The sequence below is a fragment of the Vicia villosa genome, unplaced genomic scaffold (genome assembly GCF_029867415.1).
Source record: "Vicia villosa cultivar HV-30 ecotype Madison, WI unplaced genomic scaffold, Vvil1.0 ctg.001291F_1_1, whole genome shotgun sequence".
NCBI lineage: Eukaryota > Viridiplantae > Streptophyta > Magnoliopsida > Fabales > Fabaceae > Vicia > Vicia villosa.
Window position 1 is genome coordinate 199,739 of NW_026705563.1, and position 71,148 is coordinate 270,886.

Here is a 71,148-nt window from a genome sequence, read left to right on the forward strand (position 1 = left end):
TTGACTAATGAACTAAGGGACATTTCGGAGATGCGTCTTCAAATCAACTTTTCGTGCATACGAAGGTATATTTCCGAATCAATTTTTTATATAGAATAAGAGTTTCTCACCATTTTTACTTAAATTGTGTGTGAAAATATGCGTTTGGAGATGCATTTCTCGATATTAGAGACATTTTAATCTCTTCACGGTGGTGTGAGAGAACCACTAAGTGTGGAAAGAGCAATTCTCAATTTTTTTTATTTAGGTACTTATATAACGACTATTAACCTATCACCCTCTCAATTAATTCTGACACCCCACATATTTTCATAATTTTCGAACTGCCTATGAACAAATTTGAGTAACCGAACAAAATTTTCGACAGTTCATTCAAAAAATTTGGCAATAGACCGAAATTCTGGTAAATCATTTTAAAATTGTCGATATTGAATTTTATTTGAAATTTTCAAAATTTCGGTAAAAACTCATACATTTTGAAATTTTGATAAAAAAATATAACAGTTTTTATGAAAAATTTATAAATTTCTAGTAAAAATTCATACATTTCAAAATTTCTAATAAAAAATATAAGAGTTTTTATTAGAAATTTTCGGTAAAAACTCATGAAAATTATAATTTTTTATTAAAAATAATATAATTTAAAAATTTTCAATATTTACTCGTACTTTTTTTTTTCTAAAATTTTTGGTTATAAATTCGATAACTTTAGATAAAAACACGCAATATGTGGAGAATTTATCTTGCCACCCCCATTTTATACATGCTACCTTTCAAGTGGCTGTTTTTACCAAATTATCTCTGTAAAATACCGGAATTTTTGAAAATTTTAGTACGGTACCGGAAATTTTGTTGGATTTACCAATTTACCGTGTCTGATGCTACATACCAGAAATTTAAAATTTCGGATAACGGATATTTCAAATTTTCAGTATGTAGCAATAATTAAAATTAATACCAGAAATTTGAAATATTCGGTATATGAAAATTTCAAGTTTTAAAGAAATTTCCGATACACACCGGAAATTTGGAATTTTCGGCATTGGTTTTTCTACGGAAATTCGTGAAATTACCGGGACGGGGTAATGAATTTTATAAAATTACTGGAATTTTTAAAATCTTCGTAAATCACACCGAAATTTTTGAAATTTCCGATAAATGAATACCGGAATTTTGTAAAAACCAAAGAATTTCCGGTATCGGCCAAAAAGAAGTACCAGAAATTTGCTCTGCGGTACCAAAAATTTGTTTTTTTTATGATTTTGGCAACAATAATTTTTTTCTTCATAAATGGTAAATAGTGTTAGAGACATTTTGAAAATAATGTAAAATGAGGGGTTGACAGTATAACTTGGAGGTGGTAAGATAAATTCTCTAATATGTGGAGTGCTAAGATAATAACCGAGGTGGTAGGTTAACTTCTTTAATATAACACTATTAAAACGAGAAATCTACATGTCACCCCCCTCATATTATACATGCCACCATCCCCCATATTTTTTATTCCAATTTTACCCCTGATGAATAGAAAGAATTTTCGGTATACCTTGCCAAATTTTTGATACGACATACCGGAATTTTTAGTTAATGATATTTCCAATACGACATACCGGAATTTTCGGTCATAATGAAATTTCTGGTATACTGTAAATTTTTTAAAAAATTGGACAGTACCGGAAATTTTAGTATAACTGAAATTTCCGATATGTTTCAATATTTGGTTTTTTCAACGTTTGAGATTTTGCCGACACTTTTGGAGGATCTTGGTTGCGCCAACACATATGTGTGGTATAGAATGCACCACCATTTGTATAAATAGGGGTCTTAGGGTTATTGGATAACATATCTCAACAAAATGCCTCTTCCTCAGTATATGATAAAAGTATCTGTGTATTTCAATGGCTGCAATCCTGATGTTCAAACAAAGATTCCAGATGACACTGAATCCTTTGCCACCTTGAAAGAAACGTTGAATAATTTGCTGCCTGATTGTGATAACAGAATAGTGACAAAGATGAAGTTTCGGGAGGACTGAATTGATACAAATGGAAGAGTGAAATACAACTTAATCGAGTTGAAGAATGATGAAGATGTGAAAGCCATGTAGAAATCATTTCTCCGTAAAATAACTAAAGACTCGATCGAGTTGGACGCGCATATCCAAAGATCCGTGGATGACATAATGAAGTGTCTGAAACGTCCAGAGACATCCGTTAGTGCCTAGGTTTTCATGTTTCAGAGTACTGTTTATGTTTGTTGTTTGTCGTACGATGTTTGTTAACTATGTTTATTTGTTATTGATGTTATTTTCTTTATCTACTCAAAACTAGGGATGGCAAATGGGCATGCCCGCCCCGTTTAGGCCCGCCCCGCAAAAGCCCGTGAAAACACGGGGCAGGCATATTTAAGAGCGTGGGTCTAAAACCTTGCCCTGCCCTGCAAAAAAGTAAGGGCGGAGCAGGAAAAGCCCGCGGGCATTGAACTTTTAGGCCTTAAAATAGTAAAATCGTATGAAAAAGCTCATGCCCACAAAAGCCCGAAAAAACGGGGCGGGGCGGGCACATTAAAGAGAGCAAGCCTAAAACTTTGTCCCGCCCCGCAAAAAAATGCGGGTAAAACGGGCTTTCCCTGCGGGGCGAGCCCGTTTTGCCACCCTTACTCAAAACACATACTAGTAAAAAAGATGTTTGTACAAAATATACATATAACACAATCATAAAAAAAATAAATCTACATAGGCCCTCCACGGGTTACATCGCCCAACCTAGATAAAATACTATGAACCTCACCATCAGGGTTCACCAAACCCATGAGGATATCTAAGTGAACGACGATGAATTGTAGGCGGCTGTCCTGCTCACCTACGGGAGGTGGAGGTGATGGTGGTGGTGGATCGAAAGAATCCCTGATACGCGAAGGCCCTGGAACATTAGATGTTGCGGCATTTGGTATGACCCTAGAGTGTGACACACTATGGAACCACTCCAAGTATCAATCCTCGCACTGCCCAGTTTGCTGAACCTCAACAGTTGTATCAGTGATCTCACGGGGGGAGCTGATGATGTGACTCTAAAACCATCGATCAATGCCACCAGCTCGAGCCTCTGGGATCAGACGTGGGATCCCCTATATATAAGCATACTAGCATATATACCTCTCAAGCAAGTGTCTATCCACATGGCTCTCTCATCTGACATACCCTGAATATAAGGAAGATAAATCAAAAGGATGATGTGGGCGGTGACTTGTATACGGTGTCCAGATGATATCATCCAACATTAGAGCATCCAGCCTCTGCCTGTACTCAATCAACCCTCCTAGAATGGCCTGTTTGGCCTTCCACCTCTTTGCACATGGGTCAGCAAACGCAACACGCTGGATCTCCCGCTCACAGATGTGAGGGAAGTGCTCGTTTCAGCACTGCATAAATAAAAATAATCAAGCTCAGATAAATTATAATAAAACATAAAAAACCATGTAAAAAATTATAATATACTTGTAACAAGCTCAGGTAACCAGCAAACTGTCTGGTGTCAAGACGAGATGCAACATCAAGCGTCGTGTACAAAATCGTCCATGCCGCCACTCCCTAAGCCCAACATGGGGTGTTAAAGGCACCGAATAGAGAAATATAACGTACATCTATATAAAATCCGGACTTATCCGCAAAGAGAGTACATGTCACTAGATGTAGCATGTACGCCCTAGCGGCAGTCTGGTACTTCCCTGCATCCACAAGCTCCTAATAAGTTCTCCTCAACGAAGACATCCTAAGGTGAAAGCCCCGGGTCTCACCAAACTCAAGTAGGAATTCCACCTCATCAATCTCCAAAGCATCCATCACTATGCACACCGCCGTCTCCTAGTCCTTATGAACTGGTGTGAAAAACGTACCAACAATCGGAAGGTGAAATAGGACATCCATATCATCCAAAGTCACCATCATCTCCCCAAATAGAAGATGGAAGGATGATATCTCCGGGACCCGAACCGCAGCCATCGGCTCCCTAACCCCAGCCACCGGCTCCCGAACCGCAGCCATCGGCTCCCTAACCCCAGCCACCGGCTCCCGAACCGCAGCCATTGGCTCCCTAACCCCAGCCACCGGCTCCGAACAACATTCACCTGCTCCCCAACCTCAGGCACCGGTTCCTCAACCTCTATCACCTCAACCTAAACCACCTGCTCCTCCACGGCAGTGGATACTCTACCGGTCTGGCGATGAGGTGCGCGGAACCCCTCACCGCTGCTGCTCCGTCATCCGTTTTCGGTTAGAACCGGTCCGAGGAAGACATCCAACATGTAACTCTGAGGCCTGTGCCTCATCAACAGCTTGAGAAAGAGCACCTGCTCTATCCGTGGCTCGTCCCGCAACTGAATCGTCCTTGTCTCTGGTTCTCAATGCAAAATTAAAAAAATGTAAGAAAAATAGCATTTTTTTTAAAAATAGAAATGGCAAAAATTTTGAAATTTCCGGTATGATAATTAGTAAATTAAAATATTGGAAATTTCAAAATTTCTAGTAGCAAATACCGTAAATTTTGAAATTTCCGGTAGCATATACTGTAAATTTTAAAAATTTTGGTAGAAAATACTCGAAATTTCACAAAAAATACCGGAAACTTATTTATTTTCGTCAAATTTCTGATATGCACTCAAAATTTCCGATATCGTCCAAAAAATTGAAATGTCCAATTTCTCACATAAATTTGATAAAATATGGTATTGAAAATGGTTACTTTGATCTTTTCATAAGTTTGGAGGGTGCCATGTTTAATTTGGTGTTGCAATATTAATTTCTCTATTAAAACAAGGTAAATATCAAGCCCAATAAATAACAGATCAACCAAAAAAATAAAATAAAGTAACCTAATAAAAAAAATTCACATATCCTTCCTCTCACGTTTTCAGCTTTCAGCGTATCTTCCTCTAGCCTCTTGAATGTGCTTTTGACGTCAACAAGGTGTGTATTTTTACTTTTACTTATTTTTTTAATTTCAAATTTTCCATTCTCGTTTCAATTTTTCGTTAAAGTTGATTTGAGAATGGCACTTTTGGTGTTTGTTTATTTGATTTGGAAAAAGTATGGTTTTTAGAATCACAGTTTTAGCATGCAAGATATTAATCGTTTTAATATTTTGTTTAAGCCTTTTTTCTTGTTTTTGATGAAGTTTGGGTTCTCAATGTTGTGGAATCTAAAATATTTACTACTTTTATATGTTGCGTAAATATTAATTTTATTTACTAATTATTTGTTAATTTTTTTATTTATCCGTACTTCAAGGCCGGATTTTTATTATTTGTCTTGAGTCTCTAAAAAGTCACTACCGGCTCTGACTGTAGCGAGCCGATTAGCTCAAAAGGCGGGATCGGCTCTGATTCTAGCGAGCCGAATAGCTCAAAAGTCAGGACCGACTCTGACTGTAGCGAGCCGATTAGCTATTATGCATTGTAATGATCAGTTAGGCAAGATCAACTTAATATTTGTGCATTCTATGCAGAATTATGGCAGAAAATTCAGGATGTCATGGCCGAGGTAGGCCCAAGAGAAATGCTGAAGCACCTATGGAATTTAATGAAGACTGGTGGAAGCAGATGATGCCAGTAATGCAAGAACAAACAACTGTTATTGCTAATTTGATTAATTTGGTTCAATCTCGTCCTCCTCCTCCACCTCCGCCTGAAAACCCGAATCAGTTCTTCTTTGACATTTTCCAACTCAACCCTCCGTCTTTCGCTGGAGGGGACCATCCGTTGGAGGCCCAATCTTGGATAAGAGAACTGAATAAGATTTTCAAAATCGTGCAGTGCACGGACGAACAAAAGGTAAAATTTGCGGCGTTTATGCTTAAGGGAGCAGCGGATTATTGGTGGGAATGGGAAGAAGCCAGCATGATAGCCAAGGGAAAGGCGATAGACTGGGAATGTTTTCAAGACGTGTTCCTTGATTGGTATTTTCCAAAGTTTCTAAGGGCGCGGAAGGAACAAGAATTTATTGAAATTCAGCAAGGTGATATGTCTGTGGCGGAGTATGTGGCTGAATTCGAAGAGTTGGCTAGGTTTGCATCCCGTTCTTTTTACGCCTCGAATGAGGAGTGGAAGATTAAGATTTTTGAAAAAGGATTAAGGTCTGATATCAGAATCAGTGTAGCCCCACATAAGTTCACAAACTATACCTCATTAGTGCATGAGAGTTTCATCGCGTAAGAGTGTTTGAAGAAGATTGAAGAAGAATGCCAACAGGAATGGGAGCAGTCCGAGAGTCAGAGTCCGAGTCCGAGTAAGTATTCTCAACATCTGAAGGTCAGAGTTTCTCAGAACAAAGGCAAACAAGTCCGAAACTCGAATTCGCCTCGGGCGAATAAGTGTTATGAATATGGGAAGAATCATGTTGGAGAATGTCTGGCTGGAAAGAATGTGTGTTTTTGGTGCAAGCAGCCTGGACATGTGATTCAGAACTGCCTTGTGCTACAAGCAAAAGGAAGTAGCTAAAGGAGGAAATGTCTCCAATCAAGGTTCAGCTGCTGCTTCTGAAATGAAGATAGAGAAACTAAAATGTGATTGCCAAAAGTAAATGGAATCAATGGAAGAAAATGAATGAAAACTTGCATTACTCACTTGTGAAATTTTCTTTTTAACCCAATGTTGAATGCTTGATGATCTTGAGTAATATATAGCCTATATCCTTTTTTCTTCTTTTGGACAAGTTTAAAAATGTTTCCTAGATAAAGAGCAACAAAATAGAAACGTCAAAAAAATAATTAGAATGTTATTGTTAATTGATAAATATTAATATTATTAGATCGAAACATTATTGTTGAATCTGAAATTCAATTCAATTTTGTGTGTGAATTAATAGTGCATAAAAGCTTATTTTTCTTATAAACAAAAATTATATATAAATAATTCCTATTTCATAAAACTCCAAAAATATGCTATAAAAAATCGAAGTTATCAAAATAATTTATAAAACAAATTCCTTTACTGAATCAAAAATGTATCTCAGAAGGAATTTTACGGTATGTTCGCAGATACATCTCCGTATTATTATTATTTTTTAGGCAAAATATCTATTTTGGTCCTTTAACGGTACCCTTGGGTTCATATTGGTCCTATAACTTTTTTTGTATCACATTGGTCTCTTAACTTTCAAAACGTCTCTTTTTAGTCTTTTTGTGAGACAAATTTCAAAGTCTAGTCCTTTTTGTCTTGACATCTAATTTTAAAGTGCCAGAATTTAAATCCCCATCTTCAATTTCGGACCCGCGAGGAAATATTTCTTGTCGATCTAAAAATCAAATTGAATACTCTCTTGCAATATCTAAAAAATCAGAGAGTTTTTAAGTTTGAGTACCATTCACCCTCGATAGACAACAAAGAGAAGATACATCTCACAATTCTTGAACTGAAGACAAATGATGATTTGAAGGTGACGTGGAATACCTTTTACCGTTACTCAACAAAAGATCCGATTGAAGTGGGCGCGACTATTCAAAAATCAGCCGACGATATTATAAGAATGTTGCAACGTCCCAAACCACCTATTTTTAATAGCATGTAATGTTAAATTTATGTAACGTTTATCTATGTTTCATTATGTCATTGTTGTTTCTGTCTGTTTCTGCTTTGATCTAACAGAGCATACTCCAGAGTTGCATCTTCAGAAAGCTCACTGACTAATGAATTAAGGAACATTTTAGAGATGCATCTCCGGATCAGCATTTCGTACATACGAATATGCATTTTAGAATCAATTTTTTTACAAAATAAAGGTTTCTCACCATTTTTACTTCAGTTGTGCATGGAAAAGAAATGCTCGGAGATGCATCTCCAGACGCTGGGAACATTTTAGTCTTTTACAGTGGTGTGAGAGAACTTCTAAAGGTGGAAAGAGAAATTCTTAATTTTTTTTATTTAGGTACTTATATAACGACTATTTAACCTACCAACCCCTCAATTAAACCTGACACCCCCACATATTTTTATAATTTCCAAACTGCTCATGTACAAATTTGAGTTAAAAAATGCGAACGAAATTTTTGGCAGTTTGTTCAAAATTTTCGATAACAGACAAAATTCCGGTAGTTCATTTTTAAATTGTTCGTATTGAATTTTATCGGAAATTTTGAAATTTTAGGGAAAAAGTTCATACATTTCGAAATTTTTGGTAAAAAATACAATAGTTTTTACCCGAAATTTCTAAATTTCCGATAAAAACTCATGAAAGTTATGAATTTTCACTGGAAAATTCTAGTAAAAACTCATGAAAGTTATGACTTTTTACTGGAAATTTTTGGTGTAATTTTAAAATTTCCAATATTTACTCATATTTTATAAAACTGATAACTTTAGTTAATAGTATAACAGTAAAAACACGTAATATGTGAGATGCTATGTATAATAAGTGGGGTGGTAGGTTAAATTTTCTTATATAACTCAGTTGAAACAATGTAAATATCAAGCCCAATAAATAATATATCCAAAAAATGCGAATTTTACTTGTCACCCCCAAATTATACCTCGTACCCTCACATTTCAGTATTCCAAAAATGCCCTTGTGAAAATTCTCCAATTTTTTCGAATGAAATTTCCGTTAGTTGAAATTTTTGATAGTTTATTTGAAGTTTCCCAGTGAATATCAGAAATTTCTAGTATACTAAAATTTTCGGTAGTTTACTCATTTGGAACTTTTCAACGATCATGATTTTGTTGACATATTTGGAGGGTTCTGATTGCACAAACAAATTTGTGTGGTCTAGAATGAATCTTAATTTGTATAAATAGGGGCATACATTATAGAGAAAGACATCTAAAAAACTGTCTCTTCCTAAATTTCTAATTAAGGCGGAAGCGTGTTTCAACGGAAACAACCCTCCTGTTAAATTCAAGCTTCCAAATGGTGTCACATCCCTTGTCAACTTGACAGACAAGTTGAATGACTTAGTGTCTGATACCGATAATAGAACGATGAGAAAGATTGAGTTTCGCGAAGATTTGATTAATAATAATGAAAAGGTGAAATACAACCTGATTATGTTGAAGACCGTCGAAGATGTCAAGGCCAAGTGAAAATCATTTCGCCGTAGGATAACTTAAGGTCCGATTGAGTTGGATGCACAAATAAAAAGATCTTTCAACGACATAATAAAGATGTTGAAACATTTAAAATCGTCTGGTAGTACATAGGTTTTCATGTTTAGTGTTTTTTAATTTGTGTTTGTTATACTGTTTTATGCTGTGTTCATCTTTGAATCATGTAATCCCCAAAATATTATGCAATAAATAAGTACGGTGATAACAAGTCTATGTCACAAAATATACATATAATACCAACAAAATATAATATGTTTACGTAGGCCCCGCACGAGCTATGTGTGGTATCCTAGATAATCCGGTAAAAACCTCACCATTCGGGTTTAACAAACTCGTGAGGTTATCTGCAAGAACAACAATCAACTGGAGGCGGCTATCCTGGTCCCTTACGGGAGGTGGAGGTGATGGCGGCGACACGTCGTCAACTCGTACCCCAACATCATAAACCCTAGAACATCAAAAGACCCTGCAGTCGATGGTAAGAGGTGCAGGTGTGATATACTGTGATACCACTTCAAGTAACCATCCTCGCATTGTGAAGGATGTTGTACCAAAATTACGCTAACTCTAATCTCACGCGCAAAGATGATGATGTGGCTCTGAAACCATTTGTCAGTTCCACCAGCTGTAGCCTCAGGTACTGGATGAGGGATGTCCTAAACAAAATTAAACGGTCGCAGATACCTTTCAGGCAGGTGTCTAGCCACGTGGTTCTCCCACCTTATATGCCCTGAATACAATTATGCATCATCAAATGGGCTATGGGGACGGTGCATCGTGTATAGTGTCTAGACGACATCATATACTATCAACGCATCAAGCCTTCTCATATACTCTGTAACACCCGCACAAACCGCCTGCCTTCCCTTCCATTTCCTCGCCAATGGAGCACTCGCTGGGACATTCTGCAGTCTTCTATCACATATGTGGGGAAATGCTTGTATATCCAACACTGAACAAACAAAAAAAGATTAATATGACATCCAACAAACAAACTCAAGTAATAACGTGAAAATCAAAAAAAAGAAATGTTAGTATACTTGTAATATGCTCAAGTAATCAACTAGCTGTCTAGTATCAGGATAAGAAGCAACTCCAAGTGTGGTGTATAACACAGTCAATGCCGCTACTCCCCAAGCCCAATTTGCAGTGTCTAAGCTACTGAACAACCAAAGGTAGCGAACATCTATATAAACATCATACTTGTCCACAAAGAGAGTACATGCCATTAGATGTAACATGCATGTCCTAACGGAAGCCTCAAACCTCTCTGTCGCCACAAGCTTATCGTACTTGTCCCTCAGCCAATACATCCTAGGGTGTAAGCCTCTGTTAGTGGCAAACTCCTTAAGACCACACCCTCACCTATCTCTAAATCCTCTACAACCTCTGCCAGCGTTGTCCCCGGGTTAATTTGGGAAGCAGTGAAGAATGTACCAACGATGAGAATATGAAATAACAATGAGACATCATCTAATGTGATAGTCATCTCCCCAAATAGAAGATGAAATGATGATGTCTCAAGGTGCCACCACTTAACAAAAGCAACAGAAGGGAGGCGGCGAAATCCAACAAGCTGAAGTCGGTAACAATACGCCTGACCTACTCAGACATCTCCTGTCTGGAAAGTTCTTCAACTTCGAACCATGGGATGCGACCTTCAGTGTCGGACGTTTTCGGTGAGAACTGGTCGAAAGATGTCTTCCAGACCGTATTGATTTAAAAATTTCAATATTTACCTATAAATTTTGTGAAAATTGTTTGAGTATTTTAATCTTTTCTTATACTTTTTGGGTACCAAATAAAACTCTGGGCGAGAGGTAAATTTCTCCTAATAAATAAGAGGTCAAACAAAACCAAAAATAACCCAATAAAAAAAATTCACACATCCTTTCTCTCACGGTTTCAGCTTTCACTGTATCTCCCTCTAACCTCTTGAACTTGCTTTGACGTTACTAAGGTGTGTATTTTTATTTTTACTTTATTTTTTTAATTTCAATTTTTCATTTCACGTTTCAATTTTTGGTTAAAGTTAATATAAGAATGGTAGTTTTGTTGATTGTTTATTTGATTTGGAAAAAAGTACGGATTTGAGAATCACAGTTTTAGCATGCAAGATTTTGTTGTTGTTGTGGATGAAGGTTGGATTCTCAAATCATGCGTTATCATCATATGACATATATCTATAACTCAATTGATGCTTCAATGTTGTGGAATTTAAAATATTTACTAATTTTATTTCTTGTGTAAATGTTCTGGACTGGGCCAAGGTTAGGCCCACTACGATTTTTGGCCCAGTAAACCTCAGAGGCCCACGTTCCTCTACGGCCCTCCTATGCTGATGAGATGTCCGAGCATATGACACCGACATGCTCGGCACTGACGACCCCGCGAACACCTTCGTTACCGAGGACCTTGCTCCGCGCGGGGCTCCTTCATATTCAACCCTCCGAGCAACACATATTCCACGTGGCTCCTAAAAGACCGCGTCTCCCTTGAACTTCGGAGCGGTTAACCAGGACAGAGGGCATGCACGCACCTCCGATATTTCCGCTCAGGAAACCTGGCAGTCTCCTAGTTGGGCTTGGGAATCCAACCCAATAGCGAGATCATGGCCCAGCGCTGGGGGCTATAAATACCCTCTTTAACTAGAGGGTCAGGTATTCAATTCTTACTCACTCTTAGCTAGTACTTGCGCTCCTTTGCTCGTCATCTTACTTTGGCATTGGAGTACCTTGCAGGTACACCCCCCTCCTCCTCCTTCCTAGAAGATCCAGTCCGAGCAGCCTACGACGATCCTTCTGATCAGGTACGATCAGTGGCGCCGTCTGTGGGAAACTTGCTTCCCCATCTTTAAAGAACAAAGATCAAAGCTAACCATCACCAATCGTCATGGCTGACAACAACAACATCCCAAGCGCTGACCCTTTCCTCCTTCAAGAGCTGATCGAGGAATCCTCCCGCGAGCTAGCTAATCATCGTCGGGGGAGTCGTCGGCGACAAAGGTCCGGGCATGAAACCCAGGACACCCAGCTGCTGCAGGTCCTACAACAGGTCCAGAATGTTGACCATGTTCCTCCAGAAGGGCACGCTCAGAACGGCGAACCGATCCGAACGACCAACGTGCCGGAACATGCCCAGAATGTGAATGAAACCGACCCTCGCGACGGGCAACATGCTTCCTCATTCACCCACACCTCCGAGAGGCAAAGAGCCCGTCATGGAGAAGAAGAGGAGCCGCTCAACATTCCCGAAGGCGCTGACCCCATTACCGTCCGCTTGCTCAAGGAAATACAACTGACCAACAGCCTCCTCAGAATTCAGGATGACCGAATTCACGAGCTGGAAAGACAGCGGCGACGTCGCCCTTCCCCACGGAGGCGCTACAGGTCACGCTCCTATTCCTCCTCGCGCTCACCGCCGAGAAGATACCGTCGGCGTTCCCCGTCCTCTTCAAGGTCTCCCCCGAGAAGACATCGCCGCCGGAGGACTCGTTCCCGTTCTCCACACAGAAAGAACAGGAAGAACCAGAAACCTGAAACCGCTGAACAAAGAAGCCCCTCCCCCGAACAGGGCCGTCGGGGTCCCTCCAAAGCAACGACAGGTAACAACCAAGAAGATCCCCGACCAAACAGGCACTACGATTCACCAGGGCCGAGCGACGAGGAGGACTTCCGCAGCCCCTTGTCCGCTAGTATACGGAGAGCCCGCCTCCCTCGGGGGATGGAAAAACCGCCAGCATTGGACCAATACGACGGAACCACTGACCCCGACGACCATATCCGGAGTATCGAAGCGGTCATGGACTATCACGTCGTCAGAGGCTCGATCAAGTGCCGCATTTTCCCGACCACCCTCAGGAAGGGAGCGATGAATTGGTACAGGAACCTCCCTTCGAACTCCATCCATTCTTGGACCGAGCTCAAAGAACTCTTCTTGAGCCACTTCACGGCCTCCCGACGGCAACCGAAATCGGAAGCCAATCTCGAGGCCGTAGTCCAAGGACCCAACGAGCCTCTCCGAGATTACCTTGAAAGATTCAACAAGGAGGCCGTCCAAGTGCAGACAAAAGACTACATGAAGAGGTACATCTTGGAACGAGGACTTCTCCCCGGCAGTGACTTCAAGAAAGCTATTAAGATCGAGAAGGTAAACTCGATGAATGACCTCCTCAGCAAAGCAAAGGTATTCATCGATTTTGAGGAAGGCGAGGCAGCCGCAATCAGAGCCCCGAGGGGCAGTGGCGCCGCTCGCAGCTCAAACCTCGAAGACTCGGGGTCGCGCCGAGGACAAGACAAAAGAAGGGACGACCGGGCCCGAGATGTCAAAGAACGGCGAGGACCAGCAGGGCGTTTCAACGACTACACTCCTTTGAACACCTCCCGGGAGAAAATCATGTCCGACTGCCAGAACGCCGAGTTCAAGAAATCCAACATCAGGCCCCCGAAGTCAAATCCTACAAGACCGGGGACGGACAAGTCCAAATACTGCAAGTACCACAAGAGTCACGGGCATATGACCGACGAATGCGTACATCTCAAAGATGCCATAGAGACCCTGATCAAAGAGGGCCACCTGGCAAAATACACCAAGAAGGGAGAACCCTCCAGAAGAGACATCCCTCGAAACTCTGACGAGGGGAACTCACCAGACAGCAGACCGCTCCAAGTCGCGCTGTCCGTAACCCGACCGGAAGACTTCATCCCTTCAGTCGGCGTGACGACCGCCCTCAGCACCTGGGAACATTTCCCCACCGCAATGGTCATCTCCAACGGCGGCGACCCCGGCTCTCTCACCGTCAGTTCGGTCAAGAGAAAGTTCGACGAGCTACTCAGCGCCAATGCAGATCTCGGCCCTACTCTTCGGAAATTCCGAGGAAAGTCAGAGCCAATCACTTTCTATCTCGAAGAACTGCCCGGCGGAGCTCCAAATGCCACCATTCCCCTTCTCGTCCGAGCCAGAATGGCAAACTTCGATGTGCGACGGGTCCTGGTAGATGAAGGCAGTTCAGTCGACATTATGTACTCCCACCTCTTCCAAACACTTCAGCTGGACGACTCGCACCTCACTCCCTATGTGGGTTCCGACCTCCAAGGTTTTAACGGAGCCACCACCAAACCATGGGGCTACGTCGAGCTGATTGTCACCTTCGGAGAAGGGGAAGCGTCCAGACAAGTCAAAACCAGGTTTCTGGTAATCGACTGCAAAACATTGTACAACTGCATCATCGGACGCCCGACACTGGCCGAGCTAACTGCCGTGCCCTCCACAGTCCATCTGAAGATGAAGTTCTACACGAGGACAGGGAAAGTGGCCACCATCAACGCCGACATTGAAGCTGCGAGAAGGATCTTCGATGCGTCCGTCAAAGGACTAGAGCTGATCGCTCCTCCGACCAGCTCCAACAAGAAACCAAGAGCCGAAGATAAGCGTCCTCGAGAAGATCAGGTTCCAACGGCCAACGTCAGCTCAGTCGACCTCGATGCAAGGTTCACACAAGAAGAACTGAAGACCGGGGAGGAAACACAATCGAATCCCGTCCGACCTGTTCCCGACGGAGACTTCGAGCTGATCCCCCTGGGAGACAACCCCAACAGGGCGGTGAAGATCGGCAAGGGTATCCCTGACCTGCCGAGGAAGCAACTCATAACCTGCCTTCGAGCCAATGCCGACCTGTTCGCCTGGAGCGCCGCAGAGATGCCTGGACTCGACCCTGAGGTCGCCTGTCACCACCTCTCCATCAATCCAACCGCCAAGGCCGTAGTACAACGTAGGCGTCGGCAGTCTCCCGAGAAAGCGGAGGCTGCCGAGAAAGCTGTAAAAGACCTCCTAGAGGCAAATTTTATTTCCGAGGCCAAGTACTCAACTTGGCTCTCAAATGTTGTACTTGTTAAAAAATCTAATGGAAAATGGAGAATGTGTGTTGATTATACTGATGTTAACCGGGCATGTCCAAAAGACGCCTACCCTTTACCTAATATTGATAGACTGGTCGACAACTCGGCCGGCTATAAACTGTTGTCCTTCATGGACGCTTATTCTGGTTACAACCAGATTCCCATGGCGAAATGCGACAAGCAATGCACGGCTTTCATGACCGAATCGGGCAATTATTACTACAACGTAATGCCCTTCGGACTCAAAAACGCCGGGGCAACCTACCAGCGGATGATGAACAAGGTCTTCCGAGGGGAAATCGGCGACACACTCGAGGTGTATATGGACGACATGATCGTCAAATCTCGAGAAGACTCCGACCACACACTACATCTCGAGCGGGTCTTCAAGCAGGCCAGGTCCTGCAGGATGCGCTTCAATCCGGAGAAGTGTACCTTCGGAGTACGGGCAGGCAAATTCCTCGGCTTCTACTTAACAGAACGAGGAATAGAAGCCAACCCTGATAAGTGCCGAGCATTCTCAGACCTCCCTACCCCCACCAATAAAAAATCCATCCAAGTACTAAACGGAATGCTCACGGCATTGTCCCGCTTCGTCGCGAAATCCGCCCAGCATGCACTTCCATTCTTTAAGCTTCTTCGGAAAGAAGCAGCTTTCGAGTGGTCCGAGGAATGCGAACAAGCATTATCCCACCTCAAACAAGTGCTCTCCAAACCCCCGGTGCTATCCCGACCAGACAGCAACGAGGTTCTCTATCTCTACTTGGCCGTCTCTGGCGAGGCAGCCAGCGCGGCCCTGATCCGAGAAACGGAAGACGGGCAGAAGCCAGTGTACTTCACTAGCAAAGCCTTACAAGGACCCGAGGTCCGCTATCAACAGATAGAAAAAATCGCGCTGGCCCTAATAACGGCCGCCAGAAGACTGAGGTACTACTTCCTTGCCCACACTATCGTCGTCCGGACAGACCAACCGATCAAACAGCTTCTCAGCCGACCAGACATGGCCGGAAGGATGCTGAAATGGTCCCTCGAACTGTCCGAGTTCGACATACAATACGAGGGCAGGAAAGCGCTAAAAGCCCAAGCACTCGCCGATTTCGTGGCCGAGATGACGGCGATCTCCAACTCCCTAACACCCACCGTGAATAAGTGGACCATCTACGTAGACGGTGCCTCAAGCCACGCGGGCAGCGGAGCTGGGATCATCTTGGAGAACGACGAGGGACTCGTCATCGAAGTATCCTTAGTCCTCTCCTTCGCCACATCGAACAACCAAGCCGAGTACGAAGCCCTCCTAGCGGGCCTACGCCTTGCAGAGGACGTAGGCGCTCGGGAAGTCATGATTTATACCGATTCACAACTGGTCGCGTCGCAAGTTAGCGGCGATTACCAGGCCAAAAACGACACACTAGCCGAGTATCTGTCGCTCGTCAAAGAAAAGATGAAAGGGTTCGCGAAGGCAGACGTCGCACACATCCCTCGGGAACACAACTCGAGGGCCGACCTCTTATCCAAGCTCGCAAGCACGAGAAAGAAGGGAGGGAACAAGTCGGTGATACAGGAAGTCCTGTCCGATCCAAGCGTAGCCAAAAACGCGCCGGCCATACAAGTGTTTGCCATCGGAGACGACCATTGCTGGATGACTCCGGTATACAAATACCTCATGAACGACGAACTCCCCGATGATCCGAAGGAAGCTTCAGCTATTAAAAGGAGAGCCTGCTCGTACACAGTCATCGAAAATAAACTCTATCGGCGCGGCTTCTCCATTCCCCTTCTCAAATGCATCGACGACTCGCAGGCAATGGAAGTACTGCAGGAGATCCACGAAGGGATTAACGGCCAGCATCTCGGCGGCCGGTCGCTAGCAAGGAAAGCCCTCAGAGCCGGCTACTATTGGCCGACCATGCAGCAGGACGCCAAAGAGCATGTTCAAAAATGCGACAAATGTCAGCGGCATGCCGACATGCACCTAGCTCCCCCCACCGAGCTCAAATCCCTCTCCTCTCCTTGGCCTTTTTCCACCTGGGGAATGGACCTCCTCGGCCCTTTCCCGGTCGGCTCGTACCAGAATAAATATCTCGTGGTCGCCGTCGATTACTTCACGAAATGGATAGAAGCCGAGGCGCTTGCCAAGATCACATCTCAAAACGTGCTCCGTTTCTACAAACGAAACATACTTGCCCGGTTCGGGGTCCCTCAGGCCATAATCACCGACAATGGCACCCAGTTCACTGACAAAAAATTCCAAGAGTTTGTGGCCAAGCTTGGCACGAAGCAACACTTCACCTCAGTCGAGCACCCTCAGACGAACGGGCAGGCCGAGGCGGCCAACCGAGTCATCCTCCGAGGATTAAAGAGAAGACTCGGCGAAGCCAAAAAAGCCTGGGTCGAGGAACTACATAGTGTACTCTGGGCATACAGGACGACGCCTCATTCGAGCACAGGCGAAACTCCTTTCCGACTAACTTACGGCACCGAAGCCGTAATTCCCGTAGAAATCCGAGAGCCTTCTCGGCGCACCGAATTTCCCCTCGAGGAAGAACTTAACGACGAGGCCATGAGGGAAGAACTCGATATGGTAGAAGAGATTCGAGCAGGGTCAGCCCTCCGAGAAGCTAAACTAAAACAGCAAATAGCTCTTCGCCATAACGCCAAAGTTATAAAACGCGAATTTGAAATCGGCGCCCTAGTACTTCGCAGAAACATGAAAGACTCGCGCGAAGGCAAGCTAGCCCCAAACTGGGAAGGCCCGTACCGAGTTTATGACAAAACCGAGAACGGAGCCTACTACCTCGAGAATCTTCTCGGTGAAAAACTTGCTCGACCCTGGAATGCTGAAAAACTCAGACGTTATTACAGTTAAACATAAGCTAAAACGCCCGGCCCCCAACCAAACTCAGGTAACGGACGGGCATGGAGCCACGTCGTCGGTACGGACGTGAGTGTTCCACGACAGCAACGATCGGTTCCTCTCGTCGGATAGACGGACCGACCCCTCGGCGGATTCTACACCTAGACCCCCCGTGGAAGTACCTGCATGGCAGAACCCCAGCTCGCGATGGGATCGTTCACGCCGCGAACGCTTGGCCGCAACCGCGGTCTCGCGCTCGCTAAAAGCGCATACCTGCTCTGCGCACCCGGCCCGTACTCAACACGCCCGGGCAATCAATCTAGGTCGAGCATAGCCCACAAAACCAATAATATCACAAGTATACTGGTGACGCTCCGGCATGTCCGAGCATAAGTCATCGGTCACCTAGAACAACCGCAAAATACTCTAAGTTCAGAGGAAATACCTCGTCATACAAGCACGGCAGGAATGTTATCGAAAAGAACAAACATACAGTGATAACGCCGAAAGTAAAAATAAACAGATATAAGCAAGAAGAATTGTAAGACATTAAAATTGCCGACCAACTTGGCCGGCGATGTCAAAGGTTACAATCATTACCGGGCACGCAGGCCCCAAAAATTATCCGGGCATAGCCCAACAAAAAGAATGGCACGCAGGCCGAGAAAAACGGACACGCAGGCCCGGAACTACACTTTCTACTCTTCACTCCCCGGGGACTCAGGCACCAACACGCCATCTACGATCCTCGAAGAGAGCCCGACATTATCCTCCTTCAAACCAGGGTTCAGAAGCCTCAGCTGGTTAAGAGCACGCTCGAAACCGACGTCGGCCATGTCGGCCAGGCTTATCTTCAGGCTTTCTATCTTCTCCGCAAACTCAGCCCTGGATTTCAGAACGGCCACATCTGACGACTCGTCGGCCGAGGGAGCCCATTCAAGCTGAAGGTCGGCAAGCTTTTTCTTCTCGGCCGCAATCTCCACGTCCTTCTGCTTCAAAGCCGCGTCAATCTTCTTCTTCAACTCCTTACGATCGGCCTCCATGTTCTTCACCTTATCCTCGGCCGTCTTCTTAGCAGCCTCCGCCTTCCTCAAAGCCTCGGCCGAACCCGAGCCACCATTCGCTAACATTTGGGCCATCCCCAAGACCCTCATCACGGCGGCGCTATCACACGCCAGCTGTTTCTGAAGGGACGGGGGGTCCATCTCACCGATCCGACGAGCTTCATCCGGAGCGGTGACCAGCGGAAACTTCTCAAAATAACCCCCATCCTTGTAACATGGAGGCAACACGAAGGCACGCTCGGAACCCAAGTGCGACGGCTCATGGCGAACCCCCTCGGAAGGGCGAGGCCTCTTAGGAGACCTATCGTCTAAGGTCACTCGAGGAGAGCCTGCCGAGGCCGAATTTTCCGCGGCACCAGTTCCCCGATTCTTCTTCTTCTGATTCCTCCTCGCATCCAGGGCCATCTTCAGGACTGGGTCCTCCTTCTCCGGCATGGCATCTGCAAAGAAAAAATAAAAGGAGTTAGCGAAAACGCAGGACAGAAAACGGAAAGCAGGAGAATAGGCACGACCTAACAACGCCCGAATCTCCTCGGGAGTCCGACAAGATAGCAAAGCCTTAGTATTAATAGGCCGCTGCTCCACGACCGGCACACCATTCTCGTCCAATACGGGACTCCCATTCCTCGTCACCCACCGGGACATGGTAAAGCTGTCCACATATTTGCATAGGACCGAATAGGACTCTGCGTCTTGCTCATCCAGGTCCCCATCCTCCCAAACATAATGTTTAGGGGGAGACGAGAAGTGACCTTTCCACCAGAAAAACGGGAACCTCGTACAGAATTCCCTTGCTACCTGCCCGTCCTCACCCCTCACTAACTCCCCGTCGGCGTCACGAAGGACTACGGAATCCGACACGTCGTAGTAAGCCGCCGGGCTGAGCGGACGAACGACGAAGTATCGATCCTTGAAGCCTTTCACAGAGTCAGTGTACATCCCGAAGAGCTTCCGCTCGGCGTTCTTGAACGAGACCCAACCATATCGCCCGTCTGCCGCCTGTCTTTGAACACGAAAGCACCGGCCGAACAATGCGGTCGTGGCACCAATACCCAAATAATCACAGACAATCTCGAATGCTCGCATAAAAGCAAAAGCATTGGGATGCAATTGGGACGGCGCCAGGTTTAGAAACGCCATCATCGATTTCTGAAAGTCGGAGAAAGGCAGTCGGAAGCCGAGCTCCTTAAACACGTACTCATACATCGCAAAGCCATCCCCGTCGAACCGAGAGCATATGCGCTCATCCTGAGACGGGCACGTCACTTGGTAATTCGGCGCGTCGCCCTCTCTCAAAACCTCGATTTCTGTAAAGACCCCATCTAGAGACTCAGTGTATCGAGAAATGACCGTTAAGGCTTCCTCGGCTATCCAGTCGGCCGCAACCGTGCATTCGTAACTAAACAAGGGCATTGGGGAGACCCCTCCCTCGGCGTCCGGGACGGGAGAATCAACATGGTCGTCGTCCGTCAGGGAGGGCGCATTTTGATCCTCGATGATCTCGACGTCTGAACTTGTGGCCGTTGAGGCATCCGACTCGCTGCTCCACGACGAATCAGATCCCGAGCCGGACTCCGAGCTAGCGCTCGAATCAGATTCACCTGCACGCAGAAGGGAGAAAGTGAATTCGACAGTTCATCAAATCCACCCTTCCACCGCAATGCAAGCGAAAGGGTAGAGCAGGAGCGGCGGAGCCCCCGGCTAAACCCCCATGGAGGGAAGACGCCCGTCAGCCGAGGACTCGCGAAATGTCGCGACATGACAACGAAAAATCATCCGAACAAGCACGATGGCCCAACGCCACATCATCTGGTCCACCGACCCATACTAACCCTCGGGCATCGCCAGGATAACCCGAGGAGGAGACAACGATCGCTCGTTGATTCCAACCTACGTCTACGACGACGGCCGCGAAAATAAAGCACACAAACCCTACGGTAAAGAATAAAGCAACGAAGAAGGTAGCGAACTTACGTGAAGACATGATGACGATGACCGAATGTGCTTCCCGCTACGGTGAACAATCTGGGAGAGTATTTCCCGAAGAACGCCTGTCTGATGCCGAGCAGGTAAACAGAGAGAGTGAAACTTCCAAATGAGAGGATTCGCCCCTTTTTATAGCGAAAGGGCTCGGAAGGCGAAGCGTCGCTTCTCCTGACAAGCGCCGCCTCCTAGACCCTAGGCCATCATTGCCTATGCCACGTCAGCGCGTGTCTCCCACGCGCGACGTTTCGTCCCTCCACGGGCTGTTCCTCCGAGCACATCTGGTTGACGAGGAGCCATCTCATCGAGCACCTCCCCGGCCCGAGCGTCAGGTAAAGTCACAGCTTCTTGACCAGAAAACTTCGACTTGGGGGGCTCCTGTTCTGGACTGGGCCAAGGTTAGGCCCACTACGATTTTTGGCCCAGTAAACCTCAGAGGCCCACGTTCCTCTACGGCCCTCCTATGCTGATGAGATGTCCGAGCATATGACACCGACATGCTCGGCACTGACGACCCCGCGAACACCTTCGTTACCGAGGACCTTGCTCCGCGCGGGGCTCCTTCATATTCAACCCTCCGAGCAACACATATTCCACGTGGCTCCTAAAAGACCGCGTCTCCCTTGAACTTCGGAGCGGTTAACCAGGACAGAGGGCATGCACGCACCTCCGATATTTCCGCTCAGGAAACCTGGCAGTCTCCTAGTTGGGCTTGGGAATCCAACCCAATAGCGAGATCATGGCCCAGCGCTGGGGGCTATAAATACCCTCTTTAACTAGAGGGTCAGGTATTCAATTCTTACTCACTCTTAGCTAGTACTTGCGCTCCTTTGCTCGTCATCTTACTTTGGCATTGGAGTACCTTGCAGGTACACCCCCCTCCTCCTCCTTCCTAGAAGATCCAGTCCGAGCAGCCTACGACGATCCTTCTGATCAGGTACGATCAGTTTTAGCATGCAAGATTTTGTTGTTGTTGTGGATGAAGGTTGGATTCTCAAATCATGCGTTATCATCATATGACATATATCTATAACTCAATTGATGCTTCAATGTTGTGGAATTTAAAATATTTACTAATTTTATTTCTTGTGTAAATGTTCAATTTATTTATTAATTATCTCCTAATTTTTTTATTTATCCGTTCAACTTTACCGATATGGGATCCATTTTTATTATTTGTGTTGTTTCTCTAAAAAGTCAGAACCGGCCCTGACTTTAACGATGTTGTGTCCATTTTTATTATTTGTCCAAAGCCTCTAAAAAGGAAGGACCGGCCTTACATCTGACTTAGGACCTGGTTGAAGCGACAATACTTGTACTGCGTGTTTACTGATTAGTTAGTGTAGATTGTAGTGAGCGGTTTCGTTATTGTGCATTGTAATGATTAGTTTGGCAAAAGTTAAGTCTGATCAACTTAATATCTGTGCATTCTATGCAGAATTATGGCAGAAAATTCGGGATGTCGTGGCCGAGGTAGGCCTAAGAGAAATACGGAAGCACCTTTGGAATTTAATGAAGACTGGTGGAAGCAGATGATGCGAGTAATGCAAGAGCAAACAGATGTTCTTGCTAATTTGGTTAATTGCTCGGTTCAACCTCCTCCTCCACCTCCGCCTGAAAACCCGAATCAGTTCTTCTTTGACATTTTCCAACTCAACCCTCCGTCTTTCGTTGGAGGGGACCACCCGTTGGAGGCCCAATCTTGGATAAGAGAACTGAATAAGATTTTTAAAATTGTCCAGTGCACGGACGAACAAAAAGTAAAATTTGCCGCGTTTATGCTTAAGGGAGCAGCGGATTATTGGTGGGAGGGGGAAGAAGCCAGAATGATAGCTAAGGGAAACAAGATAGACTGGGAAAGTTTTCAAGAAGTGTTCCTTGATAGGTATTTCCCGAAGTTTCTACAGAGACGGAAGGAACAAGAATTTATTCATATTCAGCAAGGTGATGATATGTCTGTGGCGGAGTATGTGGCTGAATTCGAAGAGTTGGCTAGGTTCGCAGCCCATTCTGTTTTCGTCTCGAATGAAGAGTTGAAAATTGAGATTTTTGAAAGGGGATTAAGGTCTGATATCAGAATCAGCTTAGTCCCACATGAGTTCACAAACTATACCTCATTAGTGCATAAGAGTTTCATCGCGGAAGACGGTTTGAAGAAGATTGAGGAAGAATGCCAACAGGAATGGGAGCAGTCGGAGAGTCAGAGTCCGAGCCCGACTAAGTATTCTCAACATCTGAAGGTCAGAGTTTCTCAGAACAAAGGCAAACAAGTCCGAGGCTCGAATTCGCCTCGGGCGAGTAAGTGTTACGAATGTGGGAAGAATCATGTTGGAGAATGTCTGGCTGGAAAGAATGTGTGTTTTTGGTGCAAGCAGCCTGGACATGTGATTCAGAACTGCCTTGTGCTACAAGCAAAAGGAAGCAGCTAAAGGATAGTCATTATCTTATCTTTGATTTTGAGTTGAGTTAGGCTTAATGCAATCAATGGAAGAAAATGTATGAAAACTTGCATTACTCACTTGTGAAGTTTTCTCTGTAATCCCAATGTTGAATGCTTGATGGTGCTCAGTAATATATAAACTAGTTTTTTTTTGTACAAGTTTATAAATGTTTCCTGGATAAAGATCAACAAAATAGAAAACCAACAAGAGGAAATATAATATAAGAATGTTGCAACGTCCTGAACCACATGTTTGTAAAGTCATGTAATGTTAAATTTATGTAATATTTATTTTGATGTTAATTTTTTTTTTTCATTCTGCCATTGTTTTCGCCTGTTTCTGACTGATTTGAATTAACAGAGCATAGTCTAAAAATGCATCTCCTGGAAACTCACATAATAATAAACTAAGAAGTTTCGGAAATGAATCTTCAAAATAACCTTTTATACATACGCATATGCATCTCCATACTAAACTTAAAATACAATAAAAATTTCTAAACAATTTCAGATGAGGTGGTGAAAGGTGTGTAGAGACTCAACTCCAAATCCTTGAGACATTTAAGACTTTTCAAAGTGCTGAGTGAGAACACATATAGTTGGAATAAGGTTGGAAAAAGCAACCCCTATATCACAAGGGTGTGAGTGTGAGTTCAACTCTTGTTTTCAGGTATGCATCTTGGTGAGTGAATAGTTGAATAATGAACAACAATTTCTTATCGGATAGAGACTTTAGGCTAGATGATTCAATGTCTCCCTATTTTTATGATAAGTATATCAATTTAAGGCGTTGAAACTCATGCATGAGTGATTAATCACATATCAATTAAAAATAGGTTAAGTAAATGATTCATAAAAAAAGTGACTCATATTCAAGGCAATGTGGTTTACACTTTACACCAGAAAATTCCCAAAACTCTCCCAACAAAAGGGACAAAGATTCTCAAACCAAAAAACAATAAGCCGAATAAGAAACCAAAATTGCTTATAATAATAGGAGCAACAAAAACAAACCGAAAACATGACTGACTAGAATAACTCGACTTAATTCTTATTTTCATCTACCAGCTCTTTTACGCAAAATTGATGCAAGTTTTCATACATTTTCTTCCATTGATTAACCATCTGCGCAGACTTTTGGCATTCGTGTTTAAGTTTCTCTATCTCCATTTCAGAAGCGGCAGCTGAACCTTGATTCTGAGACATAGATTAAAAGAGGTTAGCTCACAATTAGGATTCGATAATGACTAATTAAAAATAGAATTAAAGAAACAGAATCGACATTAGATACAAACCTGAAGTTCTTTACTGTAATTAGAAATCACATGAGAACTAAGGTATGAAACATCCATGCATCTATCGCTATCACCAAGACTGACGATAGTCTTCGTAACTGAATGTCCGCCGTCTATTGAATTTGCATATTTTTCCAAAGGAGGAAATTGAGCTCCCTTCTTTTTAGAGGCTGCTTGTAAATTAGATGACATATGATTGCTTGAATCATTTTCGGGTCTAACGACAATAATGTTAGTTATTGGTCCTGCAACAACAAAAAATTGGGCACTAAATATAACAATATTGGGTATTGACAAAGTAAAAGTTGAATAAAAAGGTTTAGGATCGTCTTTGAGGGCGTGTAAAGCAAGCTACCACACAGGGTCCAAAACTTGACACGGTTAAACCGTGGCTTAATATGGTCTCATAAAATATTTGTCGTGGTTAAACCATGGCAAAATAGGGCCCTATTCATTTTGTCACATATGGTTAATCTATACGGAGCCTCTGAAAACTTCAGGCGGCCCTAAAAAGGTTTGTAATAAATTGCACATTAACGAGCTTTATTAAACAAGATGTACAATCAGAAAGCATGTTCTGCAAAAGCAATCTCAAACTACAAGCAGGTCATATTTCATTAAGAGTTTGCAATACCTTTAGCATGTTTAAAGACACGGATAATGTTATGAGTACTTGCATTCCAAACTCGAACTATTCCATCCTCAGATCCCGATATTAAACAGTTATCGCCTGCGCTATATGCCAAGCAAGTAACTGCCTTGCTGTTAGATTGAGAAAGATAATTAGTTAAATTACACTACATAGCTTCAATAAGGTATTCACAAAGACAGAAGCAAAAAGGTACACGAGATTTTACAAGCAAAATTAAAAGGGGGGGGGGGGGGGGGGGATAGTTGGAGCTTAATGACTTAGAATCAGCTCAGGATAAAAACAAACTAATGATTTCTGACATAAACTATCATAGATATATCATCACAAAGACTAAGGGGTCTGTTTTGATTGTTTATTTGAGTTTATCTATTAACATAAACACTTGTGAGGCTACTTGAGAGAACTTATGGAAACAGCTTGTGACATGTTTATAACCTATTTTCAATTTAATTTAATAACCTCTTCAGGATAGCTTAAGAAAATAACTTTTAGTCTATATAGGAAATAACATATTTTGGGAAACAATCTATAGCTTATAGTCATGGTGAGTAAACAACATTACAACTATAGTCACGGTGAAGCAAAAGATGAAAACAAAGCAATCCCAACTATAAGTTGTTTCCTTGAGCTACATTGCCATGTCTTGGGAAATAACATGCAAATCTAGGAAAAATGAAAAAATCACGAAAGACTGGATGTCGACAGGTCAATAAGTTCAATATCTGAAAAATAATAGGAGAAAAGATAACCTGTGGTTAGAAAATGAATCAATGATATACGAAACTTGATTATTGGTAGCAATTTTTGTGGTGTTAAGTGCAACGATAAATATTCTTCCATCTTCACTGCCAGCATAAAAGACATGTTCAGCAGGATCCAATGCAATAGCTTTAATCTTTGAAGGGAATACTATATTTCTCTGTAGCATTCCATTAGATAAGCTCCATACCTTTAAACAAGAAAACACGTTAGTATTCAGAAACAAGATCCGTGAACTGGAAAACAACAACCTAGACTTAACTTGGCACATGAAAATACTCTCTCTAGATATCAACGATGTAACTTGGCATGTGTAAATATGATGCAATAAACATACTTCATTGATTATCTAATTTTTTACAAATACTTCCACGTGAAAACAGTAAAACAGACCTTGCAGGTCCGATCATCTGATGCTGAAACTATAATTGCATTGCACCCTCCAGAACCAATCACAACATCGTTTACACATAAGGTGTGATCTGAAAAACTATACTCGTAAATCTGGCTTGCTTCCCGTCTTCTCACGTCATCAAATATCCTGTGAACCATGACAAGCAGAATAGTGTTTTACACAATGGTTAGCACTGTAAGTGCCCAAGTAGACTGTTATTCGAAAAGGGGGAAAATGGAGAGACAAGATGAGTATTAAGTACATTAAGAGAGACCAAACTCGTACGCTTCCGTTTTTAAAACCAGATATTAGAAGTGAGTCGTCTTCAGAAAATACCAGGCAAGTAACAGCTGTATTATGACCATGCCACTTCCTAAGCAATTTGCCGGTTTCAACCTAACAAGTAATGGAGGCAACTCAGTAAAGTAAAAAGAGAAACAGAAAAAAAAAGTTCACTCTTTCAATTTATAATTCCAACACCTAATGCCACAAAAATTCAGCATAGGGGTGACAAACGGGCATGCCCACCCCATTTAAGTCCCCCCATAAAAGCCCGTAAAAACGGGGCAGGCATTGTTGAGGGCACGGACCAAAAACTTTGACCCGCCCTGCAAAAAATGAGGGCGGGACGGGCCCGCGGACACTTCACCTTTAAAGCTTAAAATTTGCAAAATTATGTTAATACCAACATCCACAAAAAAACGGGACGGGGCGGAAATATTAGAGGATGTGGGCCTAAAACCTTAGTCTGCCCTGCAGTGCGGGCAAAACAGACATGCCCCCCAGTTCAACATACTGCCCACAATCTGTCAATCTAGGTTTCAATTTTCATAATATATTTCCATAAAAAATCAACCATCAATCTGAAACAAACCCTTGATGCATAATAAGAGACAAAAGAAGAAAACTCACCTCCCACAAGTATATTTCACCTGACAAACCTCCACCAACAAGATAGGTGCCGCTGTGATTAGCCGCAAGAGGTGTAATAGGTTCAGAGGGAAAGCTTTTTACTTCGACTTGAGGCTGCACACCGATTACACAAGAAACAATGTCCTCGTCATTCATCATGCAAGAAAATTGCAAGATAAAAAATACTAACTAATCAGTAAATAAACGCAGTATAAATTAACAAAAAGACCACCTTGGACCAGGACCAGAAGAAAACAGAACCAGAGGAAGTTGATGCGTCTCGGAGCTGAGATGATGCAAGAAAACGATCACCAACAGAGACCAGTCCATGGCCAGGGGAAGATAATGATTTATAGCGGATCTGCTCAGTACCTGTGTTAAGGTCCCAGCATCCAATCCCACCATTAGCATCAGAGGATGAAGCTAAAACAACCACCATCCTTCACTACATGCATTCCAAATAACTATATCATTTAATTATTACAAACAATGTTTCAATACTCGTACACAAAGTTTTCACTGCATATTAATTTTAACAAGTAAAACAAAATTCAATTTTTTGAACTCTAGGGTCTGTTATGGAGGGGAGAGGATGGCTTATTTTCATTTTCTACCTAACGATTCTAAAAATGAATGACATGCGATTGTATTGTTATCAGAGTAGTCATTCCTGAATAGCGACGTGAAGCGGTCAACCCCAAAAATGGAATAGCAAAATGACCGCTTTATTTGATAATTTTTTGAACAAATTACATATAATAATTATAAACATATATTTAAAGTAAAATTAAAGAAATAACTCAACTCATAAAATATTCATAAATCAAAGCACACATGATTCTAGAAGTGCATAAAAGACTATGAAGAAAGGTTAAGATTGAGTCACAACTCAAATTTGATTGAAAAATTCAAAACTACCCTTAAAACATTGTAAATTTAGGGGGTAATTTCAATTTTAGGGGGAAATGGATAGTGGGCTAGAAACCGCTATCCCGCTATTTAACTTATACTACAGCGGCTGCCACAGTGTTCTGCACCGCTAAGGCTCTTCCCATAGCGGTCGGCCTCTGCTTACTACAGCGGAATAGCGCCATTATTGACCTATTGACTACTTTGATTGTTATATGATCATCTATCATGGTAACTTTTCAATTCATAAAAAAACTTAAATTTATATTAAAATGACTTAATATAATCACTTAACCTATACCTAGCCAGCTAATATAGTTAATAACGGCCAACTGCTTATTGTACGTGGCCGTCCAGAGGGGAATGGCCGGTGGCGCAAAAAACTGTTGCGGCGGCGGCCTAAGATGTATTTCACGAGAACAACACGGCGCGTGTGGCTGCCGTCGCGGAGTTACGCACCTGCCATAGTGAAGATTTTTTTGAAAATATAACAAGAATATTTACAGAGAAGCACGAAAAATCAGAGTAGAAGGAAAAGGAATGGTGAAGAAGGAATAAAAAGTGATAATACGAACCAGTGGCGTGCTTGAAATACAATGGCGCTGCTAGGTTAGACGGAAAAGGAGTAGCTCAAACTCTGCAAACTTTTTGTTTTATTTCTTGTATAGTAGGAAAGATCGGTTTTAGGGTTTAGAAAGTTTTGAGATTCAAAAATATTTTTTCTTTTTAATATTTTTTAAAAATATATTAACAGGTTTCCGGAAAAACATTTACCCTGTCAATATATCAAAATCAATCAAACATTTTTAAACTAATCAACAGTTAAGATTAAGTTAAGATTAATTGATACTGTAAAATTTATTTATAATAGGTATATTTCACTTAAATTCTAAATTAAATTAGTTATTCTCTATCTAATTTATAAAAATATATTTACGTTTTATATCAATTAAAGTTGGTTAGAGAGTTTTGTTGTCTATTGTAATTTTTTCCATCTCTGCAATTGTACGCCGAAAATACTTTATTTTTATGAAAAAAAATTAATTTCATTGGCTTTTTCTTAAACTCTCATCCACTGGATCCAGGCATTGATTATCTCAATCACTACATCTATCATTCTCATCTAATTACTCGATACATAAGTTATTGATGTTTACATGTGGATTAATCGCTCTAGGCATTGTACACCTTAAAATTATGTTGTGTACGATGTTGTCTTACAATTGAGGATCTATGCAAACTTGAGAGAACACCATTGCGTTTCTTGCTCGCCAAATACCATATATTGTTTCTGGTATATTAATATTCAAAATTTGTCTTCTCCAACCTTTGCTTTTGGTTTCATGAATTAGTCATATCTTCTCTTGACTTCACACTGTACTATATCTGTTATACCCTATCCATGCTAGAATCTTCTTCCAAATGTTGTGGGTAATCCTGCATTCAAAGAATAAATATATTACGGTCTTAAGTTTTTAACAGAAGTTACATACCCTATCATTCATTATACCAAAATGTTGTAACCTGTCTTATATGGTAAGTCGTCCTATAATTGCAGTAATCCATGGTTACTTGATTTATGAATGCGAGATAATCTAATACAAAGATGCAGTCTCGATTTCAAACAAATTGAAGAAACCTACTTAAAATGCTACCTATTATTTCACTTATATAATTATATTGGTTTTCTCATCATGTATAGATAAATCTGAGCCCATTATACATAAGAATGTATAATGACGGTCCTATTACTTCACTTATATAATTATATTGGTTTCCTCATCATATATAGATAAACCTGAGCCCATTATGCATAAGAATGTATAATGACGGTCCTTACACAGTTCATCGTAATGAAGGTCCTTGCAGGCATATATTGACGGTAGATGTTAAGTGTACATATGGGATAACAGTTGCATAAAAGAAGGTCAAACCAGGAATGTTTGATGTTTCCCCAAATTGTGTGCATTTTCTAACTGTTTCCTTCAACCTATGATTTATCTTGTAGATTTCGACCGAGTTTGGTTGACAAATTATTGTGAAGGCAAAGCCTGAAGTTGATCTAACAACGATAAATTGGATATTGGAATTATGTTATATGTAACATCTTGATTTTTCTATTTTATTTATTTATTTAAATAATTATTTTATTAGTATTTATTTATTTAACTATTCCTTAGTCTGATAATTATTTGATTGTGTATTAATGGGTTAATTGTACTATTTAGAATTATTGGTAGAATGATGATAATATAGCTATTGAGCCTAATTAGTAATAGTAATAAGGGGGTGTAAGAGATGCTAAGCCCATTTGATTAAAGAAAGATAGTAAGAAGAAACTAGGTTTAGCCTCATCACTTTCATATGGAAAAAGAGAAGAGAGAACTCAAGAGAAAAGAAAGAGGAAGAAAATGGAGAATAGAGAAGGAGAAGGGAAACCTATAAGAAGTGGAATCTTCAAAAGGTAAGAGGGATAATCTTCATTATTATGGGTATTGTATGGTATGCAACGGGTAGTTTGTATGTTTAGGGTTCTTCATCTCTCTATTTCATAACTTTCAATGTTAGGGTTTGTGTAGAATCCATGAATTTGTGTAATTAATCATGTTCTTTGTTGTTATGTTGATAACCCATGGTAGAACTATGATTAGAAACCCTTAAATACATGATTGTTGGTGGTTTGGTTGAGTTTATTTGGTTTAAAATGGATTTTGGAAGTGCTGTCAAATAAGGGTTTTTTTTTTAAATATCGCAGAGGGCATGTCGCGCCGACAGAGCGCGCGTAGCGTGTGAACTTCTGACTTGACACGCGTAGCGCGGCCTATTCCAAAATTTTACGAATTTTGATTCTTTGCTTTGGGATCCTATATGCTTATATTTTAGTAGGGATTTCCGATGCTGTCTTCTCTGATGGGTCTGCGTCTTGTGGAGGGTATCATTAGGGTGGCAAAGGAGGCATTTTTGTACCTATATGCTTATATTTTATGAACTCAATATGTTCTTCCTCGGTGTCGTAAGATAACTGACATGGCGCAGGCAGACATTGCTGATGCTCTCTTCTCTGAGAGGTCTGCGTCTTGTGGAGTGTATCATCAGGGTGGCAAAGGAGGCATTTTTGTACCTTAGAACCGTTCCAAGACAGGTGGGACACTCGACGGTAGAGGCAGAGTAACCAGTAGACGGTGCGGTGGGCGCAGAGGCGGAGGCGGGGCCAGAGGTAGGGGAGAGGCGCAGGATGATGTACAACACACACAGTAGTGATGTCGACAAATTTATTTCATATATGTATTTTGATTTCATTTTTGTATGAGAATTTGATATATGTATTCAACATTACTATTCGACGATTTATACGATGTGTTTTTTTGGTGTCCTATTTACTATTGCATTTAAATTGCATTACTTTAATTGACTGTAATTGGGTTTTTCATTGTTGTTATAAAACTCGAGTTTAGGAGTGAAATGTATGTGATTTTAAAAAATAGCACATTGTTCCGTAGGTGCATCTACAAAACACTCTGTTTTAACACTTTCCGTATATGGGCTGAACTTTTAATGTGTTGAACTTACAAACCAAAAAGAGGTTATGTTCAGGATAACTATCAAACAACCTGAGATTTTATATCATGCTGATCTCGAACCTAAGAAAGCTTTTGATTGGCTGAACTTTTGAATTTAAACGGAGACTTGATCACAAAATCCTCAAACCAACGCTTTTAACGCGTTTAGCTTCGAATTCAAATAAAAATCCTTAAATGAAAAAATTATTCAACCTAGATAAAAACAAATGTTCTTCGGTGAATTTACATTTTTACTCTTTCAAAATTACACAATTACCGCGGTGAATTTACATTTTTACTCTTTCAAAATTACACAATTACCTCACTTACAATTTCAGAACTCAGCTACGTCTGTTTTTTAAGTGAGAGAAATGGTGAAAATATTTTAGAAAGGATGAGGTGTGAGAAATGAGAGCCTGTGTTTTCTAGACTTAGTTAACGTTTTATTATGTTTAATATTATTAACTTATTATTTAAATATTTATTTTATATTTAATGAATTATTTATTATATATTTTTAATTTCATGTGTTTAAATAATATATTCTTCTATAAATATTAAAATATATAGTAATAATGAAAGTGTAATTCAAAAATAAATATTTTCATCAAATAAATATTATATTTATTATATTTAAAAATACTATTACATAGTTATTGTGAAAAATATTTATTATATGTTAGTTAACATTTTAATTTAAAATAAATATTGAAATATATAACTAAAATAAAAGTGCAATTGAAAAATATTTTATATAATATAATATAATTGAAAAGATATTTATAAATATTATGAATTAGATATCCTGTGACTTAATTCAAACCAAAGGCTCTTATCATCTCATCCTTATTTAAATTAGAAAAGACTCTTATCATCTAATCTAATGCTCTTGAATAACCAAAGGCAAATTTGATAATGAATAAATATAAAACAGGTATAAAAAGACACACATAGTGTAATCCAAGACCAAGCACAATATATGTAATTGAACATTCATTAATTGTTTTCAAAAAATAAGTATGCCAATACCATGTTTCACTAAATACATGTATGCCAATCAATTTTAATATGCAAATTGAAAATAAAATATTTTTTTTACGCATTAAAAATAAAAAGTTAGCATACAAATATACAACAAACTAACATAACTTTGATGTATTGTTTGTAATAAAAAGAGACAAAATTTACAGAACAACTCAACTTGGGCTTTCTGTGTTTGGAACCATGGCATCATTCAATTTCTGTCACTATATTAGAATTACTCTCATAAAGGTTTTAACTACATAGTATTCTTCTTCTTCTGCCAATAACTACCAATAATCACCACAGGAACAAACTCCATCTCTAAAACAGTGGAACCTATTCACATCTCTAAGAAGAATCTCTCGGTTAACAAACTTCGAAACAAACTTCATAAAACCATGACAGTCTTCACACAATCTCAAGTTGTTTGTAATCCTAATGGTTTCGCCTTTTGAAGTATTAATGAGTCCAAATGCAACCGCAAGCTTTCCGCTATGTCCCAATAAAATTACTTCTTTCTCTTCTTCGTCAAGATCGTAAATAACAACGTTTGTCTGTGGGACGTAACCCTGATTCTTGATCTCGGTTAACAGTGTAATTAGGAAGGCACGAAGCTCTTCTATTTGCGGGTTGTACTCTTCGACGGAGACAAGTGAATATATCTTCCTTTTGATTTCAATCCAGCTGTAACTCGGAATCTTTTGCAGGCCGCGAGATTCCAATTGTTTCCTTACACGCCTAACGTCATTCCACATCTTAGATTTCGCGTAAATATCGGATAAAAGCACGTAATTGCCGGCATTATTAGGCTCCAACTCAAAAAGCATAGAGCTCGCTCTCTCGGCGAGCTCGACGTTACAGTGAATCCTACAAGATCCAAGTAGGGAACCCCAAACCGTACGCCCTGGTTTGAAATCCATATTTTCGATTACTTTGATTGCTTCGTCTAACCTATTAGCTCGGCCAAGTAGATCAACTATACAAGCATAATGTTCCATACTTGGACGGATTCTGTACTTATTAAGCATGGAATCAAACAAAATTTTCCCCTCTTCGACAAGGCCTGCGTGGCTGCAAGCACACAAAACAGTAATAAACGATATGTAGCTCGGCGAAACTCCTTGGTGGATCATATTTTCAAAAATCTGGATGGCTTTCTTTCCAAAACCATGCATACCATAAATGGAAATCAAAGAATTCCACGAAACAACATCACGTTTCTTCATATAATCAAATACTCGTTGTCCCGTCGAAATTTCACCACATCTTCCATACATTGTTATAAGTGTGTTAAGAACCGGAAGTATAGAATCAAGACCCCTCCGTAGAACATAACCATGAACCAACTTCCCATGTTCTAATGCAGCAAGACTTGCACAAGCTTGAAGCACACTCACCATTGTAACAGGATTCGGAACTGAATCACATGCCTCAAGCATCATTAGCTGAAACAGTTCCAACGCTTTCACAGGCATTTCATTCTTGGCATAACACGCAATCATCGCACTCCACGAAACAATATTCTTAATGGGCATAGCACCAAACACGGAACTCGCATACGATATACAACCAAACTTAGCATACACATCCAACAAAGTCGTCATAACATGAACACACCCTTCATACCCATGTCGCAGAATATGCGCATGAATCTCCTTCCCCTTCTTAAGAGGACAAATCGACAACTCCGAAACAACACAACCTTTAAGAACATAAGTATACGTAAACCTATTCGACTTCACCCCAATCCAATTCATCTCACAATACAACTCCAACAACTTCTCACCCCGCCCCACCTTCGCCAATGCTCTCAACACCGCATTCCAAACAAAAATACTTGTCTCCCGCGTTTCATCAAACACCTTACAAGCATCATCAACAGACCCCAAATCACAATACATGTTAATAAGCTTAGTAGCCAAAAACGGATCCTGATCGAAACCACTATCAACGAGTCTCCGATGAACATCAACCCCGTCCGAAAGAGAATTCTCTTCTACACAAGAACATATCAAAAGCTCGAAACTCTTTTGAGTCGGGTTTGCCTCGCTATACAAAAGCTCAACAGCTTGTTTAAGATTACCTCCTTTACATAATGATTGAATCAAGTTGTTATAGTTGTTACTACCACTCTTGATGTCATTTGCAGGGCTACCTGAAGGATTGAATGACACAAAACATACAGGTAATCTTGAACATGGGTGTTTTACAAGTTGGGGCAATTGAAGGACCCTCATGAGAAGATATGTACCGATACTTGTTCTATACAGGTTAGTCAGTGTTTCTGCTATTTTGTAGTTATGTATACAAAACTTTTGTATCAGTATTACCTGTTACAGAAAAAACTTGTGTTAAAAGTTAAAACACTTAAAAAATGAATAGAGTAGAAGAAATGAAAAAAATAGAATACGAACCGGTGGCGTGGTTGAAGTGAAAAAGAGTAACTGGAATTAGGGTTGAGCATTGGGCGGGTTCAGCTGGAAATTTGGAAGCGGAGAAGAAGTGAAGAGGGATGGATTATTGCAAACATTTCCGGCGGAGTGTGACGTCGGAATGATGGTGCGGTTATGGAAGTTGGATGGAAGTGTGCGGAGATATGGGCGCAAAGAGAGGGATGTTTTTGAGTGGATATAATATAATGACGTTACTGGAGCTTAGAACTCAGGAATGGATTGTAATTCACTAGACATGCATTAGCTATTTTGTTATTTATATCTATAGGAATTTTCGGTTTTGTTTTTATTTATTTGATATAATTTTTTATTATTAATTTAATTATTTATTTATTTGATATAATTTTTTATTATTAATTTAATTAAACAATGTTACTTAGTTTAGTGTTTGAATTCGTGGAATGTAATGAAATTTCTGTTTCATTCTACTCTACTTCATTCTATTATGTTTCATTCTACTTTTGCTTCACTTTGGTTCATCAATCCAAATATAACCTTAGTTATTAGGTTTTTGTTATGTAAAGCACTGCTTGAGGTGATGCCAAACACTCAAAATGGGTTATGAGCATGACACTTAATGTAGGAGGTGAAACTCCTTGGTAACTTAATGAAAAAATAATCACTTCTTGACTTATTTTAAGAAATGTGTGTATGATTATGACCAAGAAACAAAGTTTGAGAGGGCTTGGAGCAAAATGAATGTCCAATTTAATGTTCATGAATATAGTGGGTGAAATCTATGTATGTTATATGTTATAAGAAAGAAGCATTCACCCGTGAAATACGAAGTACTTAACTCAACGAGATTTAAATTTGAATTTTAAAGCTTGCATGAAACTAAAACTAATATCATCTAACTCTTTCGACACTTTAAGAGAGGTCTTGATTGGAGAATACAATGTTCATTAACATTTGACAGGTGTCACATGCGTTCTTTAATCCAAAAGGCATAATATTATAGTAGTAATTACAACTGTTTGATATGAAGGCCGTCTAGAATGCATTTAAGGGATCCATATTTATCTGGTTATAACTACAATACGAGTCCATGAAACTCCGAGTTCTGTACCCTGAAGACCCATCTATCAGTCTATCGATGTTTGGTAACAGATAGTGATCCTTAGAGCACATCGGGTTTAGATCGGTGAAATATAGAAACATTCTCCATTTTTTGGATGATTTTCTAACTAAGACTACAATTGCTAACAAGGTCGATTACTTGACCTATGCAATGAAACTTCCCCTTTAATTTTTTGTCTATGGCCCCTCGTTTCTCCTCGCCAACCTTGAGCCTTCTATGTGTTACTGACTTTATTGTGGGATTAATACCAAGGCGGTGACACACGACCTTGGTTTTGATTCCCTACATATTAGAGGGAGCCCAAATAAATAAGTTGAGAATTTTCCTAAGCAGGGCGACCATGTCTTCTTCCTCGAATTCCATCATAGACGCGCCTAGTTTGGTGATGTGGAATTTTTGGAGCCTAATTTGGACCTCTTTCCCGGTTTCAATTCTGGGGTCCAAATCTACAAAGTTAACCCCATTGATGTTTGGTTGTGGCGTTGGGACAACTTCAATAGTTTCCCTTCCGACCCTCAGATTGTCTTCGTAACATCTTCTAGAGGTTTCTTTATTCCCTTACATTTGATAATAGGTACTTTATTATCAAGTAAAGCAATAATAAGGCGGCCCGTAAGAGGTTGAAGGAAAGCCACCCAAGTGACCCAACGATTATGTTGTACAATGATGGGGCATATACTACGAGATACTTGACTTTGATCATCTAAGCATTCTCCTTAAGCCCGAACATCATCTTGAAGGTGATGTAGCCTTTCATCTAGACCTGCTTGCCAGAGAAGTCCACCAAAATTCCCCTAAAGGTTGGAGCTCATGTGGGTCTAGCTTTATCCCATCAAAGGCATCCTAGTACATGACATCAGTTAAAATTCTTGGATTGATTAACTCTCATTTGATCTCCTAATTATCACACTGCACTTTTATGACTATAGGATCATTATCATGAGGGAGGATTCATGCGAAATCTTTTCGATAGAAAAATAATTTAGGATTCGGAGCATCCTCCGAGTTTTCCTTAGATTTAGTAGGCGAGTCTTCTATAACCATTACATGACGGGCATATCGTCTACAGGAAGAGCTAGATTCTCCTCCTCTGATGAACCCTCAAACTATAGTGTTCATAGTATGGCAGACTGGTATATCCTACTATATTCTCTCAAATTCCTTGTCTTTCCTGGACCATGTGATTTTGGGATGATTTCGTCTCTGAGTCTTGGAAATGCCTCTAGTTTGCTAAGAGATTCCTCTGACGTATTTCTTCATATGGATCTCTTGTATTAACCATATTATGATGGTAATAGTCATCAGTGTAATGTAGCTTTTCACCTTGTGGTACTTACATCAAGCAAAAAGACAATTAAGTATAGGGAAGAGAGGATGCTGCAAACTACCTTCAAGCAAAAATACAATGAAGTATGGTGTATGGATAAATTGGTTGTATCATGGAATACTTTCAAACTTAAACATTGGAGAATCCATCATTGGAAAAAACAATGGATTATGATGAACAAGTCACAAAAATATTTTAGATTGATGCTAAAATGATCTTAGACTAAGTATATTTTGGTGAGGTAATTTCTTTGGATACAAATTACTGCAACAATTATACTAATAGACTCTTATCATAGTTTTTAGGCTTCAAACATTATAGGGGCACTCTCATTTTTGGGACATCTCTTTTGTACAATGAAACAATTGAGTCGTTCAAATAGTTATTTAAAACTTTTCTTGAAGCACGTGGAAACATAAAACTACAAAGTTTTTTTGATTAATCAAGACCAAGAAATGACTAAAGCACTAATTGAGGTGATACCAAATACTATACATGGGTTATGCAAATGACACTTATTTTAGAGCGAGATCTAACACTTTGATAACTTAATGAAAAATGGAAACCATTTCTTAATTTATTTTAAGAAATGTATGTATGATTATGACCAAAAAGTAAGTTTTGAGGGTACTAGAGAAAATTTATTGTCAAACTTATTGTTCATGACAATAAGTTAGTGAAATCAATGTATGCTATCAAGAAAAAATGGACAACGTGTAACATATAAAAAGAACACGCTTTAGAATGCAAATTTCTAAACTCATCAAGAGTTTTAATTCAAATTTCAAAGTTTTAATTCAAATATCATCCAATTCTTTAAACAACTTGAGAAAGTTTTTGAGGAGAAATAAGATTTGAGTACGGGTCTAGACATAAACTACCAAGGATATAAGATATGAATATTCACCAATTCATAAAGCCCAATTATCCAATCATATTGTATTTTTTGCGATTTTGGATGATTGTAACATTATATATTAATTATCTAGAAGTTAATATAGAGTGTTAAACATATGTGTACATCAGAGGTGGTTCTTTGGAATTTAGTTCGTAAGGCCGTTTCACAGTATAATTACAAAATAAAAAAACTAAATATATAATATATAAGTGGAGTTACATGATAAATAATCCCACTTTAAAACAAAATAAGAAATAAATTCCCAATCCCCTTTCTTGACTGTGTCATCCCGCTAAACATGGTTTATGTTATAGGTCAATTGAAAGGCCCAATAATTATGGCCTAGAGAGCGGAACGATAAATGTTATCCTTGTTAAGAATACAGGTGATCTAACTTCAAATCCATCATATGAATCTCCATATTTCGCATCAATAGATCAAGAAGTTGTTATAATTTACCTATTATATAAGAAGGAAGAGTGTGTCATTTCTTAAGTAATTCGAATTAAAATCTCATTCACTTCATCTTGATCTAATACTGACTTGGGCGTTGGAGTGATTACCTTCCATGTCAACTCCTCTTCTGTAACACCTCGATAATCAGATTTAATTATTTAATCAGTTATTTGATTGTTTTGATGTGATTATATGAGTCATTGTGAATTGTCAATGAGATTATGTGACGTGTGATGATTATGTTGATGTGTGTGGGGTAGTGGAATTAAGGTGTTAGTTAGAATAAATAAAATAAATATAGTTTTAATTAGCATTATTAGTTAATTTAAAATAAAATAAGGTGATAATATGAGGCGGAGTTAGTGAGGGCATGTTAGAAAGTTCATAATCGGGGTCCTAAGGCTAACTAAGTAAAAAGAGAAAAAGAGGAGAATATTCATTCATCGTAGAATTTTTGGAGAAACGTGAAAGAAAGAGAGAGTAGGACAAGAAGAGGAGAAGGAGAATCAAGCGTAGAGTTTGAGAAGAGATCAAACTAACCAATAATCTAAGGTAAGGGGGTTATCCTAATTATTATATTTGATTTAAGGGGTTGATAATTGTATGTTGAGGGTTTTGTGATATTTTGATGAACGAAGGTGATTGTTTATTTAGATTATATGACAATAATCTAAATAAAACTATTTATCAAGAAGAGACTCTTTATCAAAAAGAGAACTCGATGCCGAGTTCTTTAGAGGTGGAGGAGACTGGTGTAGGAAGACTTTTTAAGTCATCCGAGTTTGTTTCAGGCCTAAAAATAGCATTTTAATATTTTCCGCAAACTTCTATTTTATTTCTTTTTTTTTTATATTAAAAGCACATTCGAGTTTCTTTTTATATTTTGTTTTTGTTTTAGATTAAAAGTCTATTAGTATTTTTTGTGTATTTAGACACTCTTGAGAGTGACTGTCAGAATTATATTTTGATATAATAAAATCAAGTATTTTATTTTTCTGGTGGATTTCAAAATTTATTTGACTGGTTTTTCTCTTTCAATCTTGTGATCTCATTTTAGATTTAGCGCTTGCTAATCCCTAATAGTTTTGACTGCATCACATGTGGATAAGAAAAACATAAAATGTTGCAAGATGGATAGTAAACACACCAAATGTGGGTTGTCACGTACGCCTAGCAACTAGAAAAATTACTCATTGACTTATATATATATATTATATATATATATATATATATATATATATATATATATATATATATATATATATATATATATATATATCCATTAAAAGAAGATACCACCAAATGGCATAAAATATCCTTTTTCTTTTAAAATTTTATACATGAAAAAGAACTAACAAGTAAATGTCAAAATGATTGTAATTTCTCATTCTAATACATGGCATAACAAATTCAAATTCACTTTGGTCTCTCTCCCTCGTACCAATCCCCAAATTCTCTTTTGCCCAAATATACAATTTATCTTATTAAATATTTTTTAGTGTATAAATATATACAATGTAGGTATTTAGTTTTTGTTTTTACGACAAATTTAATCAATTATATTTATTTATTATTATTAAAAATATTAATTAATCTATTTTTAAAATTTAACAAAATTAAGAATTTATTTTTTCAAAATGAATAATACTCAATAGCCATGCACACAACTAAGTTTCCATCTTATAGATCATTATCAAAATAACTATTTTATTTTAATTAATAGTTTTTATTATTTCACATACAAATTTTTTTCCTCAGATCACTATCAACAAAATACCTATTTATTTTAGTTAACAACTGTCTTTATTTAAGACACAAAATTTTTATTTTTAAAAATCAAAATTTCTCATTTTCTCACGTGTCAGCAAAATACCAATTTTTAAATTAATAATTATCTTTATTTTTAACACAAAATTCTTTTTTTTTTTAAATGTCAAAATTTCTCTTTTTTTTTATGTGTCATTATAAAAATACGTATTTTATTTTAATTAATAATTACATTTATTTTAAACACTTTAACATACTTAGCTTGTCAAAAATGTAAAAAATAAATAAAAAATTCCTTTACAAAAGAAAAAAAAAAGTGTAAAAATATTAGATACTATCTCATTCTTTCTGTGCTAGCTAGCTAGTAGCTCTTAATGTGAATCCATATAACACAATTCCTATGCATTACTCATCCGTCATGTATTTCATATGTTCTTATGTGACTACTTTTCTGTCTCGTGAATCACCACAATGCCCCAACCATACACACCTTTTACCATTTTCACATTCCAACAAAGAACCAAACAAGACATTATATCCATTACATTAACTACAATCTAACTAGGACCTTCTTTAGTGATGGGAAAACAAACCTACAATTACTGCATTCTAGTTTACAGTTGAGTTGCTTTTGCATGATAGTCATAAATGGCCTTAACAAAGGATCATAAGAAGATATATATACACTTGATTATAGTACAAGAGATATTATTAAAACATAGACAAGAGAGTTTGTCAGAGAACAATGTTTAGAATGTCTTGGTTTGTTGTGATAATGTTTGTGATTGTAACATTTGGTGCTTTTTCTGAGGCTGCAGCTCATCATCATAAGAAACCTACTTCTGCTGTTGTGGTTGGTACTGTTTTTTGTGATACATGTTTTCAACAGGATTTCTCTATGGGAAATCGTTTCATTTCAGGTCCATTTCTTAACTTCTTAATTGCATTTTTTTAGTGATGAAAATGTTATGGTATCCGTAAAATTCGGTCGCTAGATGAGTTTGTGATTGATTTAAAGATCGGTTTGTGAAAAGTCGCTAATGTTAGCAACTGATCAACATTTTTGGTGTCTAAATCAGTCGTTACATAGTAGGTTTTTGAACCGCCGTTTTAAATTGAAGACAAGTCCTGATACATAGAACACGACACATGTGATTACATATGAAACATTAACACAGACACTAGACACGACACTGATAATAATTTGATCAAATAAATACGTTGAATCTAATTGAGTGTCAGTGTCAGACAATGACATATATCAGACACCAGACACGTCTTTATTCAGTGTTTAAATCAGTTACTATACAGTAGATTTTTGAACAAATTAAAGACAAGTCCTTTACGTGTCAATGTCCAACATCAATACGACACGACACTTGAGATTACCTATGAAACACTGACACAAAACATAAGACACGACACTGACATTGATACGTCGATATCAATAATAATTTGAAAAAATAAATAAATTAAATCTTATCACATGTTAGTGTCGGACACTGACACATATCAGACACCAGACACATCTTTGTTCAGAGGTGTCAATGTCATACAAAGCTGATTATATTCAACTTTTTCAAGCATTTACTGGTATTAACATATCAATATAAGTATCGTGTTTGGTATCTGTGTCAATATTTCACATAAACATTATTGTGTGCAGGTGCATCTGTTGAAGTAGAATGCAAAAACGGAGACACCATTTCAAAACCAAGCTTCAAGAAACAAGTGAAGACAAACAATCATGGTGAATTCACAATCCAGCTTCCATTCTCAGTGAGCAAACATGTGAAGAGAATCAAACAATGCATAGTAAAACTAGTAAGCAGCAATGAACCATATTGCTCCATAGCCTCAACATCCACATCTTCATCACTTCACCTAAAATCAAAAACACAAGGCCTCCACATATTCTCAGCCGGTTTCTTCTCATTCAAGCCACTCAAACAACCAAACCTATGTAACCAAAAACCAAGTAGTTTTGTTCTCGATTCCTCGAAAAGATCTCCGCTTCCTCCAAATATCGATCCATCTTTTCCACCTCCACTTCGAGATCCAGACACACCTAGTAGCGGCGTTCTTCCTTTACTTCCGCCTATTCCTTTAGCACCCGAAATCCTTACACCAATATTGCCACCGGTGTTGTCACCATTAGTACCGAGTAACGAGGATGAAACAAAGGAAGTTGAATCGTCAGATGAAAAAGTAACCAACATTGATTCATTTAACTTTCCTCCTAATCCATTTTTATCGCCTCCATTAGTCGCTAATCCGTTTCAACCACCTCCATTAGTCCCTAATCCACTTCAACCACCAACTCAAACACCATTAATTCCTAATCCATTTCAACCTCCTCCATTAGGATCACCTTCACCATTGTTTCCTTTTCCACCAACCTCATCATCACCACCACCAAGTTTGTCATTTCCTTTTCCTCCATTGTTCCCTCCACGTCCTCCTTCAAAAAATGTTTCTCCTTAGCTAAATAGGAGCTATCTATTATATATGCATAATAATTTCTTATATGTAATGAAGTTTTTATTTAGTTTTATTATATATGGCATGATGTATAACATGTTTTAGTGACTAATACTGAAAAAATTGAAACATTGTTGATGTATTAGTAATAAATTTTATGGATATGATTGGTCACCATTGAACTTCAATATTGTGAATTATTGTTAGATGTAATAGACTAAGGGCCATACTAGTCTACCAAGTATTGATATGCTACTTAACCATCACTAAAAATTATATTATTTTGTATGCCATTGATTATTAAATGATAGAAAGATATCTTAGTATCATCAATTAATAGTATGATACCAAAGACAACAATAAGCCAAACATAATCTAGTTATTACTATCTAGAACAAGGCTAGACATAGATAAAAACATTCAACAACTTCTAAAGAAAGTACATACCAATAACTTAAAGAACAATATCTAACAAATAATCTTAAAAACTATAGACAATTTGTTTTGTTAGTGGAGCCTTAACAATGTGAGTTGGATTCTTGATTGTTTATTGCTCTTAACTAATGATTCCTAGTTCTTTTAAACTGCAAGATTGCATTATCTTCAACATAGTTATATTTGCTCTTTACGAAGCACAGACACTTTTAGGAGTAGGTGTATCGATGTGTTCAACACGCGTCAGTGTGTGACATTTGTATGACACTCGAAGGAGAATGTCAAAAAAGTTAGCCAAATGTCCGAAAAGTCAAATAAGTGTTCCTGAACAAAAGGATTTTTTTGGCTTCGGCACTCTTTAAGTTGGTGTGAGACAACTTAGACATATACATATTTTAAAAAAATCTCACACACATCTGAAATTGTGGTTAAACATGTATCAAAACAATATTATCAATAATGAATTAAATACATTAATTTAGATTTGAACATTCCCGGTACATTTTTAGAAAAATCTGGTTAAACATATATCGAAACAATATTATCACAAAGAGGATCTATTTCATCCCTACAATTGCGATCGAGAGGACCAGAACCAGAACGGACCCGTACATTAACTACAATCTAACTAGGACCTTCTTTAGTGATGGGAAAACAAACCTACAATTACTGCATTCTAGTTTACAGTTGAGTTGCTTTTGCATGATAGTCATAAATGGCCTTAACAAAGGATCATAAGAAGATATATATACACTTGATTATAGTACAAGAGATATTATTAAAACATAGACAAGAGAGTTTGTCAGAGAACAATGTTTAGAATGTCTTGGTTCCTTGTGATAATGTTTGTGAGTGTAACATTTGGTGCTTTTTCTGAGGCTGCTCATCATCATAAGAAACCTACTTCTGCTGTTGTGGTTGGTACTGTTTTTTGTGACACATGTTTTCAACAGGATTTCTCTATGGGAAATCGTTTCATTTCAGGTCCATTTCTTAACTTCTTAATTGCATATTTTTTTTTATTGATGGAAATGTTTATGGTATCCGTAAAACTCGGTCGCTAGATGAGTTTGCGATTGATTTAAAGATCGGTTTGTGGAAAGTCGGTAATGTTAGTAACTGATCAACATTTTCGGTGTATAAATCAGTCGTTACATAGTAGGTTTTTGAGCCGCCGTTTTAAATTGAAGACAAGTCTTGATACATAGAACACGACACATGTGATTACATATGAAGTATTAGCACAAACACTAGACACGACACTGACACTAACATGAACATGTCGACACTGATAATAATTTGATCAAATGAATACGTTGAATCTAATTGAGTGTCAGTGTCAGACAATGACACATATCAGACACCAGACACGTCTTTATTCAGTGTTTAAATCAGTTACTATACAATAGATTTTTGAACAAATTAAAGACAAGTCCTTTACGTGTCAATGTCCAACATCAATACGACACGACACATGTGATTACCTATGAAACACTGACACAAAACATAATACACGACACTGACATTGATACGTCGACATCAATAGTAATTTGAAAAAAATAAATAAATTGAATCTTATCACATGTTAGTGTCGGACACTGACACATATCAGATACCAGACACATTTTTGTTTAGAGGTGTCAATGTCATACAAAGCTGATTATATTCAACTTTTTCAAGCATTTACTGGTATTAACATATCAATATAAGTATCGTGTTTGGTATCTGTGGCAATATTCATATAGACCGACACTCTCATTTGTTATGTTTTAATATAAACATTATTGTGTGCAGGTGCATCAGTTGAAGTAGAATGCAAAAACGGAAACACCAATTCAAAACCAAGCTTCAAGAAACAAGTGAAGACAAACAATCATGGTGAATTCAGAATCCAACTCCCATTCTCTGTGAGCAAACATGTGAAGAGAATCAAACAATGCATAGTAAAACTAGTAAGCAGCAATGAACCATATTGCTCCATAGCCTCAACATCCACATCTTCATCACTTCACCTAAAATCAAAAACACAAGGCCTCCACATATTCTCAGCCGGTTTCTTCTCATTCAAGCCACTCAAACAACCAAACCTATGTAACCAAAAACCAAGTAGTTTTGTTCTCGATTCCTCGAAAAGATCTCCGCTTCCTCCAAATATCGATCCATCTTTTCCACCTCCACTTCGAGATCCAGACACACCTAGTAGCGGCGTTCTTCCTTTACTTCCGCCTATTCCTTTAGCACCCGAAATCCTTACACCAATATTGCCACCGGTGTTGTCACCATTAGTACCGAGTAACGAGGATGAAACAAAGGAAGTTGAATCGTCGGATGAAAAAGTAACCAACATTGATTCATTTAACTTTCCTCCTAATCCATTTTTATTGCCACCATTAGTCGCTAATCCGTTTCAACCACCTCCATTAGTCCCTAATCCACTTCAACCACCAACTCAAACACCATTAATTCCTAATCCATTTCAACCTCCTCCAGTAGGATCACCATCACCATTGTTTCCTTTTCCACCAACTTCATCATCACCACCACCAAGTTTGTCATTTCCTTTTCCTCCATTGTTCCCTCCACGTCCTCCTTCTTCAAAGAATGTTTCTCCTTAGATAAATAGGAGATATCTATTATATATATGCATAATAATTTCTTATATGTAATGAAGTTTTTATTCAGTTATATTGAATATGGCATGATGTATAACATGTTTTAGTGACTAATACTGAAAAAATTGTAACATTGTTATGTATTAGTAATAAATTTTATGTATATCATTAGTCACCATTGAGCTTCAATATATATTTTTTAAATCTTGTATCCCACATTCTACAGGGATCCCGTTTAAAGCAAGCAATGCTCTGTATGAACACACTCTCTAGACTCAATCTTAAAAAAAGAAAATTTGACAAGACAACCTTAAATCAAGGTTAGTTGTTCCGACAGAAAACCTTAAAAAAGACGAGAACACCGTACACCAGAGTTCGCCATTGATGATTTACACAAGAACGCGAGAGAAAAATTGATCACGGTTTCACTCCGAACAGGAACAATGAAATCATCATCAAAATCTCCACTTTCAACCCTAACCCAAGTCTCAGAACTCCTCACAGTAGCATCCATAACCAAAACCCTCTCCAAAACCCCACAAACCCTAACCCAACTCACCACCACAACCAACAACAAACCCCTCCTCACCCAAACCCTACTCCTCAAAATCCTCTCTAACCCATCCCTCCACATTTCCCACAAACTCAATCTCTTCAATTCCCACACCACCCCTCATTCCTCATCCACCTTCTCCCTTATCCTCCACAGCCTCTGCAAACCCACCACCCCTCTTCCCATCCTCCACCAACACCTCCCTCAGCTCCTCCACTCCATGAAACAAACCGGTATCGCCTTCAATTCGAACTCATTCAACAATCTCCTCAGTTTCCTCATCAAATTCTCTCATAACAACAGTAAAAATTTCCACTTTGTTATTGATATTTTGGATTATATTCAGACGCAAAAGCTTCATCCTTTAGGTACTACACCTTTTATTTACAACTCTCTGCTTATTGCTTCCTTAAAAAACAATCAAATTCACCTTGCTTTATCTGTTTTCAATAGTCTTTTATCACTTGAGAATTCATCGGATTTGAATTCGGTTATTGTTGGTTCTTCGAATTACTTGCTTTCGGCTCTTAGGAAAGCCCGGATGAAGAAAGAGTTTCGAAATGTGTTTGATAGTTTGAGGGGAAGGGAAAGTTTTGATTTTGATTCATGGGGGTATAATATTTGTATTCATGCTTTTGGTTCTTGGGGGGATTTGGTTACTTCGATGAAGCTTTTTAATGAGATGAAGGAGGATAAGAATTTGTTTGGGCCTGATATGTGTACTTATAATACCGTTTTGTCGATTCTTTGTAAGATTGGGAGGATTGATGATGCGATTGTTGTGTGGGAGGAGCTTAAAGGGTGTGGTTATGAACCGGACGAGTTTACTTACAGGACTCTCGTTCGGGGTTGTTGTAGGAGTTGTAGAATGGATGAGGGTGTGAGGATTTTTAATGAGATGAAGGATAATGGGTTTCGTCCGGGTGTGATTGTGTATAATTGTGTTTTGGATGGGTTTTTTAAGGTTGGGAAGGTTAATGAAGCGTGCGAGATGTTTGAGAGAATGAGTCGAGAAGGGGTGAAAGCTTCGCGTTGGAGTTATAATATTCTGATTCACGGGCTTATGAAGAATGGGAGATCGGAAGCTGGTTATACGCTTTTTTGTGACCTGAAAAAGAAAGGTCAGTTTGTGGATGGGATTAGTTACAGCATTGTTGTGCTGCAGCTTTGTAAAGAGGGTCATTTGGAAGAGGCTTTGGAGTTGGTGGAGGAAATGGAAGCTAGAGGCTTTTCTGTTGACCTTGTTACGATAACATCTCTATTGGTCGGTATTCATAAGTATGGTCGTTGGGATTGGACGGATAGGCTCATCAAACATGTTAGGGAAGGGGATCTGTTACCTGGTGTTCTTAGGTGGAAGGCTGGAATGGAAGCTTCTATCAATAACTTGCATTCCAAGGAAAAGGATTACTCGCCAATGTTCCCTTCGAAAGGAGGGTTTAGGGAGATCATGAGTTTCTTAACTCATCCAGGGAATGATGATGATGATGAGGTCGAAACTTCCTCTGAACAAATCGACGAGTGGTCATCATCTCCATACATGGATAAATTGGCCAAGCGTATTGTGAAGTCAACTGACAATGCTCCGCGACTGTTTACACCTGACCGTGGACAGAGAGTTCAACAAAAAGGGCCTGATTCTTTCGATGTTGATATGGTGAACACTTTCCTGTCTATATTTTTGGCCAAGGGAAAGTTGAGCTTGGCTTGTAAATTGTTTGAGATTTTCACCGACGCGGGTGTGGATCCTGTCAGTTATACTTATAACTCTATCATGAGCTCGTTTGTCAAAAAAGGCTACTTTAACGAGGCTTGGGCCGTTCTGTCGGAAATGGGAGAAAAGCTCTGTCCAACTGATATCGCTACGTACAATATGATAATTCAAGGTTTAGGAAAAATGGGAAGGGCAGATCTAGCCAGCTCTGTTCTCGATCGACTGCTGAAACAGGGTGGTTATCTTGACATAGTTATGTATAACACTCTAATTAATGCTTTGGGGAAGGCAGGGCGAATCGATGAGGTGAACAAGTTCTTCGAGCAAATGAAGAGCAGCGGAATAAATCCTGATGTTGTCACTTATAATACTTTGATTGAAATTCACAGTAAGGCTGGCCGAGTCAAAGATGCTTACAAGTTTTTAAAAATGATGCTCGATGCTGGATGCACTCCTAACCATGTTACTGACACGACTTTAGATTATCTAGTAAAGGAAATCGATAAATTGAGATACCAAAAGGCATCGATTTTGAAGGAAAAAGATGATCCTTCTTGAGGGGGTAAGATTCTAACAGTCCATGCAAATGGAATTTGTAATATAGTAAAGAAATTTACCTGTAAGTTATGGTTTGCTCTTGTTAGTTGTTACTCTGATCAAAGGTAGTGTATATGGTTGCTGTGAAATTGCAACGATTATAATTTATGCTCACAGAAAAGAATTCTGAACCATTCACAGATTCAGTCCAACCTTTAAGGTTCATTTACCCTGCAGTCTTGTTTCCATCTTTGGGTAGATAGGTCTATTGAGTGGTCAGTGCCCACAAACTGCTGCAGTTATCATACATGTGTTGTTTGCATATTCAAAGCAGTTATCAACCATAATAATTTTAGGAGCATTTATGTACCTATGCTTAGTCTGCATCCAATCCAAAATATCTAGTTCTTTCCTACGGTTTTTAATCCATCCTTTTGGGAGCACTGCTTGCTATCTACTTTCTACGTGCACTATACAATATACAAAATCGACCACATCAAAGTTCAGTAATCTGTATCGATTGGGTGCTTTAATCTCATAAAAACTATTATAGGCACCAATATCTCTAGTTTTGGATACTGAACAGATTCCGTATGGATCACACCGAGGTGTTTTTGTTTTTGACTGTGCCAATTCTCATAAACATGCTACATAATCACTTGACAATATCTTCTGAAACTCTATTTGGTGTGCTATAAACTTCTAACTCGTTATCATCTGATGAAATTGATGATTTTATGCTCTTTCCTGATCTACTTATCTCTTCTCCAGCTGAACAGTAAAAAGCAAAACGATTGTTAAAATGACTGCTCAATCATTTCAAACATCGGATATTAACTATTGGTCAGAAACCTTTTGGTACTACACCTTTCATTTCAAACAAAACTATTAATATCATAACCCTTTTGCATGCATAAATTATAAATATACACTGTGCCATTAATGTTTGTAATTCACGAAGAACTGTGATGTCAACTTGGTTCACGGTCTTGGTTACTTCCATATATTTTAAGTGAATAACTAATTCCCAAATCTAATGTTATTCATTTTCTTTGGCATCCCAACTTTTCAAAACTTCAAATGTCTCTACATTAAACTTGATACTTGACCTCTTTCCATCATGAAGAAAATAGAGAATTCATCAAGATTGCATAAGTTGATTATAAATATAAAATATGAACTCAGAACTCTTTTACAAAGAAACTTTGTTCGTGAAACAAAAAATCTCATATCTGTAAGTAAACATCTTAAATTTTCTAAATGGCACTAATTGTGTACAATACTTCAAACCAGGGTGCAGTAAATGAAGTTGAATATGTCTTCAACTTCAACTAATTACCACACATTAAATCAATTTACAGAGCTCTATAATCAGAGGATTCAAAACCATTAATCACAAACGGTTAAAAAGAATATTCCAACCTACCACCTAAAATCTAAATAATCTTATAAATACACCAAACACTTCTGAAGAACGAGAAAGGGAGGGAATCTATGAAAAATCAACACGTAGAGGAGTGGTTTCTTTCTTGTTCTCGAGGTTCTAGAGATTTTGGTCCATCAATAACAACAGCAGCTGCATATTCCATCCCGAAATATCTGCTTGAAGTACCAAGTTCCGAACCGCTAAAGAATGTGAAGTCTTCAATGACGATAGCAAAGTGGGAATAGTTTAAACAATCTCAGAATTCGGAAATTTAAATTCTCTGCAGGTGCGCTAGAATATATTCACAGTAGTAGCTCCTTGTCGTAAAATGCAAGAAGCTGCTTTACATGATTATGCCATGCAGCTACATTTTGACCATCCACCGTCACCCAGTCAACAACTGTCGATGCTGGTTGCTCCCACCATTCATCAAGCTGCAGAAGAAGTTGCATCGTAAGAATAGAAATGGAAAACTTAATAGTTGTGAGCAAGCACATCAAAATCCACCAAGAGATTGCATATCGAATAAAACAATTGTGGTCGAGTTTTTTAGCGATATCAGTCTAATAATAACAGCAGTAACTTACCAGTCCCCTGACATATTTGCAGTCTTCCAAGCTCTGTTGAGCATTCAAAACACCAGTCTTGAGTTCAGGCAACCATTTTTCCATTACAGCTTTTTCTTGTTCTGCAGCCAACTTTAAAGAAAAATTTGTTGTCCTGCATCATTATATCAAACGTCAAAACAAAAATGAAGAAAAACCTCCAACAAATTAACAAGGTGTGAATCTAAAAGAGATAGAAAGATATATTAGCTACATCTTTTTGTCTTGGACAAGCATATATGAATTTACTTAATTAATAAATAAACCATGAATGTGGGTTGAATTCTGGTGTTTGTATTCATATCTACCTTTCTTGTTCCTGTTGAACCCGGTAGGCATAATTCAACAAGGCATGACCACTTTGAACAAGATCCCGTCTAATATGGACAAGATTGATAGCCTTTAATAAATCTTCCAAAACACTGGCCTCTGAACCACGAAGTTTCAAACAAAACTCCAGGGATTCCAGTATGGATGCTAGACCAGCATCGGAACCTTCCAAGCCTGCCCGTCCATTAAGAAAATCATTTAATACACTACAATAGACTTTAACCCACATATATGCATACCGTCAATAGTATACTATACTCACCAGCAGCATACTGAAGTGCAGCTGAAACACGACAAATTGATGGAATTGCCGACGGGTCCCGGGCACCAGCTTTTGCTGTTAAAATAGCCGCACTTATTTCTGCATTTGCAACTGCTTCCTGTCCAGATGATCCACTGGACCCGATGGCCTCAAGCAGTGCCTGAACCAGAATTGATGATAAATTTAAGCTGAAGCACGTCTTAATATATGACATACATGATTGAAATATTAAAAGCACATGTATCTAAAGTCAAAAAAATTTAAGATTCATTGGACTCGTTTAAAAATGTAGAATAGAAAAAATTGTTTTGTATTTGATTTCAAAGTTGACCATGGGACTAATATGGAAACATCTCCGAAGTTAAAATCTAAATTCTGGAAGGGTTGAGTTAGGTCCAACCCAAATTCTAAGAAGTTTCATCTAAATAAAAAATTTCTAACACTAGACACCCAATCCATGTTGAGTTATATTTAAATGAATTCGGAAACTGCCTGCCAAACAGTAGAAATGGAAAATCTAAAAGTAGACAGTGTAAAGCAACTTCATATATCAATCCCGAAAAACTCAGAACATTGTTTCTGTTCTATTCTAACATTTGTTATAATGAACAAGTGTCTGTTATAGCATTGTAAACCTGAGGTGAAGAAGGAAGCATGTAGAGTGTATTATCTGGACTCCGATAAAAGGCAGACACTTCTTTCTCAATAAGATCCTTTGCATTATTTGAAGTCTCAAAAACCGCAGAACATGCTGGAATTATAGTGCTTGAAGCATACTCCCTTGCAGTTAATGGTTGTTGACTCCAAAATGAAGCTGCATCCTGCAACATAAAAGAAAACAAAAATAAAAAAACTGTTTAATAAAAAAGAAATTGGATAAAAAAAAACAAGAACAATGCTTTGTTGGAATCACTCGCACAATTTAAGGGAAATGAATACCATTAAGGCTTAGCAGGAACAACATATGTAAACTTTCGACAAATATTCGTTGTCTCGGTAGTCAATACATATATCAACTAACAAAATATATCAACATGGCCATGCAGACAAATCTATTAATGGCTAATTCAAGTTGAACACCAGTGAATGATTATCCTACTAGGATCCAAACAGAGTACCTTTAAGTACAAAAGTCACATTCCACAAATACAGAATAATGAAATAATGGAGGCTTACCGTATTTGCTTTAAGGAGTGCCGTGTATATGGATTCAAGTTCTGATCTACGAGAATCAAACTCTTCAATCTTTTTCCACTTCTTTTTAAGTGAATCTTCGGCTTCTTTCCTCTCAGCACATAACTTGTTCAAGCGTTGTATTTCAGACATTAAGGTGTTTAAACTTGCCTTTAAACCAGCAACTTCTCTTTCCTTTGCCCAAACATCTACCTGAACAGGTGTAAGAAGTATAAGTGGTAAACTCCCACCTCAAACTTTGAACAAGTCGGTTTTGTAAGGTTGAGTTAGGCCCAACCACTATTAGTTATTTATTAGAAGTTTTGTAGTGATATAGGAATCTCGCACAAAGGTGACTATAGATTCAAAAGATATATATAACTTGCTTAAAAAGGGCCTAATTCACTGTAAGTTTTGAATGAACAATACCTGAAGTTGCCTAAGACTTCCGATATTCTGAGATGAACGCGAAGTAACATCAGTGCCTCCATGCAGGCGTTTCAGAAGTTTTTCACACAAGTCTCTTGCTTCTGCAGCACTGTTTAGTGCCTCTTCAGTAGCCAAAAACTGCTGAACATGAGCTTTCTGTGAACAGAGATACAGCGATGGTTCAGTAACTCAACTTAAGATGACAAAACTATGCAGTCTAAGGATGAATAAAGACCTGTCTTTCAAGAAGCTGATTTTGACTTCCTCCTGGAGGTACATCAGCCCCAAGTTTTCCATTTCCATAAAGTGGATACTGTAGAGGAGAGCTACCATCGGAAGAGGAAACATCCATAACTATGTTATTTTCATATTTGTACCTGATTGAAATGTGCAAGTTTGAATTATATCAATAGCACGCTTAATATACTTGTTAATGAGATTAAACTAACTGAATTCGTAAATAGCATACATCTACATACACACTATTGTACTCTGGTTGGCAGCGGAACTAAATTATTCTATGCCTCTTTGACATGCTTTGCAAATTTAGCATTTTTGACGGATATTTTCATGGGAAAGTTAAGTAAGTTTTTATAGTAACAATCATTGATGATTTACAGACGGTCCAACCTTCAAAATTTATAGTCACGGAGGAACTAACAAGAACGTAAAAAAAGAAACTACATATATTCTAATACCTCAAGATCTCTGCATCAGCTCTAACATCAATTTTCTCTATTTCTCTGGAAATTTGACTTTTCAAGTGAGAAGTGTACGCAGTAATTGCTTGAAGCAATAGGGGAGGACTCTTTAGGCAATTCACAATAACTGTTCTAACCTCATCCGGAATTTGCCCATCAAAATCAAACCCCAATTTCGCCGCTTCTGCCTGAGGATTTGAAAGAACGCCACTTCCTTCGTAAGCAGGAAAAGAACTCTGAATTTTTTCAACCATGTAAGCTACAAGAGATTCGCAAGCCTTTCTAATATTCTTTTCCCTTGTCGTTTCAATGACAATGACATCATCTGCAGATTTACCGCTCTTAACAGTTGAATAAACAGATTCCTTCTCATTCTTGGCACTAAAACTATTCGCCATCTCAATGGAAGAATCCACATCTGATCTTTGAGCATCCTTTGCTAGATTTATATAGTAACAGAGACGTTTATGATATTCAGCAAAAATTCTTGAAGCTTCATCACATTGACGGTCATAAGCCTCCAACATCACTTCCTTATGCCTGCAGAATGGTAAATAACTCATACACTTTAATTATCTCAAAACCATCCAATGCCAGAATCATCACAAGTTCACTATTTCTCTCCACTCTCTTTCAAACATATCATTGATACAGATACAAAAGCACGCATATGTTTCTGATCAACAGCGATATTTAATCTCAGAAACAGATTATTATACTAACAAGCAACAACACAATATGCATATGTCAATACTCAAGGCAATAATAATAATTACAACATAAAAAAAAAAAAATCAGCTTCTAGTTTCTATAATCAAACCTAGCAAGAAGGAGTGTTCTTTCTGTCCTCACTCACAACAAAGTTGGCATCTCTTATTCACTATGTAGCCCCAACATTACAAATTGATTGTGTGTTCGATTTCCAACACCAACATTATCCTAACCCACATAGTTATACTCAATCACTTCTATTTTTCCTAGTGTATGTTTTGGTTTAGCTTTTGCAAAAGCCAAAAGCAATTCTAGAGGTGTTTGGTTGTTCTAAAGTAGAACTAATTCTACCTCCAGAATTGATTCTCCTTGAAGCTAGAATTTGTATCTTTTGAGTTTAATGTCCACTGAAATTTACTATTCAATTAAATTTTGCATAAAATTATTGAAACATAAATGATTTACAGTTAACTCGAATCAATTTTACATAAAACAATTCACTCAAAATCATTTTTTTTACCGCAAAACCAAACAACCCTCAAAATTAGGTCAAAATTAGGAACCAAAACCTGTAATTGGCACGTTCATCAAGCATCCTCTTCCTCTCGGCCTCTTCCCTCGCAACCTCAAGCATCCTCGCTCTCAAATCCTTCCTCTGTCTCCTCACAACGTTCCTCAACCTCTCCACCTCCTTCGCCGCCAAATCCCTCTCCATCAAAGCCGACCCAGACCCCTCCCCAGACACCATCTTCTCCTTCTTCCTCCCCGTAGCACCATCCCCATCTCCATCACCGTGAACAGTAATATTCCGGCGAACATTCCGCACCGTCTTCTCCGACTTAGCCCTCGTGACGAGAAAATTCCAAACCGGAATCATGTTCCCGCGACAAACCTTCCGGATCGATTCAACCGACGGCGAATGCGACTTCCCGCCGCCGGAGTACTGACCGAGAGGTCGGTATCCCATTTCCTTGTGAAGCCATTCGAGAATTGCGTCCGGCGACGCCGATGATGACGATGTTGATTGCATTGTTATGGTGATGGCATAGAACGAGTTGTAACTTGGTGACTCGGATCTGGGTCGAGTTGTGAACTCAGTGTTTCTCTTCACAGTGATTGTTGTTGTTGTCTTCAGTTGGTGTTTCAAGTTTTTGAAATTTCGAAATTCTTGATTTATAAATTGTTGTTCTTGTTTTATTGAATTATAAATTATTAGCTACAAGAAATAAAATAAATATGTATTATTGATTTAAGAATTCAAAATTTCAACGGTAAATTAGTAGAATCAAAATATATATAGAGTGTTTATTTAATTAGTTTCTTTTTTTTTGAAATTTTTAAATAATTATACCTTTTTTTTTTAAAGCTAAAAATTTTCATGGAATTTGGTATTCTCACTTTTTATATGGAGATAAAATTATGAGAATAAGCAACTTATTTTTTATTTCTTGAATGTAAATTTTTATAATTAAGAATGATATTTTCTTGACCTTGTCACAAATATGAATATAATTGTTTTTTAATAATTTATTTTGAAGAATATAATTTTTAGATTTTGTTTTGGATGGTTTCAAAAGATTGATCATTACGAAAGGCTTAATTCATAATACTATCAATTAAGACTCACGAGTAGATGGAATCTTACCATGAGGTTACGCATTGGAATTAAGTTGCGAGATCGTTTCAAGTTGTTGGATTCAGTTCAACGGTCTCTTGTAGTCCACAACCATCGACCATATATAAACTCATTTACGTGTCATAGCAGATACAATTTCATTCACTCTTTCAAATTACATCTCTTTGACTTCACTAACTTGAGTGTTGAAGTGCTAATCGTAGATATTCATCTACACTCTTCTTATTAGAGACTTGCACAGTCATTTTAGAGAACTTCTACGTCGACTTTCATTAGTACAACATTGGTCTATATTGTAATAGTGGTGCCTTGTTGTAAATCATTTTCGGATCCTCGCGAAATTTTACATTAAATTCTTCAGATTTTTTTCATTGCGTCACAACAAATGTTTATGTTAACAAATCAAGTCTTTCCACTCACATAGTTTTCGACAATGAAATCTTTCAAAATAAGTCAATCAATTATTCACTTTCAACCTCCCTCCGTCTCCTTAATTACCGGAGGATTATCCCACTTGAAAAAGTCATTCGAGAAATCCACGAAGAGAAGAACCTTAGAATCAAAGACGAAGGAAGGAGAAGGAGTAAAAAGAAAGATAGAAAGAGGAAAGACCCATTCTAGGATTTTGAGGTAGTGATAAGGTGGACACGTCTCCAACGAAGTACTTTCGTCGGTGATAAAAGTCAGGATAACAAATCTTGGGATATTGAGAATTTTGATCGATGGAAAAGTTCATGTAAAATCATGTATATTGGTCTCTTCAAAAAATTAGGGTAGGAAAGACAAACATTATCACCTTACAAAGGCATCAACCTCTTGGCTTTCACCGACTCTGTAACACACCTTAGGGGCAATATAAAGTTAATGATTTCTTTGGGAGAAGAAAGAGACATGATTATGGTAGACATGCAATTTTAGTGGGCCCCTGCGAAAGTGTCTACAATTGTATTTTTAAGAGACTCTTTTTCGCGGCTCTCGACATCGTCGCTTATATCGTCCACCTAAATATGAAGTGCCACAACATTTATGACAATTTGATTACCGTGCATGCTTACTTAGCAAGAGCTCGCCTACTACATGAAATATTGCTAAAAGATCAAACTGCAACAACCCTTCAATGAACGAGGAAAGTGAAAAAGACTAGTCTTTTTGATCAGAATCATTTGGACGTCGACATTGAGGAATTTGATACATATTTATATGATAGCATGAAAAATGACCAGCACAACAACCAATCTCATATGTGAATTCATAACAGTCCAGCTCGACGAAAATTTGACCATAATGGTAAAGATAAGGGCGGGCCTCCCTAAATTCATGGAGAGATCAGACCTCATTAAGTGTCTTAAAGCAATGTTGATATCTTCGCCCTGTCTTTAGATGAGATGTCTAGCATCAACCACAATATGAGGTGTCATCTGTTGAACATCGACCCCTTTGTCAAATATATAGCCTAAAGGAGGAGGTGTTAGTCCTCGAAAAAACCGAGGCTACTAGGAACATCGTTTGGGGACTCCTCCAGCGCAATGTTATTTGTAAGCTAAAGTACAGTAAATGGTTGTCGAATGTCGTATAGTTAAGAAAACATATGGGAAATGAAGGATGTGCATTAATTACACATACCTTGACAAAGCTTGACCCAATGGTTCATACCAATTACCAAGCATTGATAAACTAGTAAACAATTTGTTTGGATACAAAAAACACGTTGTTGTTTATGGACGTATGTTCCAAGTACAATTGAATTCCCATGCATGAAGCAAATAGACACATGACCTTCCCTTCTACAAGCTATTGAGGAAAAAAAATGTAATTTTAGTAGACTCCGGAATGTGAGCAGACCTTCGCATTATTGGAAAAAAAAACTCTTTCCACGTAGTGGACGGAGCTATATTGAGAGTTATGCAGCTCCTACCCCCAATATGGTTGGAAGTTAAAAATATATACTATATTATATGGAAAGAATAAAATATTTTAAAAAAAAGACTTTCCAATTAATCATAGTCTATATACACATCCTAAAGAATAAAGTATTTACTATGCGTAATAGAAAATTCTTTTTTTTGAGTGTGAAAGTCTATTGTTAGAGTTTGGTAATGCTTTACTTTTTTTATAATATAATTGTAATTGTGTATGTACTTAATACTATAAATTTATATATATGTTGCCCCCACTTGTAAAAAACTTTGGCTCTATCTCTGTTTCCACCCCTATAGTTTTATCAAGGTCGATAGCCCGATAAATTATGTTCCTTTATCTTAATGTGTTTGTCGAGTCGGTAAGTGTATTCCTTATTAGAGAAGTAGACAATACGCAAAGACGATATATGATAAGTGATAAAAATACGTTAAATGTGTATGTGAGGTAACTAAAAAAGTTACGAGAAAAGAGAAGATTGAATTGTGGCCCTTTTAAAAAATTTGTTTTAACTTAATAAATTCTTAAAACTTGTTAATAGTCGGAGACTACAATTTATGAGTAGGTAAGGAAATATCGTGAGGATGCAAGGATTTATCGTGGTTCACCAAACAACGGTTAGTCCAGTCCTTACAGTATGTGAGATTTTTGCGAATATTCGAAATAACCCACAAAAGCTATTTTGGAATTTTGTATTCTTTTAATCTATCCAAGCTTACACTTAAGAATGTTTAAGTTTTTAGTGAGTTTTTCACAACTTTTCTATAAGCCTTTTACATTGCTTAGGGATATACATGTATAAGAATGATTTTTGTATACAAAGATATATTATAATTTCACCATATGGTAGTGAGATGTTTCATAATGACTCTTTGAGGTAGTTTGACTTATGATTTTGTAAATAAAATAGATGGTGTGTTTATTTTTGCTTTAGGAGAGCCTTTTTGATATTTCACCTGGATTATTTAGAATAGGGGAAAGGATCTCTATTTATAGATGGATGAGTAAATGATCGTTGATCTTGTTAACTCTTTGTCCGTGAGAAATATCACATATTACAAACGTGTGATGACTGAACTTCAGGAACCTTGGAAGAGAGTTTATTTGTCTTGAAACTTTCTTGTCTTCTTTTCAAAAGTTGTCTTTTACTTTTTAGCTAAATAGTGTCATTTCTTGTCATGCTGAGGCAGGTTGTCTTTTTATTCTTTAAAAGAGCACGTGATTTTTGAGATCATGATTTCGATATCCTCCTTACTGGTTTTTGAATCCTCGCGAGTGATCTTGATTGTTGTAGTGGAGACATGCTTTGTAAAAATTGGATTATAATCCCTTTTTGACTTGATTATACTATACTTGCACATGATATAAGATACAATTTTTAATGTAGTATGTTGTCTTCAAAATAATTTAGAGTATATTTCAACATTCTTCCTTTTTCGATGACAACAAACTTTCTTTTAAAAATGATTCTTTTATTGATTAAAAGCAATATCATTTTTAACATAAGCAATATAAGACAAAAACACATAAATTTTTAGAGGAACATATGCTAATCTTTCTCCCCTTTTTGCCCACCATCAAAAAGAAGGGGGTCCTAAAACCTAATACCTACGCATCATCACCAGAGGAGGGATGAGACATCAATGGCAATAAAGGAAACACAAATTTTGAGATCATTGAAGAAAAACCTAATACCTACGCCTACGCCTCGTCACTAGAGAGGGCATCAGAAGAAAGTGACAACAGAGGAAACACAAACTTTGAGATCGTTGAAGGAGTGACTTAAGGGCGGACAGCATGAATGTAATCAGAGAAAAACCAATTAAAAAGAGTTTGTTTTTTCTTTCCAAGACTAATCATAGTTTTCTAATGAACGATGAAGCATCTTCAATATGTGTTGTTAGAGGATTCACGGAAAGATTTAGCGTTTAAATTAAATTTTAGAGGAACCATGTTAATATTTGGAGCTTCATTACAAGTTGCTGAAATTTTTAGAAGGCAATGAAGACCGGTTAGTTCAAAGAGCTAAAAAATATAAGCCTTGTGCATTTAAAATCATTAAATTTAAGGGAAATTGTCATAAACACATTTCGATTTATCGATGTAATGATCCAATAATGTAGTAGCTTGTTAGTTAGTTAGTTGACAACTACCTACCATATTGGTTAGTTAGTTAGTTGAAAGCTAATACTATCATTGATAGTTTAAAAAAAATTATAAATGTTACAAGTATTTATTCTAATCCAATACCTCATTGATGCATATCATACTTATTTTTTATTCAATTTGCATCATAATATAAAATTTTATTTAGAAAGACATGATTGAATTTTATGACAACTAATTTATCATAGCTTGATATTTTATTCAATACTTTAACAAGATATAAAAGTATTATCTTATCACATCTCTCTTAAGCCTTACCACCAATAAGACCCTTGAGAACTTTGCTTTCATCATGAAGAAATAAGACATTTTACTTTAATTTATCTACCATTTGCAAATAGAGACCTCTCACCTATAATTTTCTCTTTCAAGATTTAGATTTTCAATTCTTCAAAATTAGAACTTTGACTTAAAATTGAACAATGGCTAAAAAAATCATAATTGACACCAAAAAGAGAAGAAAAACAAAGAACTCCTTCCATTACAAGGAAAACTCTGAAAGTTGAAACCATGACAAAGTTCCAATCTGAAATTTGATATTCTCTTCCTTGCAAATTTTGGCAAAGGAGGAAAGCATAAATGTGGAAACAGCATGATGAATTCAAACTTACAATCATGATGGTTAATAGAAACTTATAAAGATGATTGATTACTGTACATGATAAGTGTGGATGGATGTATTCACAATGTCTATACTTGTATTTTCACTTTCCTTCCGATGCGACGTCGCCGACGGCAAAAAACACACATCCAACCAACCAACCGCATAAGATCAAGTCGTTTCATCGAATAACATCACCTACATCAAAACAAAATAGCACTTTGTTCAACTTCTGCTACGCTACTATTCGACAACACTTTGTACTATATCGCATATCACATAACAAAAGCAGTTTGTGAAAATTCCACTACACCACGGTGCTGTAGAGCCGATATAGCTGCTATTTGAAAAGTTAAAAGCAATACAGTGAGAAAGAATTTGAAAAGTTCGACGTAGATATTATATTACCTTCCCACAAACAGGACAGCTGTCACTTCTTTCCATCCACTCGTATATGCAACCAAGATGATAATGATGAGAACATTTTGTCATTATTTTCGGATTCTCTTCGGTGTATTCTGCAAGGAAAATTGAGTCAAAATGTGTCGAGGCATCCTACAGTCCGACATTTCGTACGAAATTGAGTTCAAACACTAAGTGGTCTTCTAATGAAAATATGAGTATGAAACTGCATGAAATTTAAAGAATGTCAACCTTCAAGACAAGTAGGACAAACATCCTCCTCTTCTGATGATAGGTACACAAGCTCAGCTCCAGTTGTAAGTTTTGCTGACGAAAGTCTAGCTGAGGACTTGGACCGGTATTCTTTCGATCCATCTTTGCCGGTGGATTCATTCCATTTACCGCTCGAGTTAAAAGATTCTGTATCTGCATCCACATCACCTCTTAGAAGTTCTGACTCCTCGTTCAAATGACTGGAACCCTTTTCACGTCTTGAAACTAGTCTGTCGTGCTGTGAGCGGAAAAACCTAGGGTCTGCATCATAAGGGAGCGGTCTTGGAGGAGAACGGTACATGTCAGATAGAGAATTATCAAGTGATACTGAATTCGTCATAGATGCTGCCCCCTGTACAGATGAAGGAAGCGCTTGCATGTCCCCTCGACGAAATACTAATGCATACTGAAATTTGAGGTAGATAGGAAAAAAGTTAATAATACGAAGACACATCATTCTTAAAAATCGCTTTGGGACTGAAATATTCTCCAAAATGTTGCGTGCAAAATAAATACGCAATTAGTAATTAAGCGAATCCTTAGATCAAGGAACATAGCGAAAGTTTTCTCAACAAAAGTATAGGTTAGAGAAGGGGAGTTCAGAATTTTAGTCTTACAACAGCCAAAAGGTTTTGTAGGAAGCAACCGGCGCACACGCAGTTTCGGTAAACATGGCTATGTGGATTCATATAATCTTCCAAATCATCAACACTCAAACAAGAACAAAAGGAGCCCATGATTTCAGCTTCAAAATCTTCCTCTCTTTCAGATTAAAACTCTAGCACTTCTCAACACAAAAGATCGCTAAAATATCTCGATTGAGCTACATTCACACTATGAGAAAAAGAAACCCCCAACAGCACTAGCCAAAGACTATGCTTTCTAAAAAAGGAGAGAGGATTCTAAGCTCGCAGAAGTTTAAATGCCTCCGCAAACCAGCACCCTCCCTCTTTTGTTCAGATGTTCGGTAATATGGATAAGCAGATTCCAACTTTCTTGTTCACCTGTAAAATTCACCAAAACCGCATAAACATCGCTCATCAAAATAATCTGAAGTAAAGTTTATCTGTTACACAATGTGATTAATAAAAAAAAAACAATTTTTCTAAAAGTTTGTATTGAGTTAGGCAGTTCATCCAATCAACATGCTCAAAATCCAAAGCAGCATGCATACCGAACATCATCGGCTAACAAACATTAAAATATAAAACCATCATCAAAACACAAAAAACACTGATATTTTCCCCAAGTGTAAAAAACATTAGTACTTTTTGCCTTAACTCTCTAATTCATAGGAGAAGGGACCATAAGTAATCACCGATTGTGTCGGTGTTCAAACTCGACACCGACACTTGTGATTATGTTAAATTTATTCATTTTTTCAAATTATTACCAATGTTGACTTCATGTTTTCAGTGTTCAAATTCGACACCGACACTTGTGATTAGGTTTAATTTATTATTTTTTCAAATTATTACCAGTATCATCGTGTGTTTCTGGTGTCCGTGCTACATAGCTAACCAATAATTGTTCAAGGTCAACAAATTTAATATGCCAAAAATTAACATATATGAATATTCAAAAGGACTATATTACAAATGAGTGTTTCAAGGGAAACCTAAAATTTGTTTCCAATGTTCCTTCAAACAATGGAAAAAAAATCAATTCTTTACTTCACTGAAAAGCTATCAGTACATCAATCAACATAGAAACGTGATTGTTTCTCTTATTCAGCTGAAAAATCACAATCACTAATCTTAATCATCAACAACAACAACAATCCATAATCATCAAATCATAGCAAAATTAAACAAAAAATTGATCAAAACATATGAAGATCATTTTCAATAATAAAAAAAAAACAAAATTGATGATCCTAAAAACAGATAGAAAAATACCCAGTTACGATAATCAAACAAAAAAGCAACAAAACGATGAAAAACGGAATTGGGTAATCGAGAAAACGGAAAAAGGTTGAATTTTTACGGCAAAAAGTACCTGAGAAAGTAAAATTCTAACGCGTTGCTGTTGGGGAAAAAGAGAGATAGAGAGAGAGAGAGATGAAGAGAATATTTGAGATTGATTTGGGATTATGATGATGAAATCAGGTTTTTTCTAAAAAAGGGTTTTGGAACTTTCGGTGGAATTTCAATTTGCTATGAATGAATTCGCCAAATTAGAGAGAAACTATTGCACTAAGTTTTGGTGTGGCTTTATTTATATTGAAGGAAATTTTCTTCATGCACACTTCTATTTATTTTCTTAATATTCTAAATAAATTGAAAAGCTTAAATATTTGAGTGAAAAAAATATTTTACATGGTCAGTCCTTAAAAAAGAAAAATTAAATTTTTATAAAAATTAACAGTTATAATTTTACCGATAGTGTGAAATTGCTTTACTGATAGTTATAAAATCGATTTTTTTAAAGTTAGGTTAGTTGGGCTTCATGTTCACTTGAGTGGACAGACTTAAGTTTTAGAGTGTGCTTATAGATAGGAATGGTAAAATATATTTGTCTCGTCGGGACATTGTCGTTTTGCCTGTATTATTTATGGAACGGGCTAAAATTTTAAGTTTGTAACCTTTAATATGTCTGACTTCTTTGCTTCTATTTTTTTGCGAGTTTTTGTGAGCGCAATCACTAACATAAAATTTTATAATTTATTAATGTATTTACAAATCATCCATATGTACATCGATAACGAGAGTTGCACTATATCAACTGAATTAATCTTCCTAAACTATATTGAATCGGTTTAAGTTTTTTTTTTTACAAAATTACAACTTTTTTTTAAAGTCGCTTTTTTTAATAAAAAAATCGTTTTTTAAGAGTTTCCATTTAAGTCATTAAAGATAAAGAGCTATTTTGAAATATTTTTAAGAAAAATATTAATTGTGATAAATAAATATTTCTAAATTTTTTTAAAGCTTTTAAATTTTGAAATATCAAAACTATTTTTTTTTATTTGAGTTGACTCACACACCGAGAAGTCGTGGGTTCAACTCCTCTTATCATGTGATAATTTTTTTGGTAAGTGATCTATAAGTATCTTTATAAACGCTCTTTAAACTTTGAGGTCTGCCCTGATTCTGGTGAATCCTGGAATCAAACTTGTATAAAAGAATTATTTTCTTATTTATAAAAAAATTATTTTTTATTTGATAAAAAAACTATTTTTATACTAATATTAATCTATAGCAAATTGCCCTAAAATTTTCCATTAAATAAAAGGTATTTCAACCCTTTATAATTGCCGTTTGTGCCTTGGGTTTGGTGAGTGGGTAGGGTAGAAGAATCTATATCCCTTCCATTCCTAACTTTTTGTGTTATTAAAATTCTCAAAGGACAATGACTCTATTTTCTAATATGACCAAGTCCCCCCTCCCTACACGTTATTGGACCAAATCACCTCTTATATCTCTTCATTATAGGGAAATTATATAATGGTACGTCACTAAAGTTGTCTACGGTAGACAACATCATTCTAAGTTTCTACTTTTTGTTAGACAAGAGAAAATATATTAATTAAATGAAGATATTGTGTTTTATGATTTGTGGAAATGAAAATTATTTGTAGGTTCTATTTTTTATTCCTATTTGATATGCGATACTATTTTAACGAGTGAAGATATTGTGTTTTATGATTTGTTAGAATAGAAAACTATTTGTATGATCTATTTTTTAAAAGAAAGAAATCTAAACTTCATTATAAATTTCAAAATAAAAATTTGGCTTAATACATTTTTTAGTCTCGTATATCTTAGGGTCCATTTTGGTCTTTTTTTTTCTTCTTTTAAAACGACCAATTTGATCCTTTATCTATTAAAAATGTGTCACGTTTGTCTTTTCTGTTAAATTTGTTAGTCAAAGTCAAATCTAATTGTCAAATAGTGCTGATGTGGAAATTAGGTGTTAAGGTGGAGGAAATCTGAAGTCTTTATTTTCTAACTCTAGGGGAGAAACTTGAGAGAAGGCGACGAGCTCTAAAAGCAACTGCGAAGAAGGCGACCTCATTTGAAGAAGATTCGAAGATGAAGGCAAAAGCGTAATTGAAGACGAAATCGAGGTAGAGAAAACAAAGGCGGCCTCAGCTAGTATTAGTTATATTATTTCGATTTTAGGGTTCATAATGTTATCTGGTGTTTTTGTTTTTCTGAAAGGTTTAATCTTTGTTGGCTTGCATCAATGTTATGTATTTTTGGTGTTAGGATTTTAGGATTTTCGCCCCCTTAGCTAATTTTACATTTTCTGAACTTACGTAGAAATGGATGAATACTTGTGTTTGAAAATTCATCATGGTGGTGAGTTTATAGACAATGAAGAAACTCTGTGTGAAGGTGGAAGTTTTGAAAATCCCTTAGAATATTTTTCACTATGATCAAATGTTGTTTACAAGTCTAAAGAAACACATACCAACCAACTAACAAGGCACACACTCTCTTGTTTAAAAAATAAACACCAAACTCTATAATAGACTTTGAATCATCCTGACTCAAAGTACCTTTTTCATAATCACCAAACACTATGATGATCTTCACCAAACACTATGGTGAAACAAGTCACACTAGTTATGTTGAAAAATGAAGAAAGTATGTTGGCTATACAATAATCACATTCAAACTTCATGGTTGAATCTTATCAATATTACAATTCAACTATATATCACTTAATGCTCATAATCTATTTTGCTTTTGGAACTTTCCTGGTTTATGAATGTTTACATAGTTTCAAACCATTTTGAAAATGAATAATATTTGAATTGTGTAAATGAGAATGTGAAAGTGGTTAATTTGTTTTTTTTATATGGTGCTTTATATACACCTTTAGAAACCTTTATGAATTATTACATATCTTAGAAAAGGTTCCTTGAAGCTTTGTCTTTCAAAACTATGATTCTGTTTTATGAAAAATAGCATTACATCAGTCTGCAATCGATTATAAGTGTGTTGTAATCGATTACGACTTTTTAAAGTTTAGAAAATTTGAATCAGACAACCTGTATAATCAATTACAAGTATGTTGTAATTGATTACAATTTCACTTAATTAAAAAACAATATTTTAAGGCACAACTTCAATGGTTTATTATGCACAATGATTTAAGAAATTTGTAGATGAAGTTTGAGAAATGTTTATGAACTTTTAAGTTGTATAAAATATGAATCATTTAACCTAAAATTTGAATATATTTTACCAATTTCCTAAGATCAATTATCGTCTTCAACTTTATGTCCTTTTGTTGTCATTATTGTCTTTTCTCTTTCATTAACAAGTGGCTTTAATATTTCGGAATCTTGCAATATGTGCATCAACTAGAAACTCTCCATATCTTATATGTCTCATTATGAATTTTGAAATTTAAGACTTTCTCCCCTTGAAAATATCATGAACAAAACAAGAACAATCAATTCTCCCCCTTTTGACATCATAAAAAAGAAGAAAAAGTATAATAACCAAGAAAATATAATGGAGAGAGAAATAATATAATTCATATGAATAAAAATCAATACTTGGGGTAAAGATATATCATGATGATTAAAGTGTTAGATAAAATGATTAAATGATATACACTGACTCTTCTTCACAATGTTGATGAAAGAGTCAAACTTTTCAATTCAATCGTATGATGACCAATGAGGAATATAAATCATGTATCAATTTTATCCAAGATAATGTGAATTAAACTTTACTATTCCATATGATTTCCCTGCGCTAATTGAAAGTATCAAACTTTTTAGTTCATCTTCAAAATGAATTTTTACCTTACCATATAAAATGGTATCCTTGTGTCTAGAGCAACCAATTTTTATAATACAATGTTATCATATGGTTTCCAAGTACACGTACAAAAATAAATCAATATATCTTTTTAGGTATCCAAAACTCTTTGGATCATTTTTAGTTAGTTCCTTTCTCAACTCAAACATTTTTATCACTAGGTACACCAAATTTTCAAATATACCATGTTTATGAGGTATGCTATATAATATTGCATTAAACACAAGTATGTGTCATGGTAGGGATTTTATTTTTATGATCATAGAAATAATTCTTGTTATATGCATTTCGAAGTTGTATATTATGACATACTTTTCTATATTGAACATTGTCACAAACATGATTATTTGACAAAGATAGTCTTTTTTTATTTGACTAGAATTTTCAAATTTATAATATCCTAGTCCACTTTTATAATTAGCATATCTTTGGTTACTTAGAACATTATCTAATTCATTCTTTCCTTTTTCATAAATGTTATTACTTGATTTAGTTTATAAATTTTAAATGCAAGAGATTCACATTATTACACGATGAACAATTACCATGAATGTCTACTTTGTATTTAAATTTGTCTTACTCTTGCATGACACTTGTTTTATTTTCTAAAAAAGAAATATTTTTTTTCTTAGCACTTAATCTAGAAAGCTTTAGACTTTCATCATACAAATCGTTAAAAGCATCATGTAATTCATCATAAGAAGGTTTATCACTCCCACTATCATCATCGAAGTGATGTGAAACCGTGAAAAATATATGTCCTTATTTTTCATTTTTAGAATTTGTACTCACATCATTGTCTTCCAAACTGATATATGTTTTCTTATCTTTTTATCCTTATTGTTGTTGAATTTGTTCTTCTTTAGGAGAAAAGGACAATCACTCTTAACATGTCCTTGTTTTCTACATTCAAATCATGTTATAATCGATTATAGCTTTCTAATATACAGAAATTTGAAATCAGACAACTTATAATCAATTACAAGTATGTCGTAATTGATTAGAGCTTAATTTCCTACAGAAAAATATAGCATTTTAAGGCACCATTTCAAAGGCTTTTTATGCACAATGATTTAAGAAGTTTCTAGATGAATTTTGAGAAATGTTCCTAATTTTTAAGTGATATATGGGATGAATTATGATATTTTAAAGATTAAGACATTTTATCATAAACTATGAAGATCTTTTTCCAATTGTCTTTGACAACTCATTGTCTCTATTATAATAATTTTGATGGAACCTTGAAAATCATACTTTATGAGGCTTAAGATGCTTTCAAGTTAATCACCATCATCAAGGGGTTTGAAATATATTACCACCGATTTCAACAAGCATGAATGTTATCGTCATCAAAACACTAAGATAGTCACCAACATCAGGATCATTAGTTTCATACCTACAAGCACATAGATCCATATTCTCCCCCTTTTTACTGATAACAATGCATCTCTCAAGGAGGTGATAAAAGAGAAACACAATGATAAAGTTTAGAGTGGTTAAAATCCTCCCCATATGGTTAGAGGGTATATTTTACTTCTATTGAGAGTAAACCTCTCCCCCTTTGGCATAATAAAAAAGGCGGGGAAAAACATAACAATTAGGAAGAAGGAGAAGAGACACGTAAGAATATTAATCTATGCATGATTTATTTAAGATCCCTAGTTAAGTTCTTATGAAAAAGAATTTTTCTTTATAATTATGGTTTTGTAAAAATATTTGTGAGTTAATTAGATAAGGTGACAAACTCAAGTATGCATTCCTCTTTTTCAACATGATCCATAATAAATAGACACCTAATATCAATGTGTTTATCCCGAGAGTGAAGTATCAGGTTTTTAGTGAGGTTTATGGCACTAGTGTTGTTGCATCTTATTGGAACAACTCTAAGATTAACATTGTAACCATTGAGTTGTTGTTTCATCGACATAATATGACAACAACATATACCCACAAAAAACATATTCTACCTCAACTGTGGATAGTGCAACACTTGCTTGTTTCTTGCTATGTTAGGAGACAAACGAGTTTCCAAGTATGTTACATGTATCACAGGTACTTTTCCTATCCAATTTGCACCTAGCAAAAACAAAATTGGTGTATCCAACTAAGTTACAATCCACTCCCTTGGGGTACCATAGACCCATTTGTTGCGTGCCACTGAGATATCCCATGATACATTTGACCGCACTGAGATGTGATTCTTTTGAGGATGCTTGAAAGCGAGCACAAAGACATACAACAAAATATTCTCCATGTCAAACCTCTTTAGTAATTCTTTGAATATTTGGCTTGATTGATGAAGTTTCCTAGTTTAATGAATTTAAAGCCCTAAGAAGTATAAAATATTTTCCATCTATCAATTTCAATCTGTATCAAATCATAAATGTCTTTGCAAAAGGATTCGTTAGTAGCACCGAATTGACAAAACTTGCACAAGAAAAATATGCTCGATTTGAGAAATATTTTATCATCCTTCCTTCTTAGAAACTTCTTTTCAAATAGAAACTTGCTCAAACTATCAAACAAAGCTCCAAGAGCTTTTTTCAAATCGTATACAACCTTTTTCATTTTGAAAACACGAATAAGAAAAGTTTCATAAAGTTGAGAGGATGATCGGGAATGCACTTCATTTTGAATGTAACTGTTAAAAAACACATTTTTTACATCCATTTGGAAGATCTTAAGAAAATATAATGTATGAGAAAGCTAGAAATATCCTTATGACTTTTATTTAAGCTATATGGGCATAGGTTTCATCGAAATCTATCCCCTGTTGATTGTAACCTTTCGCAACGAGTCTGAATTTATTTCTTAAAGCACTGTCATCTTTATCCAATTTGTTGAGAAAGATCCAACAGGTGGAAATCACTTGATTAGTTGAAGCTTTGAAAATGATTTCTTAAACATTGTTTCTCTTAAATCGATTTAACCTTTCTTGCTTAGCAAGAGACCAATGTTCTTTGATGATAGCTTCATCAGTTCCATTTGGCTCAATTTGTAAAACAAAGGTCACAACTTTACATACCTTGCTAAAGGAGTGTTGAGATGTAATTCACTTATATATATATATATATATATATATATATATATATATATATATATATATATATATATATATCGATTGGGATGTTTCTTAGTTGTTCTCCATTATTTGGATAGACTTTGATTACTTAAGTTGACTTGTTCAACTTGAGTCTCTTCGTCGGAACTTTGGAATTCCTTTTGTCTTTGATATTTTTCTTTTCCTTGTTCATCATCTTCCAAGGATGTTCTTTCAGGAATATCTGCATAATTAACAACCTCTACTTATACCTAGTAGGGTTAGTTCCACAAAGATAATATAAATGAGATTTTCTATAGTCATGGTCTTTTTAAAAAGATGTTTTTAATGGATTTTATCTCAAGTTTCTCAAGACCATGTATATAAAAGATATATTATTACCTTTGCCACACAACTTACTTCAAATAAATTGTGCTATAAACCTTTAGTCAAAAGAACAATTTAAAGGTAATATTAAGGCTCTTAACAAACTATTTTTCTTTTTGTTGAAAAGTCAAATTGTGATGTTGATGTGTTTTTCAATCTT

The 71,148-nt window shown here is 37.4% G+C and overlaps 8 protein-coding genes across 9 annotated transcripts; 4 read left to right on the top strand and 4 right to left on the bottom strand.

Annotated features, from left to right (window-relative positions):
* Positions 1–4,888: 4,888 nt before the first annotated feature.
* On the top strand, positions 4,889–6,742 carry LOC131634421 (uncharacterized). Its single transcript, XM_058905082.1, has 2 exons — positions 4,889–4,963; positions 5,502–6,742. Exon 2 carries the CDS (start codon positions 5,506–5,508, stop codon positions 6,205–6,207), a length of 702 nt encoding a protein of 233 aa, XP_058761065.1. The 5' UTR covers positions 4,889–4,963; positions 5,502–5,505; the 3' UTR covers positions 6,208–6,742.
* Positions 6,743–10,919: 4,177 nt separating this feature from the next.
* LOC131634439 (uncharacterized) lies at positions 10,920–23,571 on the top strand. The gene is made up of 2 exons (XM_058905109.1): positions 10,920–11,053; positions 22,330–23,571. The coding sequence occupies exon 2, from the start codon at positions 22,334–22,336 to the stop codon at positions 23,318–23,320; it is 987 nt and encodes a 328-aa protein (XP_058761092.1). The 5' UTR covers positions 10,920–11,053; positions 22,330–22,333; the 3' UTR covers positions 23,321–23,571.
* A 597-nt stretch (positions 23,572–24,168) lies between these two features.
* On the bottom strand, positions 24,169–28,954 carry LOC131634438 (protein ROOT INITIATION DEFECTIVE 3-like). 2 transcript variants are annotated; one of them, XM_058905108.1, is made up of 10 exons: positions 28,828–28,939; positions 28,554–28,711; positions 27,576–27,788; positions 27,344–27,457; positions 26,694–26,827; positions 26,431–26,578; positions 26,028–26,227; positions 25,261–25,388; positions 24,627–24,871; positions 24,169–24,528 (listed from the first exon to the last, which is right to left on the bottom strand). In XM_058905108.1, exons 3-10 carry the CDS (start codon positions 27,780–27,782, stop codon positions 24,376–24,378), a joined length of 1,329 nt encoding a protein of 442 aa, XP_058761091.1. In that variant the 5' UTR covers positions 27,783–27,788; positions 28,554–28,711; positions 28,828–28,939; the 3' UTR covers positions 24,169–24,375. The 2 variants fall into 2 exon arrangements, with proteins under 2 accessions (XP_058761091.1, XP_058761090.1); XM_058905107.1 differs by lacking the exon at positions 28,554–28,711 and having other exon boundaries at positions 28,828–28,954.
* A 3,933-nt stretch (positions 28,955–32,887) lies between these two features.
* On the bottom strand, positions 32,888–35,502 carry LOC131634414 (pentatricopeptide repeat-containing protein CRR2, chloroplastic-like). Its single transcript, XM_058905076.1, has 2 exons — positions 35,250–35,502; positions 32,888–35,165 (listed from the first exon to the last, which is right to left on the bottom strand). Exon 2 carries the CDS (start codon positions 35,070–35,072, stop codon positions 33,123–33,125), a length of 1,950 nt encoding a protein of 649 aa, XP_058761059.1. The 5' UTR covers positions 35,073–35,165; positions 35,250–35,502; the 3' UTR covers positions 32,888–33,122.
* A 6,017-nt stretch (positions 35,503–41,519) lies between these two features.
* On the top strand, positions 41,520–46,466 carry LOC131634415 (vegetative cell wall protein gp1-like). Its single transcript, XM_058905077.1, has 3 exons — positions 41,520–41,737; positions 42,484–43,198; positions 45,868–46,466. Exons 1-3 carry the CDS (start codon positions 41,563–41,565, stop codon positions 46,346–46,348), a joined length of 1,371 nt encoding a protein of 456 aa, XP_058761060.1. The 5' UTR covers positions 41,520–41,562; the 3' UTR covers positions 46,349–46,466.
* Positions 46,467–46,574: 108 nt separating this feature from the next.
* LOC131634427 (pentatricopeptide repeat-containing protein At4g01570-like) lies at positions 46,575–50,225 on the top strand. Its single transcript, XM_058905095.1, has one exon. It carries the CDS (start codon positions 46,789–46,791, stop codon positions 49,168–49,170), a length of 2,382 nt encoding a protein of 793 aa, XP_058761078.1. The 5' UTR covers positions 46,575–46,788; the 3' UTR covers positions 49,171–50,225.
* A 114-nt stretch (positions 50,226–50,339) lies between these two features.
* LOC131634428 (AUGMIN subunit 5-like) lies at positions 50,340–55,952 on the bottom strand. Its single transcript, XM_058905096.1, has 10 exons — positions 55,356–55,952; positions 54,073–54,615; positions 53,610–53,751; positions 53,375–53,530; positions 52,949–53,158; positions 52,408–52,593; positions 51,773–51,932; positions 51,489–51,684; positions 51,163–51,295; positions 50,340–51,009 (listed from the first exon to the last, which is right to left on the bottom strand). Exons 1-10 carry the CDS (start codon positions 55,814–55,816, stop codon positions 50,878–50,880), a joined length of 2,319 nt encoding a protein of 772 aa, XP_058761079.1. The 5' UTR covers positions 55,817–55,952; the 3' UTR covers positions 50,340–50,877.
* A 5,007-nt stretch (positions 55,953–60,959) lies between these two features.
* LOC131634422 (E3 ubiquitin-protein ligase At3g02290-like) lies at positions 60,960–63,975 on the bottom strand. Its single transcript, XM_058905084.1, has 5 exons — positions 63,780–63,975; positions 62,399–62,785; positions 61,761–62,187; positions 61,515–61,624; positions 60,960–61,304 (listed from the first exon to the last, which is right to left on the bottom strand). The coding sequence occupies exons 2-5, from the start codon at positions 62,516–62,518 to the stop codon at positions 61,278–61,280; spliced, it is 684 nt and encodes a 227-aa protein (XP_058761067.1). The 5' UTR covers positions 62,519–62,785; positions 63,780–63,975; the 3' UTR covers positions 60,960–61,277.
* Positions 63,976–71,148: the final 7,173 nt, after the last annotated feature.

Coding starts and splice junctions, on each gene's coding strand:
- LOC131634439 (XM_058905109.1), top strand. CDS start 22,334: ATGGCAGAAAATTCGGGATGTCGTGGCCGAGGTAGGCCTAAGAGAAAT.
- LOC131634415 (XM_058905077.1), top strand. CDS start 41,563: ATGTTTAGAATGTCTTGGTTTGTTGTGATAATGTTTGTGATTGTAACA. Junction 41,738..42,483: donor GGGAAATCGTTTCATTTCAG/GTCCATTTCTTA, acceptor TATTGTGTGCAG/GTGCATCTGTTGAAGTAGAA. Junction 43,199..45,867: donor TTAGGATCACCTTCACCATT/GTTTCCTTTTCC, acceptor TTCCTCGAAAAG/ATCTCCGCTTCCTCCAAATA.
- LOC131634438 (XM_058905107.1), bottom strand. CDS start 27,782: ATGGTGGTTGTTTTAGCTTCATCCTCTGATGCTAATGGTGGGATTGGA. Junction 27,458..27,575: donor TCTTCTGGTCCTGGTCCAAG/GTGGTCTTTTTG, acceptor ATCGGTGTGCAG/CCTCAAGTCGAAGTAAAAAG. Junction 24,872..25,260: donor TGTCTTTAAACATGCTAAAG/GTATTGCAAACT, acceptor TTGTTGTTGCAG/GACCAATAACTAACATTATT.
- LOC131634428 (XM_058905096.1), bottom strand. CDS start 55,816: ATGCAATCAACATCGTCATCATCGGCGTCGCCGGACGCAATTCTCGAA. Junction 53,752..54,072: donor GCTGATGCAGAGATCTTGAG/GTATTAGAATAT, acceptor CATTTCAATCAG/GTACAAATATGAAAATAACA. Junction 51,685..51,772: donor TGCACTTCAGTATGCTGCTG/GTGAGTATAGTA, acceptor ATGGACGGGCAG/GCTTGGAAGGTTCCGATGCT.
- LOC131634422 (XM_058905084.1), bottom strand. CDS start 62,518: ATGGGCTCCTTTTGTTCTTGTTTGAGTGTTGATGATTTGGAAGATTAT. Junction 62,188..62,398: donor TACAAAACCTTTTGGCTGTT/GTAAGACTAAAA, acceptor CTCAAATTTCAG/TATGCATTAGTATTTCGTCG. Junction 61,305..61,514: donor GCTGTCCTGTTTGTGGGAAG/GTAATATAATAT, acceptor GTTTTGATGTAG/GTGATGTTATTCGATGAAAC.
- LOC131634421 (XM_058905082.1), top strand. CDS start 5,506: ATGGCAGAAAATTCAGGATGTCATGGCCGAGGTAGGCCCAAGAGAAAT.
- LOC131634427 (XM_058905095.1), top strand. CDS start 46,789: ATGAAATCATCATCAAAATCTCCACTTTCAACCCTAACCCAAGTCTCA.
- LOC131634414 (XM_058905076.1), bottom strand. CDS start 35,072: ATGAGGGTCCTTCAATTGCCCCAACTTGTAAAACACCCATGTTCAAGA.